The 60,948-nt window shown below is 38.8% G+C and overlaps 1 protein-coding gene and 1 long non-coding RNA gene across 2 annotated transcripts in view; one reads left to right on the top strand and one right to left on the bottom strand.

The window, feature by feature from the left end:
* Nucleotides 1-606: 606 nt before the first annotated feature.
* TSPAN8 (tetraspanin 8) lies at nucleotides 607-49,274 on the top strand. Its single transcript, XM_036457559.2, has 9 exons — nucleotides 607-692; nucleotides 16,734-16,901; nucleotides 30,526-30,588; nucleotides 35,616-35,747; nucleotides 38,648-38,716; nucleotides 38,814-38,927; nucleotides 41,894-42,028; nucleotides 44,849-44,932; nucleotides 48,979-49,274. The coding sequence occupies exons 2-9, from the start codon at nucleotides 16,842-16,844 to the stop codon at nucleotides 49,036-49,038; spliced, it is 717 nt and encodes a 238-aa protein (XP_036313452.1). The 5' UTR covers nucleotides 607-692; nucleotides 16,734-16,841; the 3' UTR covers nucleotides 49,039-49,274.
* A 10,898-nt stretch (nucleotides 49,275-60,172) lies between these two features.
* LOC118729967 overlaps nucleotides 60,173-60,948 on the bottom strand; it is a 2,411-nt gene continuing 1,635 nt past the window's right edge. The window contains exon 2 of the long non-coding RNA XR_004991325.2: nucleotides 60,173-60,638. This is a non-coding gene — a long non-coding RNA (uncharacterized LOC118729967). The remainder of the gene's footprint in view (nucleotides 60,639-60,948) is intronic.

Here is a 60,948-nt window from a genome sequence, read left to right as displayed (position 1 = left end):
AAATAACTACAATAGAAAATGCTTAAATTGAGTTATGGAATAAGAAATTAGAAGAAAGATACCTATTTTAAAAATATCTCATGTGCTGGCAATGATATGGAGCAAAGGGAATCCTTGTGCACTGTTGGTGGGATTGCAGATTGGTGCAGGCACTATGGAAAGCAGTATGGAGTTCCATTAAAAATGGAACTGCCTTATGACCCAACAATTCAACTTCTGGGAATATATCCAAAGAAACTTGAAACACTAATTTGAAAGAATATATGAACTGCTATTATAATAATGTTGTGGTCACAAGGAAACCCCTCTAATGTTTGAAATAATTATTGTGTGAAACGTTTGCTGTGTGGAAACCACAATACTCATAACTTCCAAATTGATGAACACCCCACTATCTTGATGTAAAAGCCCTGAGCCCTTAAAGTGTAAATGCCCTGCTCCTAGCATAAGGCATATCATCTGGACACAAATTGTTGAATAGTGGCTGTATAAGCATGGGGCCCTTCTTCAGTCCACGTCTCCTGCCCGATAAGAGGACAACTCCACGTCACTCCATAAGATGAGCCCCTGACTGCTCTGCTGTGTGAGCCTGAACCAACTGCAGCCGCCTACCTGTCTCTGTTTTTGTCGTCCATCTTTTGGTGTGCATCGCCGGGTGGCCTTTGCTGGAGCCTAGGACCCACTAGGAATAGGTAAATAAACCCTGTGTGATCTCATACTATTTCTGTCTTGTGTGCTCTAGTGTTCTGGTTCGGCTCAGCTGTCTAGATACTGAAGCACCAGGGGATAGGCTGTTATTGCTGACTCCTGGTCACCTGCGTTTGTCCCACTAAGTCTAGAGTCTAGACAGATAATCACTTACTTGGGGCACATTTGGGACAACTGCTGTGTTTACTGCAGTGTTATTTATAATAGCTAGATCTGGATGCAGCCAAAGTGCTCATCAGTAGATGAGTGGATAAAAGAGATGTGCTATATTTACACAATGGAATACTACTAAATAGTAAAAAAGGAGGTCTTACTTTTTGCAGCAGGATGGATGGACCTGGAGAGTTTATGCTAAGTGAAATAAACCAGTCAGAGAAAGACAAATACCATATGATTTCACTGATATGTGGAATCTAATGAACAAAATAAGCATAGACACAGAGAAGAGAGTGGCAGCTGTTAGAAGGAAGGGGGATTGGAGGGCTGGGTGAAAAAAAGTGAAGTGATTAAGCAAAAAACAAACAAAACAACAACTCACAGCCACAGACAACTGTATGGTGATTGCCAGAGGGAAAGGGGGTGGGGGAAGGTAGAAGGTTAATGGGGGATAAATGGTGATGGAGGAATTAGCTTGGGGTGGTGAACACAAAATACATATATGGATAATGTATTATAAAAATGTATACCTGAAACCTATAACATTTTATTAACCAACATCACCCCAATAAATTTAATAAATAAAATTTAAAAAGCCAGAAATTTAAAGGCGAAATGTGGTGGGAAATTCAACCAGGCAAGTAAGTTTGTAAAAGTTACTTTTTTATAAGCAACAAATCATTTCTATACCCAATTATTCTAAGCAAAAAATATTTCTAAATCTCATATGAGAGGTATCATTTGAGTTAAGAATCAAACAGATCTGATTGTATCAATGAAATTGTTGATATGAGGAGAATATTTGAGATAGGGAGAATAGAAGGAATAAAAAATAACAGTTGGTAAAATCAGGAAAAAGGCAAAAAGTCCAAACTGGCTGTCATATTGGCATTAGTTAGGAAGTTCTAGGAATGAAAATTAGAAAGAAGCATTGGGAGACTGGTGTTGAAGGGCCTTGAATGCTCTTCTAAGGAATTTATATTTTGTTTAAGAAACAGGAATAATTGACTAAGTCATTGGCTGTTGATGATACAGCCCCTCTAGCCCCTCTTTCCTCCTGAAGGTCAAGGGGAGAAGTTGAATGTTTCATGCCAGCCGTTGTCTCTGGCAACTGGCCATCCTCATGAAGCTATTTAGGGCCCCCTTCCCCACCACCAGTCATCACATTAGCATACATCAGAACCCTGGCCCAGTTCCTGAAGCATGTCAATATTTAAGGCTTAACAGTGGAGTAAGTAGTTAGGACCGAAAAGCAGTTAAAAGTGAGTTAAGATGAAAACTAGCAAAGTAGTGTCCATGAATAAAAGGAGGAAAAGTGTCTTCAGAAGAGAAGAGAATGGGACGAATACCAAGTGCTGTTGAGAGGTCTAGTGAGCTGACAACTCTCAGCAGTCACCACTGGTGTGGGCAGTATGGAGATTACTGCTATCAAAGAGAGACCAGTCTTAGTCACATGGTGAGAACAGAGTCCAAATGGAAAGGGCTGAAGAAGAAATGAAAAACATGAAAGTGAAATCCCTCACTTTAGGCAATCAGTTTAAGTGTCACAGGAAAGGGAAGCACTCAGTATATGGAAGCTCCGATAACATATAGTTCTCCTGGAAATTTCAGAGGGATCTGGAAATTTGACCCCATATTAATTAAATGAAAGGGTTTCTGACCATTTGTACAGTTAAGATTATGAGTTTGTATCATGCCTTCTCTTTAGGTAATCTCATAAAGTACTTTGGTTTGAAACGTCTATGTAGCAAGGATGCCCAGATTTATATGTCAATTCCAGATTTATATATTCAACTGTTCACCTAACATCTCCACTTGAGTGTCTGATAGGTGATCTCAAATTGTAAGAATCCTTCTCCCCCAGTTTTCCTGCATCTTGGTAGCTTCACTGTCTATGAAGTTGTTCATGCTGCTGTCTGGGTGGCTTCCATGTTCCTCTATTTCGCCCATCCCCAATGTTGATTTCTCTTCTAAAACTGTCTTGAATCCAGTCACTTCACTTCCTCAGCATGACTATCACCTTAGATCAACTACCATCATCTTCTGCCTAAGTTACTTTATTATGTCACTTTAATTGTTTAAAACCTTCTGTATTAATTTATTATGTCATTCGAAAGTACCACAGACTGGGTGACTTAACCAGCAGAAATTAGTCTTAAAATTCTACAGATTAGAAGCCTGAGTTCAAGTTGTCAGCAGGCCTCTAACTATGGCTTATAAGTGGCTGTCTTCTTTCTGTGTCTTCATATGGTCTTTCCTCTTTGGGCCTGTGTCCTAATTTCCTCTTCCCCTAAGGACATTAATCTTATTGGATTGGGGTCAACATTAATGACTTAATTTTATCTCTTTAAAAACCATTGTCCAAATATAGACACATTTCATTTATTTACCTATTATTTTTTTAAATATATTTTTTTGATTTTTTTTTCAGAGAGGAAGAGAGAGGGATAGAGAGTTAGAAACATCAATGAGATAGAATCATTGATCAGCTGCCTCTTGCACACCCCATACTGGGGATGTGCTCACAACCAAAGCGACCGGAATGGAACCTGGGACCTTTCAGTCCGCAGGCTGATGCTCTATCCACTGAGCAAAACCAGTTTTGGCTATTTACCTATTATTTTATTATGGCAAGAGTACAACATGAGCTCTATTCTCTTAACAAATTTTAAGTGTACAATAATACAATATTATTGAATACTAGAGGCACAGTGCATGAAAACTCATGCACTGGACAGGGGGTTCCCTCAGCCCAGCCTTCCCCTTCTCATAGTCTGGATGCCCTCAGGGGCAGGAGGCAACTGGGTGATCAGGGGAAGGCAACCCTCCATCACACCGCTGCTGCTACCACTGCCAGCAGCACAAGCCTAGGCCAGCCCAGGTTACCTGAACTTTGGGCGGCCCTGGGTGGCTGGGCAGCTGACATCTGAGTCTTGCCTATGCCTGGGGTCCGCCCTGGGTGGCTGGGGGCTGAGGGGACTGGAGGAATCCAGAGGCAGGCTCATGGAGCAGCTGGGCCCTCCTGGTGGCAGACATGTTGCGGAATCACACTACAGCAAAGAGAGCCTAGAGCAAATTACTGTTGCGGGTGAGGGATGGAGGGAAAGCAAAAATGAGAGATATAAGTAAAGTCACAGTGTTGAGGAAAAATTAAAAGGAAGATATCCTGCAACTTTGCTCCACCAATGGAGCAAAGAAAAAAGAAGACCTCTGTTATTCTGTGAGCACCAAACCACACTGAGTTTGGGTCTCAGACAATTTGCTCAAATGGTCGTTAAAACAAACAGGATTGCAGAGGGCTCCCCTGAGGGCTCCCAGATTGGAGAGGGTGCAGGTCAGACTGAGGGACCCACACCCCATGCATGAATCTTTGTGCACCAGGCCCCTAGTTAATAAGTCCCCATTTCCCCCTTTTTCCACACCCCAGCAACCAATATTCTGGTCTTTGATTTTATAAATTTGATTGTTTCTGATACCTCAAATAAATGGAATAATGTAGTACTTGTTTTTCTGTGTCTGGCTTATTTCACTTAGCATAATGTCCTCAAAGTTTATCAATGTTGTCACACATTGTACAATTTCCATTTTTAAGGCTGAATAGTATTTCATTCTATATTTAAACCACATTTTCTTTATTTATTCATCTGCTGATCAAAGTTTAGGTTGTTTCCACATCCTAGCCATTGTGAATAGTGCTTTAATGAACATGGGAGTATAGATATCTTAGTAAGATCCTAATTTCAATTGTTTTAGGTATATTTACCTACGGAAGTGGGATTGCTGTGTCATATGGTACTTTTATTTTTAATTTCTTGAGGAACCGAATTACTGTTTTCCATAGTGGCTACACATTTGCATCCCTACAGACAGTGTACAAGAGTTCTAATTTCTACATATCCTCACCAACATTTTTTCTTAATAGCAATACTGACATAAATAAGGTTTTGACTTGCATTTCCCTCATGATTAGAGATATAAGCAATTTTTCCATGTATCTGTTGGCCATGTCTTCTTTGAAAAAATGTTTATTAAACTCCTTAGCCCATTTTAAAATTTGGGTTATTAGTTTTTTGTTGAGTTGCATGAACTCTTAATATGTTTTGAATATTAGTTCCTTATCCGCTATATGATTTACAAACATCTCCTCTCATTCTGTAGAATATCTTTTTACTCTGTTGGTTGTTTTCTTTGCTCTGCAGGAGGTTTTCAATTTGTTGTTATCCCACCTGTTTGTTTGTTTGTTTGTTTCTTCATGTTGCCTGTGCTTTTGTTAGACTATGGTTGGTTAACCTGTCTGAGCTCCAAGACTGGCAGGGCAGAGGCCAGTCTTCTGGGGAGCCCCTCAGAGAAGTTGGTGTGCTCTGCACATGGCTCTCCCCTTCCTCTCCCCGGGAAAGCTGAGGGCTAGACTTCTTTATTTGCTCCCCAGAACTCTTTATAGTGCCTTTTCCCTCCAACATGCCAAGTTCGTGCTCACCTTAGGGCCTTTGTACTAGCTGTTTCTTTTGTCTGGAATTATTTTACCCTGCTTTTTGCCTTCTTGTCATGCAGGACTTGTAACATTTATTTATTTACTTATTCCGTGTGTTATTTTTTGTTAATAATAATAATGGATATCACTTGAGAGCTTACTTTGCATGCAGCACTAGACTAAGCACTTATATGCCCCATTTGATAGAAACAGCACCCAGAGTGGTTGAAGACACATAGTTTGGAGTTAGATTGCCTGAGTTCACATCCAGGCTCTATCACATACTTTGGGACCTTGGGAAAGTTATTTAACTTTCCTGTTCCTCATTCCTCCCCACGCCTAACCCCATCAGCAACCACCTATTTTTATTCTAAATAATCTCAAAATTACAGAAAAGTTACAAAAAAGATATATATATTATATATATATATATATATATCTATATATATCCCCAGAGCTCAGAATGTAGAAGGTACATTCTGATACCTTCATGTACTTTTGTTTGGAGACCCATTCATATTCATTAATTTGGCAAGTAGCATCTCCTATATAAAGGATCTGATTTAGGATCATGCATTTCACCAAGTTGCTGTGTCTTGCTCTAGCTTTTTGAGTAAGGAGTAATTCCCTAGTCTTTCCTGAACATTCATGATCATGATGCTTTACATGATTTAGGCTAGTTACTTTTGTAGAATGCCCTCAATTTAGGTTTGTTATGTGTTTCCCATGATTTGACCAGGTGCAGGACTCAAATGTTCCCTGTCAGTTTCATTTAATGTGAAATAGTTCCCTCAGTTACTCTGTAGACAGTATCCTGCCTTTATTTTTTGGGTTTCTTTTCTTGCATAGTTACTTGTGTGTGTTTTTTTTTTTTGTTTTTTTTTCTATCTCAATTTGGCGGACTATAAGGTCCATGAAAGCAGCTGGACTTTAATTGTATTTTGCAGTGCTGTAATCTAGCACATATGGTGGTTATAATCTGCCAGTCACTGGCCTAGGTAGTAGCAATATAATGGTGAACACAAACAGATGCTCCTTGTTATTATTTTTAAAAAATGCATTAGGTAGTATATTCAGATAACTTGCTATCTAGTCATTCATTCAATCACTATTTATTGAACACCTTCTACATTCTGAGCTCTGGGGATATGGCAGTGAACAACATAGAAAATGTTCCTGATGTCCTGAAGTTTGCATTCCAGAAAGGAAACAATAATACAAGTAAATCAATATGTAATGCAATGAGTGAAGAGAATAAACCTATATAGATGAAGAGAATTCCAGAAAGAGAAGAGGAAATGGGAAGACCCTGAGCTGGGAATATATTTAGCAACTCCAAGGACCAACAAGGAGTCCACTGTGGCAGGCACAGCTTCAGTGAGAGAGAAAGTGGGAGGAAAGGAGGCCAGTGAGGCAGCCAAGGGCCCAGATTGTGTGGCTTCAGATTTCATTCTAATTGTGATGGAAATCTATTAGGGGGTTCAAAGCCTGGGAGTGACATAATCTAGTACTGCACAGAGAATTGCTTTGTGAACTATTTCCTTCTCAGCTCCTTAGAGGTTGTTGGAGAATCAGTGAATTCTCAAGAAACTTGACATTTCTGGCCAATATTTCTGATACATCAAGCCCTGTACTGGTAGCTGGAAATCCTGGAATGTGTTCCCAGATTTGCACATTCCTTTTTGAGGGGCCTTGGCTAGGCCAGTTTTTCTGGCTTTAACAATACCTCTTCATTCTCATGTATTTAAGGAAGTATGAAGAGTGGCGAGGAAAGAGAGCAGAGCACTTACGGGAAATCCTGGCTCTCTGAAACCTCAAGTATGAATATGGTATAAATAAATTAGTACGCAGAAACTGTTTGGGTCCTTTCCATAATAAAAACATTATCGGTAAGTTCTCTTTTGGAATATTCTCTGAAGGTTTAATGATTAGTGTAGGCAAAATTAGAGGTCAGCATGACTATGTAAAGCAAAACAACCCCTCTGCTTTGTTTTACCCATAGGCCTTCAGTGATTCCAAAAGTAGCTTATTGAAAACATTTTTTATTTCCTCACACTGTTGGCCTATGGATGAAGCATTTCAGAATCAATCAGGGTGTTAACAAGTAAAAGAATTACTGGAAAGTCAGGGAAGAACAGTTTTGTGGCAGAGTATAAAGGAATAAAGGATCTAGAAGAGAATTCTAGGAGAAATGGTGTATTTCATGCCCAGTTTTTGAAATGACTGCATGTGAATATTGTATTTTTTAAGACACATACTTTTATTGGTTATGAATTGAATTTGGGGTGATCTATTCATGTGGGATGACAGTGAAGATAATATAGCCATGCCCTTTTGTTTCTGGAACTATGGCTTGGGTGCTAAGCCATAGGTATCCTGGAATATTTCAGTTTCTTTTGCTTTCTTACATGAAGAGAGAACAAGGTTTTCCAAGTGCTCAAGGAAATCTAAATAGTATTCTCAGCAGTTTAAAAATAATTGAAAGCAGAGTCTGACTTTTCTCCTTTCGCCAGCTTTTTTTGGGGTACATTTTGTTGCTTCTTATAAAGGTGCGAAGTGGAAGTTTGGTATTTCCTGATCCATGACCTTTCACAGTGACTTCCTGTTATTTTATTTCCTCCTGGGAACCAGTATAGCCATGCGATACATTCCCACTGTGTGAGGATGAATAAACCTTCCTAATTTAGAATTAGTCACTTGTGAGATTACAATTAACATTATGAGTAAAATGTCTATGTTTATTTCGGACCAGTCACAGGATAAGCCTGCGTTACATGCATTGTAACACTTGGTTAACTCCTTCAATTTGAGAAGCTGGTGTCTGATAGAGTATTAGCATCCCCACCCCATTCCATTTCTCCTCCTCCTCCTCCTCCTCCTCCTTCTCCTCCTCCTGCTCCTCCTCCTCCTCCTCCTCCTCCTCCTCCTCCTCCTCCTCCTCCTCCTCCTTCTCTTCCTCCTGCTCCTCCTCTTCCTCCTCCTCCTCCTCCTCCTCCTCCTCCTCCTCCTCCTCCTCCTCCTTCTCCTCCTCCTGCTCCTCCTCTTCCTCCTCCTCCTCCTCCTCCTCCTTCTTCTTCTTCATCTTTTTTTTTTTTTTTTAATCTGTGTTGGTGGCCTTCAGTCACTTCCCTGCCTCTTAACTACTGTTACCTCAGAGCTTAACCATGCCTGGCAGCTCATGTGTACCTTGTGAACTGACCAAACAAAGGGCTGATTCAGAGAGAACTCACAGGAAAGCAGGTTGGCATTTAAACTTCAAACTTAAAAAAGCAAACAGTCAGGCAAATATTCAGCACAAAAATGGAGAATCCAATGATCCTGGGATGGTGATTACAAAGCTCTGTTTTGTATTCTCTATTTTTGTGTTTAGTATTCTAGACTGTACGTGGCCACACATCCCAATTTAGAGAAAAAAAAATAAGATTGACCTCTGAGAAATCAACTAGTAAAATCTATAGAAATGGACCAAGAGAGCAGTCATGTTTACTAGAAGAAATTAAAAAATATCTAAAATGCAATTAAAATGAGACCTTGGAGCAGGACTGAATTGTAATTACTGTCTGGTAAGTTGATGTCTAGTCAATTTTCAGGTCCCCTTGTCCAGGGATGGGCTGTGAGCACAGAGGAGACTGGACTGGACAGACAGAGTTCAGGAAAGGGTACCAGCAGGACAAAGAATTTGGTGGTGTATTAGTGATATATATATATATTTTTTTTTTGGGGGGGGGGGATGCTGCCCCCACCAAGTACTGTTTGGAGGGTTTGGCTTTGGATCCTTGGTGTGGTTCTAGACACATCAGCCTATCAAATCTTGGCGGTGCATTCACTGACTCTGACTGAATTTGTCCTCCAAGAAACCATTTGTGTATGCTCTGGCTTCTGAGCTGCTCTCTTACAGGGAGAGAGAAGATTTTTTGATCAGCCACTAACATATGCTGGAAGGCTTGATGGGTGCATTTCTCAAGATAAACTAAGAACTTGACAGTCTGCCTTCTGTGAGATCACTTAAGGTGAATCAGCCCTAAGAAGCAGATCACTTTAGGAAGGGCTGGCAAACCTGAGTTTCAGGGGCTGCCGAGCCAAGGACCTGACCCAGAAGCTGGCTTCTTTATCATCCTTGTGTGAGCGCTGCAAGTATAAAAGGGCTATGAACACTGCAGTGAAGCCTAATAAGAATTCACAGGCATGTTTAATCCATCAGGGCTAGGAATTGCATTTGAAATCATTGTACCATTTGCCTGTCTTTACTTATAAACTCTTTAACAATAGAGTTGGGTGATCTAAAATCTATGTGTTTTTTTTTCCTCATACACACGTTCGTACTTTTCCTTATGTGACGTATATGATTAGTCACTTTGTGTCCAGGTGCAAATGATGAACATTTCAGAATAAACATATCTATAAAAAAGGAAGACTATTGGAAGTCCATTCCTCACGGACACTGTATTGCTACTTCATGACTATACCAAACCACACATTTTTTTAGCTGGAATTAATACTACAAGTAGATATTATTATTTCAAAATATCCTAGGAGGGATCATTTTCATACCAGATGCTTCCCATCCCAGTGGGAATATGCAGAAGGTTTTTATAAGCCGGGTTCCATAAGCATGCAGGGTAGGAAGGATAGACCATGTGTTCAAATAAAGCTGAAGAAGAATGTTGGTCTCAGGGATGCTGGAATTGAGCTAGAGGAGAAGAGCCAAGGCTCTGTCCCTGTAAAAAGGATCATAAAAACTGTAAGTGAGCAACCTCAATTTTCCTAAAATAAGAAAAGTAACTTTTCAAAATGAGAAATGCTCAGGCATACTAGATCTTTCTCTTCTCATGACCTCATGCACTTACATACCCACATGTAAGAACAGTCATAAGGAAGAGAAACCTCAACATCACTTTTCTTGCTACTGCCACCAGCCTTTGCGACAATGAATGGAATATTCACAATACCATAAAAAAAACCCATATAGGTATAGAGTGACAGCAATCCTATATATGCTAAGTGTCCAGTCATCTGGTTTTTCGTTCAACCAATCAAAGTGTAATATCCTAATGATATGCTAAGACCGCTCAACCGCTTGCTATGACGTGCACTGTCCGCCATGGGGCAGACACTCCAACCAGTAGGTTAGCTTGCTGCTGGGGTCAGCTGATCAGGACTGAGCAAGATGGGCCAGACATGCCTTGGAGCCTTCCTGCAAACCCTCCCCAGCTGGCCAACTTCCCACGTTTCTCCCTGGCTCTGATTGTGCACTAGTGGGGTCCCTTGGCCTGGCCTGCACCCTCTTGCAATCTGGGGCCTCTCAGGGGATATCAAAGAGCCAGTTTTGGCCTGATCCCACAGGCCAGGCCAAGGGACTCCACTGGTGCATGATTTCATGCACCGGGCCTCTAGTCTGTAAATAAAAATTTTCTCTTGGAGGGATTTGGTAATGATTAGGCAAAAACTGGATAAGTGTGGTAGCCCCTATGGCTGTCACAAGCAAGCAGCTGTTCTGTTTCTTCATTCTATTTGTCACCCTGTCCTTCTATCTCTCTCACCTTCTTAAATTAAGTTTCAATTCAAATGCAAAATTACCATGATAGAACTATAGAAGTATTATGGATCAAATCCTAAAGGTTGAAGCCTGTCTGTCACTTGAATCACAAAACCTTTCTGGTTTTACAACATTCCCAAATGATCAAATGAGTAGAAAGAATGGTTTCCCATCCTATCTCTTCCTTGAACACACACCTGGACAATATTTGGAAGAATGAAAGTGTGAAACTTTCATATCGTACCCTTTAACCTTGCTATGATAGGCTCTGATTTCACATTTCTTTGACCACATCTTTCTCTAGACCCTATTGTCATATAGTACCTCACAGAAAAATGTGAGTATTTGCAATTTCAAATGTGAATAACTTTGTCTGACATCCAAGTGGCAACAAGCTTTCTCTCATCTATATACATATATATTAGAGGCCCGGTGCACAAAATTTGTGTGGGGGGTTTTGTGGGGTGGGTCTGGGTCCCTCAGCCCAGCCTGCACCTCTTGCAATCCAGGATCTTTCAGGGAATGTCTGACTGCTAGGTTAGGCCTGATCCCACAGGAATCTTTGCGGATTGGGCCTAAACCAGCACTAGGACAACCTCTCACAGTCCAGGACTGTGGCTCCTAACTGCTTGCTTGCCTGCCTGATCACCTCTAACCACTCACCTGCCTGCCTGATCACCCCTAACCGCTTAAGTCAGACATCCCCTGAGGAGTCCCAGATTGTGAGAGGGTGCAGGTGGGCTGAGGAACCTCCCTAACCCTATGCACAAATTTTATGCACTGGGCCTCTAGGATAGGATAAAAGCCAAGTGACAAGAATGACTGGAATGACCATGCACTCCAGCCGACCAACCAGCCTGATTGGGTGCAGGGTCAGCCAGCCAACCTCACACAGCCCCTCCCCCAGCTGGTTTAGCTCCCAATTAGCACCCCCCAACCCCATTCAGAGGCAGAGCCAGCCAGCCAACCTCCCAGCTGGACCCCACTGATGCACAAATTCGTGCACCTAATACATAAAATAAAAGAATATAATATTTCCTCTAAAACATGATTTTTTTTTCTTCAGTATATACTCCACAGACAAATATATTGGGTAACTAGATTTTGGGAATAAAAGCATCATTGTTATATTTTTGTTTCAGAAATCTAGTTACCTAATATATTTGTGTACATAGATAATAAAATTCCCCATGGGGCAAATATTTTTGTCTTGTTTCTTAAGCTGCTATATCTCCAGCACCTAGTATAGTGCTTTGAATATAGTAGGCTTACAGTACATTTGTTGAATGAATTATTGGGTGTATCTAATAGAAGGAAACATGATGTCATGATGAAAATATAAACCACTATATATGCCTGCTTTCTAGTTCAAGTCTCAAAGGTAAGCCTGATTTGCTTGTGACTCAGAGGAAATGCCAGATTTTGCATAGGGTATCTGATGGTTCTATTTATGCTCTTTACTCTGAGCACAAGGAATCTCTCTCTTTTTCCTGTCAGGGTTCCCATACTGCTATCAAAACTCAGTTTCAGAAGACTGCCTCTTGGAGAGTTTTCATGATTAATCAGACCTGAATCTTCATCTTGCTTTTTCTAGTGCATTTCCTGTGAGTGATAGCAATTGACATGAGGGGAGCATTTGGAAAACTTTATCTAAACTTATTGAAACTCTCCTTCTGCTCCTTCCTTCAGTTGTTATTTCCTGTGACATCCCACTCTCCATGTCTCTCCTTCCTGGCCTGGTCTTTCCCTGGGACTAAGATTTATTACTTACACTCTCCAATCCCTCCCTACCATGGCCTTCTACTGTTAAATATCTGTTAACCCAATTTCTCAAGATACGTTGATAACTGACTCAAAATCTTAGAACTTATCTCAAGAAATAGCTGATGCAAGGATACTGATCTGATCACATGAGGCTTTATTTCTGGAAAGTGCTCTGACATTAGCCAATGATGTGAATTTGGGCTACTCAATCCCTCTGAGTCTACTTTCTCTCTCTCTCTCTCTCTCTCTCTCTCTCTCTCTCTCTCTCTCTCTCTCTCTCTCTCTTTTAAATATATTTTATTGATTTTGTACAGAGAGAAAGGGAGAGAGATAGAAACATTAATGAGAGAGAGTCATTGATCAGCTGCCTCTTGCACACCCCCTACTGGGGATATGCCCGCAACCAAGGTACATGCCCTTGACCGGAATCGAACCCGGGACCCTTCAGTCCCCAAGCCGATGCTCTATCCATTGAGCCAAACCGGTCTCAGCTGAGTCTACTTTCTCATGTATAAAGTGTGAGGGTTGGTCTAGGTTAGTGTTTCTTTTCTTTTAAAAAAATATTTTTATTGATTTCAGAGAGTAAGAGAGAAACAGAAACATCAAGGATGAGAGAGAATCATTGATTGGCTGCCTCCTGCAGGTTGGACCGAGCCCACAACCCAGGCATGTACACTTGACCGGATGGAACCTGGGACCCTTTGGTCCACAGGCTGATGCTCTACTGAGCCAAACTGGCCAGGGCTAGGTTAGTGTTTCTGTAAGTAAGTGCTATAACACTGGTCCAAGAATATATCTTTCAAAAATATGTTCTAAATATATATATATATATATATATATATATATATATATATATATACACACACAATATATATGTATATGTATATGTGTGTGTGTGTGTGTGTGTGTGTGTGTATTCTGAGGTCACATTTGTTTGGAAATCTCTGTGTACTTTGCCACCTTCTTATCTATTGGCAAGTTAACATCTTGACAAGTCCTGAATTAAGAAACTATTTTTCTTTACCTGATAACTTACTTTTTTTTATGGGGGAGGACTAACGTGTTGGTAGTTCCATATAACTCTATAAAGGAATCCCTAGTGGAACTTTCTGGGAATCTTGGCTGCAATTATATATTCCTTCATCTCCAATGTCAGCTGCTGTCAGTATAGAGATAAGTAGGTCAGGATTTTGGTCTTTCAGGCATAAAAGATCACATAGAACAGAGATAAAAATCCATGTTACAAGGGATGGCAATTTTAGACTAAAGGTGTTTTGTTTTGTTTTTTGTTTTTTGTTTTTGTTTTTGTTTTCAATTTATAATGGGTATGAATATTGAGAAGCAAGGTTTTCCCAGAGTAGGTAAGGAAGTGCCACAGATGAAGTGCCATTTGAACTGAGCACGAGGAGTGTCTGTAATAACTCACCAGGTGGAGAAAGTGGGAAAGGGTATTCCAGGCAGCTGGAATGACATGGCGCAGAGGGATAAAATACCAGCGTATGTTCTAGTCCTGGGAAACACGTTTGTGGTTCTGGAGCCTAGAAGTGAAGGCTGCCTGGGGAGAAAGGAGTGAGACGAAGGTCTGGGAGGTGGTAGGGGTCTGCCTACCATGTGCTTTCACTGTCCACTCTGAGCCTGTAATTTACCCAGTGGGTAACCGGAAAGCATCCTTAGCTTGGTTCCTAAACAGGGAAATTAGATGATCAATAAGTATTTGACAAAGAGAATTCTGGAAAGCAAAGGAGAACATTAGAGTAATGAGAGAACATTCTAGAGTGCTAGGCAAATATGGGAGAAGGGGAGAGAAGTAGGGAAACTATTATGCTATTGAAGTGGTTCACGTAAGAGATGACAAAAGGCTGAATAATGACAGTGGTGAATGAATGAAGTGGAGGAAACAGATTTGAAGAAAATTTAGAAGCTCAACAGATTGTGTGATAGGACATGAGACAAGAAAGAAGACAAAATGCAAAAATGATTCTATGGTGTTTAGCTTGGGCAAATGTGTTTTCTCAAACTTCCTGGGACAGGAATTTCGGGAGTGAACTGTTTCATATAGATTTTCAATTGGACTGGGGAATCTATTACATTGAGTACTTTTCCTGAAAAACACATCCATTGGTTTTTGTGTTTCAGAGTCCAATTATGATTTAAACTAAAGATTATAATTTTTTAAAGGAAATTCAGCATCTATAAAAATAAATCTATTCCAAACTGAAATTTGGTAAACACTCAATTACATGCTTGTCAACAAAATAATATTTTAACCTATATGTTTCCTTTGATAAATAAAAACCAAATCCATTTGAATTTTCATTTAGTTAAAAACTCTTTCTTCTTTTAGCCACGGATAATCCTAAATGTACTGATATCTCAATAGCTGAAATTTCAAAATAATTTCCATTTTCTAGGAGGAAACAGCAGAGAACACCAATACTTATAGTGATTTCAATGTTAAGAAATACTTTCAAAAATTAGTTCTACATTTGGGCCTTGACACTAAATGTTATTGCTACTAATACATGAAAAACATATTAAGTTTATAATCAAGTATTGGGATTGTTTCAAAAGCATCTTTGTATGCCAGTAAAAGTTAGAAAAATATTCTTTCAACTATTCACATTTTTTTTTAGAAGTTCATGATTGCTTATTGTATAGAACATAACAAAGATTTTAAAGAATTATTTTTTTTCTAAAAAAAACCTTTTGAAGTACAGGGTTCTTTTATTTCGGGGGGTGGGGGGGGAGGCAGGGAACCCTTCTTTGTAGAGGCAGGATGTGGAGACTAGCATGACCCAAATTGTTTACACAAAAGCAGTCCACACCTCCCTAATTAGGTCAGAAAATTTTGCCTTTACCTGCAACAGCTGCCTTCTATTAGTACTGGAAACAAACTCTGCAATCTATGGTCATTGAACTATGACCACCTTCTCTTTTTGAAAAAAAAAAATTTTTTTTTTTTTTTTTTTTTTTTTTCTGTCCAAGAGACCCGGAATCCAGAAATTGAATTGGTGGTGAGGAGCTTCGATAGACATAACTTATCAGGGTTCACCTTATAAACAAACTGACTTATCAGAAAGGCAACACATTATAAAATGAATGCGATAAGGGAAGTCAGAGAGTGACTCCTGAGAATTTTCCCCCCCTTTTACATCGTAAAGAAATAAAGATAAAAATGGAATGTTCTTATGTTGCATTTGAAGAAGCGCCATGACATTGTTTTGAAATACAGTTAGAAACTTTGGAAAGCAGGTACAAGTAATGGTTGTTACCACTATTCTGGGGTTAAGGATAAAAGGCTTCTATGTCAGTTTGGGCAGGTTTCTAAATGCATTTTATTGCATCTGAAAGAAATTTGCATTCTGGAGGAAAATGCAATGCAAAAATGAGTTGAGACACAATGTCGCTTTATCTCAAAGCAAAGCAACCTTATTTCCTTCCCTGTAGTTGAAATAGAGGGCAGGCAAGTCAGGTTGTGGTTTCTGAAATCCATCCACCTACCGTAGGATCGGATCGTAGTATGTAGGATCATAGCATCGCTGTGCCATTCTCTCCAGGGTTCAGTGCCACTCCTTTAACTTGATATCTGTTTACTTTAGAGCAGCGTTTTTCAACCGCTGTTCCGCGGCACACTAGTGAGATGTTGCCTGGTGTGCCCTAGGTGCAGACAAGACAAGAATTTTATAATTTTTCACTATTTTGTTTACTTAATATTTCATAATAAAGTAATTATAAAATACTTTCTTTGTGTTTATTTGATTCCTATTCAAGAGAATTACTTTATATATAGTCAATATAGGCACAGAGTTAAATTTTTTAACATTTTCTAAAGGTGGTGTGCCTCGTGATTTTTTTCATGAAACAAGTGTGCCTTTGCCCAAAAAAGGTTGAAAAACACTGCTTTAGAGGAGGCAGTTTTTGAAAAAAGGATCATAAATATCCTGGCCTGGTGCCCCAGAGCCATGACAAGCAAAAGAACACACTTGCCTAGAGATAGCCCTTGAGATATTTAAATGTGTGGGTTAATTTTTTTATCGACTTTAATAACTAGATTACCAGCCCCCCCTCACTTCTTTGCTTTCTATTTCTGCTCTGAAGCCTCCAGCACAGAAATCTCTGCAGGCAAATTACTCCTGAGCACATTGCCGGACAATCCTATAACGAACAGCTAACCTCTCAGCATCTGATTCCCGATCCTTTTCCGACATGGCAGGTGTGACTACCTGTATAAAATATTCAATGTTTATCTTCAACTTCTTTTTCTGGGTAAGTGTTTTTTCTTTTAATTATCAATTTTATGCAACAAAGGGGATCTTGATATAAATATCATAAAGGATAACAGGCTCTGTACTAGAGAAATAAGAGGAGGAGGAAAATGTATTTTCCATTTATTTGTTTGGATTTGTTTGTTCTTTCATTGAAAAGGAGCCAATGTCTCAAGAAAGAGCACCTCAGGATCTGTGAGGATAAACATTTTGCAACTATTTTGATATTGTTGCAAAAACAATCACAGGGGGGAAAAATACCCCTTAATTAAAGGATAGTTATTCTTAGTTGTATATCATGCAGGCCTCCCGGTCTTGGGACCCTGTGGGAAAATTCTGATCTGATTTCACCTGGATGGAGCCCAAGCCCTTTACATCTGGGGTTGAAGCAGGTGGATGGTGGGATGTCAGCGAAGATAAAGGCCTGAGAAAAGGATTGTTTTCAGAAACCCACAGAAGAAACAATGGGTCATAAAGAACTTGAGAAGGAAACAATAAAAGTATTTAATCGTGAAAAGGTGAAACTAAGCCACTCGGTTTGTATCAGCAATTGAAAGTTAGGATTTTGATGTGTCATCACCCCACCTTTTAATCAACAGGTTCAGTATTTTAGCAAGTTCTCTTGTTTCCCTTAAAGGTCTATTGACATAAGACATAGCAAATACATTGGTAAGTGGAATCTAACACTGGAAAATGGAAAAGTTAAGATATGGAAAGGCAATAAAGTAAAGGGCAGGCAGGGAGGTAGGAAAACTGACATTATTTTTCGTATATATGGTGCAATTTTAGATTGTTCCAAGGAAATAATCATTTTGTATACTGATTTAAAAACTGGCTAATGCAGTATAAGCAGAGGAGAGTTGTGGTTTTGTTTTTTTACCTGGTTACCTCCAGTAAACAGGCAGCTGGTATCTAAATCTGTTCTATTACACTAATGGTATACTTAATTAAACAATAACTATAAGAATACAGTCTTATTGTACAGACTGACTTTCCATTCAACATCCAGTCGCCATAATGAGTACAGATGATACGCAGAAGTTAGAGAGCATATTAATAGATAAAATAAAAAAAAGGTTTGTTCTTTGTACTTTCTCTTTTCTCTAAAACAGTGGGCTGCCTTTGTACAATAACTAGTAAATGAAGCACATGAATATATGCTGGTTTTTTAAGTTAGTCCTGACAAATTTCTTTCCTTGGATGTTTAAAATTGATTAAACATCGAGAGTAGAATGTAAATAAGGAAATGGCTTGTTTTGTTTTTAGCTTTTTATTACAGAGAACTTTAAACATCCACATAACAGGACAGGGACAATCAACGCCACCGTCTAACCCCAGTAGCCATGAAACCTTTGTAAATATTTTCCTGTTCATGGTCTTGTCCAACTACCCCAGCCCATATTATTTTGAAGCACATTTTGGATATAGCATTTCATCTGTAAATATTTTAGTGTATATATCTCTAAAAGATAATTCTTCTAAAAAATGTAACCGCCATGTCATTATCACACTAAAAACAGTAACAATTTCTTAATTGATTACCAAATACCCATCCAGGGTTCAAATTTACCGTGGCTTTGTAAATGTCCCTGTTTGAATCAGAATCCAGAAAAGGCCCACACACTGATAAAGCTTTTACATCCATTTTCACATTTAGATTATCCCTCCATCTTTAGGTCTTCTTCCCACCCCCCTTGAAATTTATGTACTGGTGTGTGTTGTCTTGTCAGTTTTCACAATCTGGATTTTGCTATCATATTTTGCCACAGTGTATACAGATGAACACATTTCCCATTCTCTGTATTTGCTCTAATTTAATAGGCACATCAAGCAACTTGAAAAAATTCAGGTTATTTATTTTCTCAGATCTATAGTAATAAAAGGGTAATATGCTAATTATATGCTAATTAGACAGGAAGACCTTTGGGAGACTGGCTAGGGAAGGCAATTGGGGGCCATGAGGCCAGCAAGGGAGGGCATTTGGGGGTGAGCAGGCCAGCAGGGGGGGAGGGCAGTTGGGGACAAGCAGGCTGGAAGGCAGAGTGGTTAGGGATGATCAGGCAGGCAGGCAGGCAGGTGAACGATTAGGAGCCAGAAGCCCCAGATTTTGAGAGGGGTCCCAGATTGGAGAGGGTGCAGGCTAGGCTGAGGGACCCCTCCCCCCTGCACTAATTTCATGCACTGGGCCACTAGTATAACTACATTATAAGTGATACTGTGTTCTTTCATCAGGAGGTATATAATGTTTGAACATGTTACTTTTGATGATGTTAGTAGACACAGATACTCAAGAGAACCTAAATCCTTAGTTCTGTAAGAGTTTCAAATGAGTGATATTACATTTCTATTATTTTTCCTTTATTTATTAGCTACAATGTTTTTCATGAAGGGAAATGTATCATTGACTCATTGGTTGCCAGTGGTACCCAGTTTTTATTTTAAAAGGCAGCACAAATGTTTCTTATTTGTTATCCAGCAGATTTCAAAATGATGAGCTAAGTTTTTGGTATCATACAACAAGTATAAGCAAGTATTTTCTTTAAGTAGCTAATGCAATAATACTTTTAAAAGCCATCAGAGTTCTCATCTTCATTGATGCATAATTTATTCCATCTTTGGCCAGTGGGAGCATCCTTAAAAGTTGTCTCCTGAATTTTTTTTTACCATGATCTTTAGAACTTTGATAACTTCTTCACTACCAGGTATGACAAGATATTTCAAGCTCACTTCCCTATTTCCTGTCCCAGCCTGGATTCAGCTATTTTTTCAAAAAGTACTGATACCCATTTTTTTTTTAAACTATAACCATTGTCTTTTCATGGTACAGAATATGTCTCATTTAAACAAACCAAAATATGAATATGCCAATAAGTGCATGTTTTCTATTTTAATAACATGTCCCAGTAGTAATCCTCATTATGAAATTACTAGAGGCCTAGCACATGAAAATTCATGCGTGAGTACGGTCCGTAGGCCTGGCCATGTGATCAGGGCCATCTTCCCCGGCTTCTGACAGCTGGCCACACCCTCTTCCACCACCCACCTCTGGGTCCCCATTCGCCGTCAGGTAATCAGAGCGGGCTGGCCAGGAAGAGGCACCAAGAGGTCGCAGTTCCAGCCTGCTTGCTGGCCCTGTCCCTGCCACTGGTTTCCCTCCGTGTGTGGATTGACCGGCGGGTTGGGGGCCTTGGCCTGGCACTTCCACATACCCAGCCACTCACCCCTGGTTCTTCATTTGCCATTGGGCGATGGGTGCCTGCCGGCCAGGGAAAGGGACCAAGAGGTGGTCAGTGTGCCTCATAGTGACTGGTCCAGTGGTCGTTCTGGTCATTCTGCAATTAGGGTCAATTTGCATATTACCCTTTTATCATATAGGATGAAACAGTGGAAATATATCTCTTTTGTAAAAATACAGCATACAAAGTGCAAACATCAGAGGTCAGTACAAATAGGTAAGCAGGAATATGGAATAAATCTGAATTTTAAATTACTCTGATAAAGACGGTGTAAGAAATGGGTATGCTATAGGTTCAGCATAATCCATTTAAGAGCAGAGTTCAAGATGAGTTGTGGACACCTCTACCATGCTGTTACTTGACATTACTCTTGCTTCCCTGGGGTGCTCTGATTATTGTATGGGTATCATTATTTCTTTGTTTTTCTGATAATGAAGACAAAGTCTGATGCTGTAGATTTCAGTTAGACATTTTTAACTTCTCTGGGCTGAAGGCCTTGTTCTTACCACCAGCACATTGCTGAGCTCCACAGTCTCAATATGAGCATCTTGAAATGGAGGCTTTGGATGAGAGCAACAGCTATAGAGACCAATGATAACGTCTCAGCCTCCAGGCAACATGTTTTCATTCAAAATCTAGACAGCAGGAGTAGGCTCTGAGGTTAGCGAGCCATTCCTCTTTCTATTCTTCTCTCTACCCACAACCCGGAGTTCTCAGCTGGAATTTTACAGTCCTTCCATAGGAAATTAGCAATTTGTCACATTCCTAATGTTTACTTACACAAAATTTCAAGGGCCCCACTGATGTGGTTTTCGTATAGATATCCAGGGCCTTATGTTTTTAAATGCATTCTTTCTGGTGTAACTTGTGAAACTAAGCCTTTGCAAAGTAGGGCCAGATGTTGAAATATCTGTAAGATATGCATATGGTCACTTAAGTTAAACATACTGGCTTCTTTTGTGAGAGAACTTGAGATATGCCACACAAATATGCTGTGATTTCCATTTGTTAGAATTAGTCATTGAAGAAAAACATGTGAAAGTGAGTATCACTTCTAGTCACTCATGCTAGAGGGTGGTGTGAGTTGCAGTGTCTTGCAAATGATGCAAATAACAGATAGATTATAGGCACACAACCTATTTCTCTAGTCTTTTGTCAAAACAGATGAACTGCCCACCATTCCTTTTGATCCCCTCAGATGAGCCAGGCTGGGGGGTACTGTAGATGCTTGAGATGTCTTAGAAGTCTGGGGGAGCTTGGAACACAGGGCCTTGGGCTCATGGGTGCAGAGGAGCCATTGCCGGTGGCAGAGAGCCATGGAGAGGCCAGCTCTGTGTGAAGGAAAGCAGAGTGAAGGAATGTTACCGATGGCAAATGAGGTGAAGTAAGAAGGAGGAGCCAATATGTAAAGCCAAATGGATCCACAAGTGAGAAAAGCCCATGCATGCACGAAGCAGTTTGAAGAGAGCAGAAGGAAGCTAGAGTTTGGAGCGTGTCCAGAAACCAGCATTTTGATGTTCATCATTGTGTTTTATGTGGTGCCTGGGTCTCTACATTAGATGTTCTGAGAGCAATTAAAAGAGTTGATGCAGAACAGACATAACTAGGAGATAGCCTGTATTAGAAAATAGGGCACAATTATATTTCATTCTGTCCGCTGATAAATTCCCTCAAGATAAAAATTTGACCATGGAAGAAATGTGTGAGCTTTGTAAATAAAGCAGTTGTCTGCCAGTATGCAATCTGTGTGGTACTATAACAATGACAAAAGGCATCAGAGCCCAGTGGTTGAGCACTCAGGCTCAACTCAGCTCCTTCCTCACCAGCTGTGTGGCAGCAAAATTAGTTAACCTGTCTGTGCCTTACTGTTCCTCATCTGTAACATGGGGGTGGTAGTGGTATCTTCCTCATGAGGCTGTTGTGAGATTAAGTGATTTAATTTCTATAAAGAACTCAGAATAACACTAAATAAATGTTTAAAAACAAACAAAAACTACAGCCAATATTGTATAGGCATTTTAAAAGATATATTTTTATTGATTTCAGAGAGGAAGGGAGAGGAAGAGGAAGAGAGAAACACCAGTGATGTGAGGGAATTATTGATCCGTTGCCTCCTGCATACCCACTACTGGGGATCAAGCCCACAATCCAAGTACGTGCCGTGACCGGGAATCAAACCATGATCTCCTGGTTCATTAGTCAACCACTGAGCCACACCGGCTGGGGTTTATAGGCATTTTTATGAGACAAAAATATAAAACCATTGTGCATAGTGATGAATACATCCCAATGTTGAATTTTCAAGCAAAGGGTGAAAAAAAATGTCAAAATTATGAATAAGGCAGAAATTCTTCTATCATAAATTAAGGGAATGGAAGGAAAGCATGTTTTGTAAACAGACAGATGGATTCAACTCCTGATTTCACTCACATCAGTTTGTGGCCTGGAACATGTTCCCTGACTTTTCTGTGCCTTGGTCTCTGCACTTGTAAAATGTGGGTGATCGGTTTATTTGTCTGGATTCACTGAGATGTTTTATGAATGCCTATAACCAAGGATTGACATACAATAATAGCTCAGGTTACAGTCTTTTCCCCAAGTCCAACCATCATACTGCATTTTAATTTAAAAATATTGGAATCTGGTGTGATAGTCTTTTATACATGATGGTCTTTAAATATAATTTTAGCCCTCCTCTGACCCTCTGCTAGTCTCATAGTGCCAGAAATCTGTATATTTTTATAGCTATAGGAATATGCTCACCCTACATTTGACCTCTGCTTTGAGTACCCAGGGCCAATGGCTTCACTTTCCCTCCCCAAATGGCCCTGGGTGGTCAGCAGGGAGCTATTTGCCAGGAATGAGGACAAATTGTCACAGATCTGGCTTGCAGGCTGAGATATCCATACCCATCCAGGTATACCCTCAGAATTTAAGACAGAGCCTGCAAATTTAAGTGAGGGAGGGGGCCTGGGCCACCTCCTACTGTGAGTGAACTCTGAAAATTCTAAATCAAACCTTGTCGTTCAGGTCATTAAGTGGGTACATTTGCGACAGCAGGAGGATGGAGCACGTTTTGTATATATTTATCACTTGAGTTATAACTTCTCAATGTGGAGACCTGTGGTCTGTTATTTGTATTCTTGTCCCAGGCCCTGCAAATGTACTTTGAAACAAAGTGCTAAAAAAATTTCTGAATGTGCATCATTTTATCATTCAGAGACATTAGGATACCAATCAAATGCTGAACATTCAACTCGCTTTATATATTTTGAAGTTATGTGAATTTTAGTGATTTTATGCTTCAGGAAAGATAACCTGAAGTGTGCTTACCCAGGACCCATTTGTGTCAGAAGGAGATGTGGTTGATTTCTTTCCCTTGAATTTAGAGATATTTAAAATTAGAATTTGCAGTAGTTATATGGGGTTCTTGGCTTACTTCAGAAGTTTAGAAAATGCACATGAATGCAACCACAGGGACACACCACTGTGCTTAATACATATTAATATAGTATCATTCATAAGGAAGGTAGAAAACACAAAATATCACTCATAGTAGCGGAGCCTGCTAAGAATTAAAGGTTTTAATTTACTCCTTTGGTTTAGAGCACTAGAAAATCCAATATTATCTGAAGGCTGGGGGCCGACCTGGTAAGGCACAGGGGCATTAGGCCATGCCTGCAGAGAAAATGCACAGCAACCTCCCTCCAACAGGAGATCTGAGAATTAATATATCCCCTGTTGTTAGAGAGTGAAGCAAATTAATAAGAAAATAGAAACAGTTTCAATAAAGAATGAATAAGGGCTGGCTGACATGTCTCAGTGGTTGAGTGTCCACCTATGAACCAGGAGGTCATGGTTTGATTCCTGGTCAGGGTACATGCCAGAGGGTGTGGGCTCAATCCCCAGTGGGGGGCCTGCAGGAGGCAGCCAATCAATGATTCTCTCTCATCACTGATGTTTCTCTCTCTCTCACTCTCCCTTCCTCTCTGAAATCAATAAAAATTTTTTTAAAAAATAAAAAAATAGTGAATAAGGGAAAACCAATATAAGTGCTGATAAAAAACCCCATTGAACCAGTGAAAGGGAGTGTCACTCTGAAGCCTTAGAGGACAAGTACACATCCTGGAAAAAACACTCCAGCATCCTGAAAAAATATCAGGAAATTGGTATCCACAGGCAATGCAAGAAATAACTCCCCATGAAATGGTGGCTGGGGGTCATAAGAGAAGTTAACAGGAAAACCATAGGATGAAATGACAAGGGAAATGGATAAAATAAAGAAGTACTTTAAGTAAACCAGAAATACAATGATAAAATTAAAATCCACTCTAGAAATCACATTACATGGAGACAGTAAAATAGAATCCCAAATTGAGAAGCTCTTCAGAGGAGAATCAAAAAGAGATAAATGATGTAAAAGAAGATGAGAGATTGAGAGAACAGAGGACAGAACAAGGATCAAATTATAAAAATTCTCATGAGCAATAATTTCACAGGCCATATTATCTTATTACAATGCAATTAAACTAGACTTTTGAGTAATGGTTAACAAAAGAGGAAGCTTGATAATTAACAACAGTAGTACTGTCCCAAAATGTTAGGACTGTGCTCATGATCTCTTGCGTTCTGGGGTTATTGTAAAAACAAACCTTGTAATTATCCACATTATCTATTTGGATATTTTCTTATTCATTTTAACCTCTCAGAAGCTGCATAAGGTTTCCTGTAAGTTTACCTTAAAAGTGTCTATTTTGGACCAATAATGACATAGCTCATAATATACTCTTCCTTTTAGCATAGCACTATGTATTTCTTCAATTTTTCAAAAACACTTCGATAATCACCTAAATAAAAAGAGAATTGAGAGTGAGTAAGGATGATTGGAGGACACATTATATATGAAGATGAATGGGCTTGTTCTAAACCATTTGTTTGTATCCTGGATGCTGCTTTCCATTTTCTTCCCACCCTTTATTAGGGGGCTTGGCTGTCATAACAAAATAATATAGAGTTGATAGGTTAAACAACAAAAAAATTTTTTTCTCACAGTTCTGGAGGCTGGAAGTCTAAGATCAGGTTTAAGATCTAATTTGGTTTCTGGCGAGACCTCTCTTCCCAGCTTGCAAATGGCTGCCTTCTTTTGTGTCCTTATATGGCCTCTCCTCCCTCAATGTATACATAGAAAAGGAAAGATCTCTCTCTCTCTCTCTCTCTCTCTCTCTCTCTCTCTCTCTCTCTCTCTTTCTCTCTCTCTCTCTCGTTACAAGGTCACCAATCATATGGGTTTAGGATCTTGCCCTTATAATCTCATTTAACTTTAATTACCTCCTAAAAGCTCTACCTCAACATACAGTCACATTGGGAGTTAGGACTTCCAACATCCCAATGTAATTTAGTCTACAGCATGCTCATAAGTAAACCAAAATTACCTAATTTCTTAGCATGCTGGCTCAGATCAACAGCATCATGATTCCATAAAAAGAAAGATGTCCTGCTCTAGCCAGTGTGGCTTAGTTGATTGAGCATTGGCCTGTACACTGGCCCAGTGTGATTCCCAGTCAGGGCACATACCCAGGTTGCAAGTTTGATACCTGGTCAGGGTGCGTGTGGGAGGCAGGGGATTGATATTTCTCTTTTGCATCAATATGTCTCTCTCTTTCTCTCTCTCTAAATGAATGAATAAATAAATAAATAAATAAACAAATAAATAAAAATATTTTGAAAAAGAAAGAAAGATGTCCCATGAGAGCTGAGTGACAACCACAATAACTCATTGGGGGATGGGATGGGAGTGGAAGTAAACCTAGTCAGCTCTGCAGTGCCCACTGGGCTAACCTGGGGGCCCCACAGAACCCATTTCTTTTTATAGCCTTATCAACAGAAAGGACAGAGCTAGACATTTTTTTCTTCTTACTTTATATTCCTAATTATTTAAAACACTAGTGGCCCAGTGCACAAAATTCATGCACATTAAAAGGGAATTAACTAGAGGAAATAATTTAATATCGCTATTTGCTCTTTCTCTATACTAGTAGTGTCAGAGATGAAAGAAAATTAGTAAAATATATGAAAACCTTCTTTCTGTCAGAGTCTGGGGCAGGCCACATGACCCAGAGTCAAGTCCCCGCCCACCCACATGTACCTCAAAATCACAGGAGACCCAGACCCAGTCGGCCCCCCCACCGCTGAGCTAGATCCAGACCTGGCCAGTCCCACTCTTGTCAAGCCCCGCTGGGCAGGAGACCTAGCCTCAGGTCCCCTGGCCCTGCACCAGGCTGGGAGGCGTGGCCTGAGGGCCCCAGCCCAGACTGGGGCAGGGGACTGCCTTGAAGTTCCATGTCAAGCCCTGCCAGGTGGGGGACGTGGTCTGAGATCCCCTGTCAAGCCTCGCTAGGTGGGGTGCATGGCCTGATTTCCCCTGACCCAGCACTTGGAGGAAACCTTGAGGTCCCCTGTCAGGCCCCGGCAGGCCAGGGGGTGCAGCCTCAGGTCCCCTGGTCCGATGCTGGTCTGAGACCCTCCAGCCTGGTGCCAGGGTGGGAGGCGTGCCTGAAGTTCCCTGTCAAGCCCTATGGGGGTGGGTGGTGTAGCCTCAGGCCCCTGCTGATTGCTCGTTAAAGCTCCTTATGGGAACTTTGCTTCAGCTGTGTGTGCAGCTATCTTTGTGATGGAGTGATGGTCAATTAGCATATTCCCTCTTTATTAGATAGGATTATAAAAAGATTGGGAACAAACCCATAAATACAAACTGGAGAAGAGCTCCAAGAACTATTATTACCAATCTAAAAACAATTGGGATCAATTAGATTAGTATCAATCATGATACTAGAATGATGTTCTTGACAGAAAATCAATTTACTTTTAAAGTCATTTAATAAACTTATAAATGATTGCATGTTATTAAGACTCTGATTTTTACATATGAATTTCTTCTATAAGATGGGGATGATATATTTTAAGCATTTGTTTCTTATTTTTAGTGATGTTGTTTGAAAAAGGGATGGAAATGATAGTTTGGCCAACTTCAAAAACCCTAAGAATATTGGTCTAATTGGGAAGATTGAAGTTGGGCAAAATATTCTTGACTTATGAAATAATTGAATACTCTTTCTTTTTATTTTTTAAAAAACTATAATTTGTTAGAGCAGTTTTAAGTTCACAGCAAAATTAAGAAAGTGCAGATATTCCCATATATTCCTGGTCCCCACACATGCATAGCTTCCTCCATTACTGATATCACTTGCTACAGTGGTACATTTGTTATAATTGTTGAACCAACATTGATGCCTTATAATTGCCCAAAGACCATAGTTTACATTAGGGGTCACTCTTAGTCTTCTATAGGAGATTGGACAAATGTATAATGACAATGACATATATCCATTATATTATTATACAGAGTATTGATTCACAGGCCTAAAATCTTCAGTGCTTTGCCCATTCATTTCATCTTCCCTCTGGTAATCCCTGATTATTTGTTGTTGCTGTAGTTTATCCCTACCTGAGGTTATTTTTTCCATTGATCTTTAGAGAGAGTGGAAAAGAAGGGAAGAAGGAAAGAGAGAGAGAGAGAGAGAGAGAGAGAGAGAGAGAGAGAGAGAGAGAGAGAGAGAGAGAGAGAGAGACTGGTTGCCTCCTGCAACCCCTGCAACCCAGGTATGTGCCCTTGACCTGGAATCAAACCTCAGTGTTCTGTTGATGCTCTAACCACTTGGCAACATTGCCAGGGCAATCCCTGATCTTTTTACTGACCCCATAGTTTTGCCTTTTTCCAAATGTCACATAGTTGGGATCATACTGTATGTAGCATTTTCAGATTGGTTTCTTTCACCTAGCAATACGCAATTAAGTTTCCTTCATATTCTTTCATGGCTTGATAGCTCATTTCTTTTTAGCTCTGGGTAATATTTCATTGCCTGGATATACATAAAGAAGAACATCTTGGTGGCTTTCAAGTTTTAGCAAATATGAATAAAACTGCTATAAATACCCTAGAGCAGGTTTTTCAACTCCTTTGGGTAAATACCAAAGTGCATTTTTGCTGGATCAGATGGTAAGAGTATAAGTAGTTTGTGAGAAACTGCCAAATTGTCTTCCAAGATAGCTGTACCATTTTGCTTCTCATCAGCAATGAATGAGAATTCCTGTTGCTCCACATTCTTACCAGCTTTTGGGATTATCAGTGTTCTGATTTTGGCCATTTGTATAGGTGTGTAGTGGCATCTCATTGTTTTCATATCCTTTCTTTCTTTTTCTTTTTCTTTTTCTTTTTTTTTTCTTTTTTTTTTTTCAGAGAGGAAGAGGAACAGAGAGCTAGAAACATCGATCAGCTGCCTCCTGCACATCCCCTACTGGGGATGTGCCCGCATGATTCCAGTACATGCCCTTGACTGGAATCAAACCTGGGACCTTTCAGTCCCCAGGCTGACGCTCTATCTTTAAATGTTAATGTAACATATAATTTCCAGTGGTTGAGAAGTCTAACAGTTACCATTTGAGGGGGAAATATGATTGATTTAAAAAGATTTTGGAATAATTTGATGTCTAATTACATTGAGAAAGTGAACTTAAAGGTCACACAGAAACAAAAAATAAAGGTTTAAACAATCTTCTACTCTTAGTCTCTTAGAAATCTTAAAGTTTTCTTGATAGTGACATCAATAAATATCAGATAAGGATGATAACCATATCTATTTAGATAATTAATACTATATTCAATTAAATCTAAAAGCCAGAGCAACTATTAAGATAATCAATGTAAATCTTCTTATGAAAGAAGAAAAAGAAAGAAAATATCAGTGAACAAAGAAAATAACAAAAAATCCAACTGCTATAAAATTACAGACAATCCCAGGGAGTCTCATTATAATTTGACATAAATTTTTACAGACTTATTTATTAACAAAGAACTGCTAACATGCTTATTTCATCTTCATCTGCAAATGAAATTAGAACTAGTTGTAACAGGGAGAAGAAGTCAAGCTCCAAAGCTGTGTTTTTTTTTTTCCAATGGTTTGTATTTTATAGTGTATGCCTATGAGATAATTAAATTGTACAGCTGACTTGGTGATTGGATAAAGTGCTTTGGTTTTCCATTGCATTCCTTATCTTGTAGGAGTAGAAGCATGCGATAGAGGCAGGATTGGATCAGTAGTGCCGGATTTTCATGATATGACGATGACCTGCTAAGGGTTCTACAATAGTTTCTTTACCTGAAAAGAAGAATTTGAACCTAGATGATTTCTGAGTTCTTTTAGGGAACACAGATTCTCAGGTTATTTAGCTACTCATGGCACTCCCTAAAACCCTGGACTCTACTTCCATAGCAAACTTTATGAGAAGCCATTAGAAATGAAACTGTTGCTTTGGGATTCCAGGCATGTGGTCCAACTGTGCATGAAAACCATGAAACTGCAGGGCCACTGGGTTTCAGAGGACTCAGCCAGGTCTGTGTCAGAACACCATAAGGCCAGGATAGTCTAGAAAGTCCTCCAAGGCCTGCTGTATTTGGTATGTTACCTAGTTTGTTCTCAACATCTCTATCTAATAATAGATCTTTGATTTTTTTTTGACACCACAACATATATATCTTAAAACAAAACAAAACAAAACAAAGACCTAAAAGACAAGGGTTTTCCTTACATGAAAGTAAAATGTGTTTCACATTTTATGTGTTGGCCTTGGTCCAAATTAAATAATCTGGTAAAGTCATTAAAGGAATTTAAGACTGTAAGTACTGTTCCTCATTGTTGCTCTTCTCTGAGTAATCTTTACTACCTAAAAGCTTATTTTAAAAAGAGTTTATTTGGGTACAGAAAGTGCTATGAATGTTTGTTGCTTAACTGAAAATTTAGTCAAATGTTCTACTTTTCTCTGTCTATCTAACTGCTCATTTCTTGGATCTTGATTAATGTTTGGTAATTAGTCAGTTATTCTCCTTATTTATTTATTTATTTATTTATTTATTTATTTATTTATTTATTTTGTCTAAGACAGCTTTTCAGAGACAATCTAGGGCCTAATAAGGATATTTTGTCTTTAAACTGTTATGACTTATCTTTTGTAGGTTAAAATCTAGCTAAACCACGGAGTTAAAGTTGAAAAATGGAAAATTATCTTTCCCTGGCCCCATATTAGAGATGATCTTTTTGTCCTAGACCTATGATTGGACTGTACATGCGAAACATTATTCTTATCAAATTTACCAATTACAGTGGACCACTTTAGCAGTTACCTGCATGGGAATATGCCCTATTTATGTCTTATAGGGTATAATGGTATAATTAACAGATAGACCATTGTAACCAGATGGCTAGAGGTTTGTGGGATTAGAGTTGCAGTTTATCTTAGTTGTACTCTAATATATGCTTTTTTCTTTTCCTGCAGCTATGTGGTATTTTGATCCTGGGATTGGCAATATGGATACGAGTAAGCAGATCTGAGATAGAGGTAAATAACTAAATACAAGCTCTTTTTATCCCTAAGTAGATCATTTTTCCTATAATGATGAAAGTAATGATATAAGTGTTTCTATAGCATTTTCTTTAACTGACTCATATAATTATTTACATTGATAAGGGATTTTATACTATAATTACATTTAATTAATCAAAAGTACTCACTATGTGCCTTGCTGTGTTGGGCATGGATCTTCTGGAGACCCATGACACAGTTCTTCTGGAGAATGAAGGTGGTATTTATTCCCAAAATAGGAAGACCACAGAGAAAGTGGATGTGGGAAGGGACCTGAGTGGAAGTTAGTCTTTTCCTTCATGTGCTTACGGCCAGCCTAAAGTGTAGCCAAAAGAGAATGATCACTTTTCCTCTCCACCACGAACAATTTGTGTAGTATAAGGTATTGGCAATCATTTGGCTGATCCCAAGGTTGGATGCTGGCCCAAAGGGAAAAAAGGTACGAAATCTTCTTGGAGATTTTGCATCTGCGTCTTAAAGGCAGCAATGTGCAAAGATGGTTAATAATTACCTGAGGCCATTGGCAATGGAGGCTGGTCACACTGGTGTAACTCAACAGTTGGATGAGGATTTCCAGCTCTTTGCCATGTAGATAGGATTCGCATGTCCCTTCCCCCTCAACACACACTGTGCATTGACCTGTGGCAAAGCTCTTACCAAGGTTTCCACAGGTCTAGAGGAAGTTTAGTTCGTATATTTAGCTCTGTATCCAATTTTTGGGTTGCACAAGTGCTGTTTCTGTTCCACACCATAGTGTCACAAATGTGGAAGTGTGTGTGTTTGGGAAAAAGGATGAGGGTGTGGGGTGCTGGTTCTAATAATTTAACCCAACATCATGCCTGGCACTATTTCCTGCTTCCCTGCTTAATTTTTCTCTCCTGTCTTCTCTGAGTCACACCACCCTTCAAAGTATTATCCTTACAGCCCTCAGGACAGTTTTCTTGTTCTTTGTTGTCTGGGCTTCTGCCACTACTCAGGATCACATTATCTATGGCTAGGGCCTTTCCAAGAAACTGTACCAAAAAATTGTCACTAAGAGAAATGTTGATTCTTATTTGATGACTAGAGGCCAGATGCATGAAATTTGTGCAAGGGTGTGGGGAGGTTCCTCAGCCCAGCCTTTACCCTCTCCAATCTGGGACCCCTTGGGGAATGTCTGATTGCTGGTTTAAGCATGATCACAGGGATTGGGCCTAAACCAGCAGCCAGACATCCCTCTCACAATCTGGGACTGCTGGCTCCTAATTGCTTGTCTGCCTGATTGCCCCAACCACCTCTGCCTGTTGGCCTGATTGCCCCCAACTGCCCTTCCCTGCTGACCTGATCACCCCAACTGCCCTCCCCTGCTAGCCTGATGGCCCCTAATTGCCCTTCCCTGCTAGCCTGATGGCCCCTAACCACCTCTGCCTTGGCCCCAGACACAGTGGCTTTGTCTCAAAGGATGTCCAGAAGACAACCAGTCTAATTAGTATATTACCCTTTTATTAGTATAGATTATTAAGTTATTATTAAGCTTTCAATTAAGGTAATGAATTTTTAATTAATTAATTTTTATTGCTTATGTTAATTTTAGGTGTATATCATAGTGGGTGACATTTATATAACTTATGACGTGATCCCTCAATAAGTCTAGTATTCCTTGACATCACACATACTTATTACAATATTATTGACTATACTCCCTGTACTGTACAGGTAATGCATTTTCCATTAATTCTTATTATACCATGGTGCAGCTAAATGCCTTTTGATATAGCCTAGTTAAAAGAAAAATTATAAGAAAATTAACATTTCTTCTAAATGAGTGGCTTCCTCTCCCTTCTCCTTCCCTCTCCTCTCCTCTCCTACCCTCCCTCTCTTCCTCCCTCCCTCCCTCCCTCCCTTCTTTCCTTCCTTCCTTCCTTCCTTCCTTCCTTCCTTCCTTCCTTCCTTCCTTCCTTCCTTCCTTTCCTCTCTCTCTCTTTTACTTTTATTTCTTTTCATTTAAAAGTATGCTTTATACCATTAGAAAAAAACAGAGAATTGCAGTGGGAATTAGCTGCTTCCTCATTCTGTGTCTCACTGGGTTGAAGAAATTGGGTGAGGGACAGCTGTGGCAACTAGTTGGTAATATTTCTAATCTAGTCCATCAGGATTTCATGTGTTGTTTGCTGATAAATGTAACTGTGACTTCTTAATGGCCTTGGGCTTTGAACTTTGAGCCTATTGATGGTATTGGAAGATGCACAGACTTTCTGTTGTCTAGAAACTGATGTCTGACTTTGAGACTTAAATTAAAGCACATAAATTAACAGCCACCTATTCAGAGGGTGCTTTGCCTTTTAAGATGTGTGTACAGCCTGTATTTTATTTTACTTCACTATTCTTGGTTGATAAGGGAACATTTTCTCCCCACCTCACCCAGTGCTTCTGGTAAACATATTTGATGTTTAGTCTATTAAGAAATTACCCAGATAGAATGTATTATAGAAGTGTCTTTGAGGAGAAGAATAAATTAATAGATCTGGATAGCATCTTTAGTCACATTTTGCTTCTTGTCCTCTGCCAGGTTCTAACTCTGAACAAAAGTCATTACCTTTCAGGACAACGTTACCCAGCTTGACTTATGTTAGATTGGCTTGATTTATAGGACAAAGAATCCAGGCTGTGCAAAGAGCTGAATTTTACTAGTGGAAAACAGTGGTTGCAATTTTAGAAGGAGAAACCTGAGCATAAACACAGAAAAGAAGGATGCTAGAGAGGTCTAGATGAACATCTTTTAGGGTACCTCTGTACTAAAGTGTCTCCCAGGGATGCTTTGTTCTCCTTCAGGAAAAACTCAGCATCATGAGGCAAAGCATGTGGGCAGCCATTCTTGTCCCAGGAGATTCCTTAGAATCTAGAGGACGCTGAGCCACTTTCTTCCAGGTTCAGCTATTCCTCTTTCTTTACAAATTCTCCCCTTGACCTAAGACACACTCCAACACTATTCATCCAAGACAGTTTTTAACACTCTGTTTTCCCTGTCCTTGAACTCGATTTCCACCTCTTTTCTGAATAAGAAAAGTCACTTGTTGGGCTGGACTTTAAGAATAGAGACCCACAGAAAATCCACACACTGCTTTCTCCTAAGTTTTGGTTGTGGTCACCTGCCCAGATCAGGTGGACAGGCTTCATGAACCTGCCAAGTGCTGGCCGCACCACATAGTCAGGTCTCACTTGCAAATGTTTGGCCTATTATTTTTGTGTCTGGGCTATCTAAGAAAGTTCTGAAAAGCCTCAGTAAGTGAGGCTTCAATCCTCTCAGATGTGGTAGGGTTTGCCTGCACTAGTCCTAGAGTGAAGCAGTGTTTGATGGTGACTGGTTAGAATGGTTTTCCTAATGATGTTTTGTCATTTTCTATTTTGACCCAGATGCCATGCCTGTTGATTAAAAAAATTGACTTTTTAGGTCCAATCTACTTAACAAAAAAGAAAAACAAAACAAAGCAAAAACAAAAACAAAAACAAAACCAGACCACAATCAAACACAAAACATGCACAATAAACAAAAATATCTTTAGGATATATATAAATGAAAGGTTTCTAAATATGTAAATTGAAAGATTAACAGTCAGCATAGACTCTTAGAGACAAAGGAGGCCTTGGGTATCACAAAGGCTGACTCACTTCTCTTTATAAATGGGAAACTGGGCTGGGCTGTCAGTTGACTAGTCGAGTGTTAGAAATTTAGTTACATATTAGGACCCACTGGAATACAGATCTTTGTTCTAATGCTTTGACAGCTTCAGCACATTCCTTCTTACAGATTGTGGAGTAAAGGTTCCCCCTAGACTATGAATTGGTTGAAAAAGTCATTTAAAATGTAAAGATCATTCATAGTAGTGGGTTTTTATTTATTTTGATCTACATGACGTTTAGCAGATTCTAGGAGGCAGAGGCTTTGATGGTCTAAGAACTAATGCTCTACCTAGAAAGAGACCAGCAAATACAGGTTATACAAGTGCTACACTTGGCACTCAACACAGGCACAAGGTTTCACTGTTTAATTATGATGTACATAAGTGGTAGATTGAGGTTCGGTGTTAGGAAGGTGATGAAGAGGAGTATGTGTGGGGAAGAAGAATCAAATTATGCAGGTTGTATAGCCCAACTCAGCACATAGGGACCTAAGATCCCCTCTCCCCCTTAATATTCTGTTACTTAATAGTCAGACAAATTGAAAAGTTTCTGGAAGACTCTATGGACTATATATCTTCTGGGAACAAGGAGATCGAATTGATTTGAAATATCAGGTACTAGATTTTTTTTTCTTAGTTTAAATTTTTTGTTTTGGCAAATGTGTAGACCTGTGAAATTACTCTTATAATCAATATATCAAATATTTTATTAACATATAAAAAACCCCTCATTCCTTTGCAGCCAGCTCTTTCTTTCTCTCCTACACAACCAGAAGTCATTTCCTGCTCTGATTTCTATCATCATAGCTTACAGTTACCCATCTTTGATTGTCATATAAATGTAATCATACAATAATCACTCTTAATTAGCCCAATAAGACATTCATTAATTTTTGAGATTCATTCATATTCTTGAGTCTCTCAATAGTTTGAGAAACTTTGGCTTTATAATTCATTTAATTGCCATAGAAACACATGCTTTACAATGCTATTTTTATGTATAAACCACAAAATATGCAAACCAAAGAGCACATCATGTGGTAGGTGAAAGTACATGTCCTTCTAAATTTAAAATAATTGGTGTTTCAAAGCCTTTTACATTGTTTCCATACAATATCCAAAATACCTAATATATCCTCTTTGAAAAGTATAACATTGAAAACATTATCCAGACAAGTAACACCTTAATAGAATGTAAGCTCTTTGAGGGCAGATATTTTTGCTGGTGTAGATCACTGAAGGATCTTAAGGTCGTAAGGCACATAGTAGGCACCCAATGGGTTTTTGTGGAATAAAACACATCAAGGAAAAGGATTTTTCTGATTTCTCTTTTTTTATTTTCAGTTTCCCGATGATTACAATACTTCTTATAATACTTCTGCAAATATCTTGATCGGTGTGGGTACTATCATCGTGATTCTGGGTTTCCTGGGATTCTGTGGTACCTTGAGAGAGAGCCGCTGCATGCTTCTGACTGTGAGTTCTCCAGCCAGTCCCAATACCCACCCCATGGTGTGCCTGAAGGACTTTCCAAAGTTGATGACACTCTTGACTTCTCTTTAACAGGTTTGATTCTGAAAGCCAATATGTTTAGCTTTGATTAGAGGATACCCTGAGAGAAGATAAGTTTTAGCCTTCATTTATTCATTATTGCTGAGTACCTGCTACATGCCACATACTGTGTTAAATGATGCAGAGACATTAAGATAATTAGAACCCATTAAAGAAGATGGACAAATAAGTAGCTACTGTGAAAGTTGCTCAAGAAGAAGAGGTCAAGGATATAGGAGGTATAGGAGGGGACTTCAAGCCAGAAGCAGAAGTAAATAAGGATGTGGTTGTGATAAGCTTTCTGAGAAAAAACACCCTGATTTTTGGAGGAACTATAAGATCTTGGGCATGGCTGGCCTGTTTGGGGAACTGTTAGGCCTCAGGTATGGCTAGAGTGGTAGAGGCTCTTTTGGTAAACAGTGGGAGATGGGCCTGAGTATGGACTGTGGCAAAATCATATTTCATGTTAAGGAAATTTTAAGAGAATGAGATAATCCAATCTGTTACTTAGAAAAGTTTGAGGAGGATGGATTCAGTTGGGATAACCCACAGACTCCATTTTTAAAACATATAGTAGAAAATAATAAGTGGATATAGAAAACATATTAGAAAAATCACCACATATTTATTAGGTATAAATCTGACATAAATGTTTATGAGAATTCAACTAAACTTGTTTCTCCCATAAAGTAAGTATTGGGTCAAACCCTAAAAAAATTTTTTTAAGTGTTTGTTTATTATGTGGGAAGATAAGGACAGAGTTTTGACAGAACTTTACTAGCATCTATAGTGGTTGCCTTTAGATTAATAAGGTACCGTTTGCAATTGGAGATTCAATTACTTGAAGAGCTTGCTTTAAAAATCAATTTCTGGGCTTAGGCTATGTTCTCCAAAATTATGATTCAATAGATCTGAGGCCGATTTGGAAATTTACACAAATAACAAGACTGGGTGATTCTATAGAGGAAGAAAGAGAAAGTTTATATATATATATATATATATATATATATATATATATATATATATATATATATATATATATAAATAAAGAGGCAGGGTCAATAACATCCAAAATGACTGAAGGGAAGACTGAACTCCAGGCTGCATGTGCAGCAGGCTTTGGTGGGCAGGGACTGGCAGAAGGCAGAACTGCTGACCTCTCAAAGAGAGAGAGAAGCTAGGCTGATCAGCCTCTGCTGTGACTGCTGGTGAGGCCCAGAGAAAGAAGCAGGGTCTGACCTGCAGCCTCTGTGGCAGCTGCTGAACAGTCCTTGCCTCTCTCTCTCTCTCTCTCTCTCCTGGCCTTGCCAGCAGCCGCACCTATCTCTCCAAGAGGTCAACAGTTCAGCCCACTTGCCAGCAACCTGGGGTGGCTGCTGATCAGCCCCACCTCACTGATCAGGCCCAGAGATGCTGATTGGCATAGAAACTAACCAATCAGAATCAAATCTGGGTGAACTGTAAGGAACCAATGGCTGCCTAGGAGGTGGAGCTTTTGATGCTGCATAGAAACCAACCAATCAGAACCTAACCTGGCCAAAACTGGTTTGGCTCAGTGGATAGAGTGTTGGCCTGTGGACTGAAAGGTCCCAGGTTCAATTCCAGTCAAGGGCATAGTCCTTGGTTTCGGGCACATCCCCAGTAGGGGGTGTGCAGGAGGCAGCTGATCGATGTTTCCCTCTCATCAATGTTTCTAACTATCTCTCCCTCTCTGTAAAAAAAAAATCAATTATATATATATATATATATATATATATATATATATATATATATATGAACCTAATCTGGGTGAATTGTGAAGGCAGAACCTAAGGTGGGAGCTGAGGAGGGGTTTTAGGGGAAACAGCTGTTTGGTGTAAGGTCTAAGAAAGCTGTTCAACTTTTAGATGACCGATTTGGCAGTATAGTGCATATGGCTGGCTATCAGTCCAGATATAGTAATTATGTATTTTTGTCTGCCAAGAGCATCCCCTCCTGCTGAAAAAAGCACCCCCCCATTTAAGCAATCCTATCCTATATATCTATCTATACTAATAAAAGAGTAATATGCTAATTATACCAAGTTGACCAGCCATCTTCCAGACGTCTAATTTCCAGACAAAGCCATGGTGTTGGGAGCTGAGGCAGAGGCAGTTAGGGGTGATCAGGCAGGCAGGCAGGTGAACGGTTAGGAGCCAGCAGTCACAGATTGTGAGAGGGATGTCTGATTTGAGAGGGTGCAGGCTGGGCTGAGGGAACTTTCCCCTCATCTACCCCAGTGCATGAATTTTGTGCACTAGGCTACTAGTATTCAAATAATTTCATCTAAGTTTTGAAACTTTTCCCTATTCAACAGCATACTGATGCCTACAATTCTATGAATAATTTTTCTTTTTTACTACTTTCTATAGTCGGTCTTTGGAGCAAATATTTCTGAGTAGTAATGGTCCCAAAAATTGCTTCTTGAGGCAAAGGTTAGAATCAATAAAGGACATGGTTACTTTCCAAAACCGGTTTGGCTCAGTGGATAGAGCATTGGCCTGCAGACTGAAAGGTCCCAGGTTTGATTCCAGTCAAGGGCATGTGCCTTGGTTACGGGCACATCCCCAGTAGGGGGCGTGCAGGAGGCAGCTGATCGATGACTCTCATCCATGTTTCTAACTCTCTATACCTCTCTCTTCCTCTCTGTAAAAATCAATAAAAATATACTTAAAAAAACAAGGACATGGTTACTACTTCAAACTATAACATGACCCAGACTGCAGAATGAAGCACTATGTTGAGATGTCCAAAGATGTTACTGAATGCACTGGAGGATAACATATGTTCCTTTTTCTCTTTTTCAGTTTTTCATAGGCTTGCTTTTGGTCCTGCTCGTACAGATGGTGGCAGGTATTTTAGGAGTTACCTACAAAGACAAGGTGTGTGCACGTATGATACTTGATAATTTTGGAAAAGTGAAAAATAAAAATACTATCTCTGGCATAAATAATTTTAACAATGTTCTTTAATTTTCAGTATGAGCATGTCCTGAATGAGACTCTCTATAAAAATGTAGACCTTTTGACTGAAGCAGGTGAAAAAGCAAAGTTACTCCAGAAATCCCTGATTATATTTCAGAAAAAGGTAATCAGAATTCATAGGTCATTTGGGAAGTTAGACTTAGTTCTTTTGTGTTTACTTAATTTTTAACAGGTTTGTTCCTTAAAGGTTAAGAAAATTCATTTTGCAGATTTTCTGTCACTATGCAATAAGAAAAATCCAATAATAGTTCTATTTTTTTTCTAGCATCTTACAAAGTTCTAAAGCAGTTCACAAGGACAGAGATTAAGAAGATATGTTTATGATAGATCAAACTTCAGGGACAAATCAATCATTGTTTTAATATTTATATTGTGCTTGGGCATTTGGAGGGTCTCTCTCTTTCTCCCTCTCTTTATGACCACTCCCTCTCTCATAAAAATAATTATAATGATCACTTATTACTACTTACTAGGTACCAGGCTTTACATTTAGTAGCTCAGTGAATCTTCATAACTCTTTGAGGTGGGTAATATAATTATCTTCATTATCCTTATTTTACAGATGAGGGGAATAGGACTTAGAGAAGTCTGACAGCTAACAGTGAGAGAGTTGGAATTTGAACTCAGATTTGACTAGTTTATTTTTTTGAACCAATACATTATCACCCCCACTCCTTCATTTGTTAATTAGATTACTTATTTAGTCTGCTTTGAAGGTACTCTCCTATTTGGCACCTGCCTAATAGTTTAATTTTCTGAAACACGGCTCCGTAACAGCAACACTCCAGTCTAGCCAGGTCTATCTGCACAGGATGCACGAAGTGGTTCTGTTTCTCTTCTTTTGCATTGTTCTTCACCTTTGGAATGTACTCACTACTTTTCTCTTTCTTTCCAAATATACATGTGAGGTATAGCTTGACTAAAATATTACTTGCTCTGTGAAACTCCTTCCAACCACACCTTCTTTATCCCAGTCATCTTAACTACATATAACATTTCATGCATGTCATGGGAACTCTCAGAATCTTAGGGGAGAGCTGGATTTTATAGAACACTTCACCTGACTTCTCATTGACTGAAGTGTTTTACTTCTATTGATATATTCATACACTCTCTAATTAGATATGGAAGAGCTGAAATTTTACCAATTTTTGCCCATCCCACTTATAGTCTGATCATTAGTGTGCCCTTTCTTAATTGGACACAACATCTGCTTCCCTAGGATTTGCATCATTTAGTGCCATTCTTTCTTCTGGAGTTTCAGAGGGGAAAAAAAAAACATCTACTGATGGGCCTATATGCTGCAAATTTTCTTTGAAAATGGCTATCATGTGACTTCTAAAAGCTTGGCCTTTCAAGTTCAAACATCCTTTCTTGAGCTATTTATAAGATGACTTTTTTTTGTTTTTTTTTTGTTTTTTTGTTGTTTGTTTTTTCCAGAGCATTCCTCAGTCCCCATTTGGATAGACTCCAGCTTGTAAAAATTCTGCCTTAAGAATCATTTTCTTTTCTTTTTTTTTCCTTTTTCTTTTTTTAAAAAAATAAATCTTTATTGTTCATATTGTTACATAAGTTCCTCATTTTTTCCCCCCTCCACCAGGTTCCCACACCACCCTCTGCCCTTTCCCCACCCCCCATTGTCCTCATCCATAGGTGCACAGTTTATGTTCAGTCTCTTCCCGCACCCTCCACTCCTCTTTTCCCCGAGAATCGTTATGCATTTTGCATACTCACAGCTGTAAACACACTTTTGTCCCCTTTGTATTTGTGCAATTGAATCTTTGAGCTGAATGCAGACTTTTTATCTCCCCCAGTTAAACTTGCTAGTTTGAATCCATTGTTAGCACTATCTTTGCTTCTCTCCACTGTATTAATCATCACTCCCAAGCTCTAGATCAGCTACAGAGTTGAGAAGATACTTTCTACATCTTTCTCTAAATCACTGATATCAGTGTTGAATAGATATGTGCAGTGTAAGCATAACGAAAATAACAACAACTGCAAAACAAAACAATAACAGCTGACACACAGTGAGTGCTTTCTATAAGCCAGTCACTGGGTAAAGCGTTTCATATCTTCACCTTGGTTTTCTCATTTTTATCTTTACAACAAATATACAAATCGATGCTATTATTGCAACTATTATTATATGTATTTTACAGATGAAGAAACTGGGGCACAGAGAAGTTTGAGTAACATGGGTAATGAGATCACCCAGCCAGTACATGAACATTCTTTGTTTTCTGGCATCACAATGCATCACAATACATCTGGACCCAGCGTTGGCTCATTTTCTCTTATATTTCTGCATGAAGAGTTTTCTCTCATTCTAATACAGCAACTAGGACAAGATGAGGGATAATTACTTCTCTCCCTCATCTAATAACTTGTGCCTATACTCGTGTATCATTGGGCTTATCACTTCCTTGTTTTTCTTCCCCAAGTATGGCCACTAGTTCCCCTAGTGTTTCTCCATGTTTTGGTTTGTTCTGGGCCTTGCCTTTCTGACGTTGTTCTAAGAGTTCAATCTTTCACTGGGACCCTTTCCCTCTCGTGCAGATGTCCATGCAACATTTCATCGCACTGGAGGCCCACGAGCACCTTTGGCTTTTGAGAGGCCTCCCCCCTTTTCTTCCTAGCCTCCATAAGAGGTCAAAGATCATGAGATGGAAGCTTAATTTTTAAACCTCTCATCTCTTCTGAGCAAAAATTCTTTAAAGAGATTTTGACTCTCTCATGAACTCTTTGGAAGCTTCTTTCCTAAAATCTAGGCTAAGAAGAATGGATTCTGCTCCTCTTTCGTCATTAGAATCTAGAAGGTACATTTTTCATCATCTCAATTTGGTTCCTCAGACTTTTGCTCCTGCAACCTATTTTTCCTTTTTCATATTAAGAACAAAAAGAATAGCCCTTTCTTTTTGCTTTTATATTCAGAGAGGTGGGTAATAATACATGGTATTTTATTATAAGAAACATCTTAATGGTTTCAGGAGAACGTGATTTGGTGTACTGACAATGTTTTTATCTTCCTTAGTGCCTGCTTTTCATATCTATGTTTTTATCAAACAGTACAAATGCTGTGGTTTGATCGATGGAGCTTCTGACTGGGGAACTAATTTTCTACAAAATTCTGAGTCGTGTGAATGTTCAGATATGACAGATTCCGCATGTGAAACATATGAAGGAAAACTAGTTTACAAACGGGTAAGAACAAATCAAACTTGTCACAGTAAGTGATTCTGTTCGTTTTTTTTTTTTTTTTTTTCCAAAATGAAAGACTTCACAAAAATTTAAATTGTACCAATTATGACATAAATGTCCCAGGAATTTCTCAAATAAAAAAAGAAATTATTATTTAAAGAAAAAAGCTAATATAAAAAGATGGAAGTATTTCACTTCTTCTATGAGTCTGGCAGTCATTTAAACTCAAGTCTAATAGATCAAAATAACATTCTTCTTGCAAGAGGAAGCAAAATACAAACTAACAGACCCACATTTATGTTGTCCTCTCTTCGGGAACTTAAATTATTATTCTCCTCCATTTTTTTTTTCTATTTTAACATAAATTCTAGAAATCTATATTTTTACTTTTATTTTAAATGTGAAGCTTCTATTTTCTAATCAAAGATTCCTTTCTCAAGTAATTGTATTGGCCTTTAGGGGTTTCAGCTCTGGATTTACATTTATTTACTACTTCATCTAATTAGTGCTTGAATTTAAAAGTTGCCTCATATATTTAAAGTCAATTGGAAAATCTGGGTTTAGTTTTTGTGTGTTGTAGATGGGCTATTTATTATGTCACTTGTGGATGTCAATATATGCATGTCATATTTCTTACTGCTTAATTCATCCCATACTTATTGACTACCTCCTACCAGCCATTGGAGACCAATTTCTATGCAGGGCTCAGTGTTGACCCTCATGAAGCTGATGCTCAAATAGGGAGGAGAGAAAGATCACTTGGCAACTTCCATTTAATGAACTATTGTATTTCTTGGATAGGGCCAACTACAAGAGTTATGGGACCCCCATCTAATTAGTGTTGGAAAAACAAGCTATGGCTTCCTGGAGATCTGATATCTGCCTGTTGCCACAGGGTTTTATATATTTTTTCTTTATGCCTGAAAGGATTGTGCACAGAAATGACAATTGATATTAATGACATTAATGTTTCCTTTATTTGCTATTATACTTGGGTGCCTGCTATGTGTCAGACGGACCCTTTGTTAGAATCAGACAGATTTCTGGCTCCTCGAGAAGATTATAGTCTAGATGGAAGCGAGATCTATAACAGCTATGTGATTCAATAAATTAATTTCTATAATGCCTCAAGATTATTTTCAACTTAGTGTTAGCTTAGTAATGGCTATTGAGATGAATTATATATCAGGACATAGAAAGTGTCTCAGGAGAAACATCTCTCCTGCTGACTATCACATCCCTTTTATTACTAATCTTATCACAATGAAGGAGACTTTCTGAAGGGGAATTTCTGTTTCTGGTATTTAAAGTAACAGGTGTGAAAGAAGTTATCTACCTCACTACAAAGTCACCCTGTCTTTCATTGTCCAAGTAATGCCAGTAAAAATATTTTGTTCTTATTTTTTACATTTTACCCAACTCCCTTTGTCCCTACTTAATGTTAGTGACATGGAATCTTCCCTCTTTCCTTATAGATTCCATGTCACTAACATTAAGTAGAGACGAAGGGAGTTGGGTGAAATGTAAAAAATGTAGTTTCTGCTTGGGATAATGAGGAAAATGGTAAATTCAATAGCAAATTGCAGATTGTTGTGTTCTGTTAAAGATTCAATGCAAAGATTTTTTCCTTAGGATACATTTGGAAAGTCCTAGCATTATCCTCAAAAATAAAAGACATTCCTTCCAAATTCACACATAATTCAGCTGAATACAGGGTGATAGTTGCACTGTTTCCCAAAAGGATGATCATAAATTCACAAAATACTTCTGCCTTGTGTCATTTGCAAGAAGTCTGGAAAAATAAGAAATCTGAATGGTCATAATTTATTTCTTCCCCTACATCCCACCCCCCCTTTCGTTTTGCCAAGATAGCCTGGTTATCTAAAGGGGAGGGGAAAGAAAACTCCTCAAGCATAACAAATATGACTCAGTAGATCATTAATTGCATAGTTGACCCTAAATAATGTAATCATTTCTTCTAATGTTGACCACTCTTGATCAAATGAGAATGGAGAAACCCAGGTAGGAACAAAGGGGGGGGGGGGGGAACACCTATGGAAAACTTTTATTTTATTTAACAAATAGAAATATTTTGCTAGCCCATTGCATATATAAGATTATTATGGGAATGAAATGTTTTCTGGTTATACAGATAGTAGGACTATTACATCATGCAATATTTTTCATTTTTAAAATTATTCATGTAATTTTCAACTTTTGGAATTTTTAGTTTGGTCTGAAATTTTTTAAGCTTGGAATTGCATGTTGCTTTGAATAGATTAAAAAAGTATGGTAGAGAAATAACTTCCAAAATTCTCTTTTTTAAAATCTAAAGGATATATGATTTTTAAGGTAAAAATAAACTGATAAGATTAGAATCAGAATTTTCATAAGTTTCCTTTTAAAAATGAAAAATTTCACTATAATTAACTGAAATCCCAACTAGAGAACTCTGCTGCAGATTACAAACCTAAAAAGTATGCTCAGCCAACGTAATAACAATGATAAAATCGCCCGTTAAGATAAAATTATTAATTATTATTTATAACTAAAGATCCCTAGATGAAGTAGCTGAAGCAAAATTTTGCTCCTCACGTGCTGGCTATAACCTTTCAGAGGGGGGAGAAATTTGAAGCAGAGGAAATAATCCAATTCCTTTTTGTTGAGTGTGTTTCTTGGTAACAGTGCAAAAAATCAATCCAATGGAAAAAAATCTTAATTCAGATAAGGTCATCAAAATGTGATTAAAGGTAACTTTATATATATATATATATATATATATATATATATATATATATATATATATATGTTTTTTTTTAACAGGCATGCATTGGTCTTATAAAAGAATTTATTAGAAAGCATATCACGATGGTTATTGGAATAACATTTGGAGAGGCAGCCGTTGAGGTACAGTATAATCTTTCATTGATGACTATTTTTTCCCCTTGCTTGTCCATTAATCCTGCTAGCACATTTATGGCGAGCCAAGTAAAAACCAAGTGCTTCAGACAAGCACTGGCTCCCAAGTGCCACGGGCCAACTTCAACCTTGAGTCTGGGGAGGGGATTACAATTGTATGAATTGAGCATGGTTAAGCCTATTATTTCTGGATGAGCTCTCTACTAGGAAATAAATTTTGAATTAGCTTGCTCATAGTTCTTAGTCCCAGATATCTTTTTCCCACTGAAATCTAATGCAAGAGTTAAAATTAGAAGAAAGGGCACAGACAAACCCAAAACACAGTCTTTACATTTTCTTATCTCTCCTGATTTTCAAAGAGGAAATAAAAACTTAACTCAAGAGTGTGAGGAGCTGTTTTCCTGCTATTCCATTCCACAGAAATCTAATTAGTTTTAAAAATTTGAAGCAGTTGCCTTTAATTTTCTCACTGAGTAAAATTTCTCAAATTTACTCTCATCAATTTGATTATTGATGCTGAAAACAATTCGAGTTTTTATCTTGATGGCCTTACTTGGCATTTTTAAAAAGAATGAGTGATACCTTTTACATGGCCTAAAAATGTTTGCCAAATAGGTGAAATAAAACGATCTCAGGGAAGGGTTTTTGGAATCATTCTGGCTCTTGGTGAATTTAGGTATCAGGTGAGTCAAATTCCCTCACATCCTGTGCAGGGCATTGGCAGGTGTCCTGATGAGGTGAGGGTTGTCTCTGGTTAATGCCTCTGAGGGTTGGTGAGCTCAGTTGAGTGGCTAGTGCTTCACTTGTATGGAATGCTGTACAATGTCCTCCTTGGGATTTCTGGTAGCTTTTTGCATCTTACTTGTGTCACATCACTGCCAGGAAGGAATTTTAGCTGGGATTGAAGCCACTTAGTGTCCCAAGTAGTCATTAAGGTTACTAGTCGGCTGAAACCGGTTTGGCTCAGTGGTAGAGCATCGATCTGCGGACTGAAGGGTCCCGGGTTCGATTCCAGTCAGGGGCATATACGTTGGTTGCAGGCACATCCCCGGTGGGGGGTGTGCAGGAGGAGGCGGCTGGTCAATGTTTCTCATCGACATTTCTGGCTCTCTATCTCTCTCCTTTCCTCTCTGTAAAAAATCAATAAAATATATATTTTTTTTAAAAAAAGGTTACTAGTGGAATCCTCAGTCAATCATTAGAAAAGGTGATGGGACAATTAGCAGTAAATTGGGGTGTTGAGTGTTACTTTCTGGTAGCCCAGAATGGGTCTAAATACTACTATAAAGCATTTTCTGCTGGAAACATGGATATCCTTCTCTACATCTGATATACGATTTTAAAAAAAGTCTATTTCTCTAGATTCTTCCTTTATTAATCCTTTATTTCTCTGCTTTGTATTCTGGGTTAATGCTTTGTATTCTGGTTTAGAAATATGAGCTAGTGGCGATAGAGGTGAGAGAGAAATCACACACACATGTACTCACATATTTTCAGAAGTCACACACACACGTGTTGCAATAGTAGACTTAAAATGAATGATTGAAAGAGCAGGCTTTAAATGAAGTATTCAATGCAAGTAAGTATCAATATAAGTGTCAAATTCCATATTAGACTCAAATTGACTATGACTGACTACAACCCACAGATACTTTTAAGAAGTCTCTCAAAAGGAAAGCCAGAGAAAATAAGAACATAATCAACTGGGGAGTTTGATATCTCATATATCATAGTCAAAGGCATTGCCAAGAATCTAAATACATCTAATGGAAAGTAAGATTACAAGAGGAGTAATATAGTCTGTGAAATTGGTATATCCATGTGTTTGTTACATATTTAGATATTTTATTGAGTGTTCTAAATATATGCCTAGTGAAATACCTCTTTATGGGTATGAAATTTATATATATGTTAATATCACAAAATATAAATTTTTAGTTATGCCAGTTAGTGTGATTTCTAGACTATATGTAGATATGATAATTGGTTTAAAGAACTATAGCCTTGAAAATAGTCTTATGATATTCAGCCTATAAAAATGTATCCAAAAATATATATTAATCTGTCTTATACTCATTATTCCTAGCTGACTAACAGACCCATTTCTAAGGCTTAATACCTAGACCTTGTTTCTTAAGTTCACATTCAAGTAAACACAAAGACTCATAGAGCGGAAAAAATATCTCTCTGATAAATATTTTTAAGAAGGAAACAGGGGCAAACATTTCTATGCATAAAATATATTCAGACTATCTCCATTAAAATCCATATGAAAACACGACCCTTTGGCATTTAGACTGTTGGCATTAGTCTGTTTATGCAGAGACTCTGATGGAGTGGGCCAGTAGTCATTTCAAGGCTCTTAAGACCACATACCTGGACGATTCTTCTTAGAGAGGATGCTATGAATCTATGCAAAAATGCTTTATTTTGCAAGAAAATGCTATAGACATTCTTGGAATTCTCATTATTCCAAGTTAAATAATCAGACTATCATAACATTCCTCTCCTTATTTAACTAAAGAACTTACAAGCACAAAAATGATCAGCACTTTCTCTTCTTATTTCAACTAAGAAAAAAGGGCACTGACACTGGTAGTCATCACTTTGTAGGATAAACGTTATCCTGACAGAAGGCCCCAAGAATAACATACTTAAAAGAGAGAAAAATGATAATTTTACATTTTTTAGACTTTTCCAGAATCTGGGAACTCATGCACATTACTTATAGCAAGTTTATCCTGAGTCTTCACATAGTTTACCATATGGTGGATCTCTTTTTAATTACTTGCTATTTTTATGAAAAATGATAAAAAAAAAAACAATTTCAGAGGCAGCGAAGTGCAAGAAAGTGGGTTATTAACTGTCTAGTTTGCTGATAAATATTGGGCTTCTATTTCAAGGGTGTGACAGTGAAAGATGATAGTTGCCTTATCTCAGTATTTTTCCCATTCTCTTTATTCTCTCCTGATACCTGTCTCCCACACTTGAGGCTTGGGATCAAGGCAAAATTTCAAGGCTTTTTGAAGTCATTCTAAAAGAATGACTTTGAGAACACTCTTAATGAAAATCATTGTTTTATTTTATTTTTTTTCAGAGAGCTGGTGTCTGCTTTTTTTTTTTTTTTTTTTTTTTTTTTTTAGATGACAAATATTGGGCAGTGGTTCTCATTTGAAATGTATTTTCAGGAACAAATTATTAAGCAGGACATCTTAATACAGCAGGAGCACTTGTGACGAAGGACTCAGCATAAGTAGCAGCTCGTCCTCCTCATGCCTTCCCTCTAAGCAGGCTGGTGGGGGGAAACTTTGATTGGTCACACACACAGGTCCTCCTATCATTTCTACATCACAGCCAGGGCATACGAGTCACCATCTACAAGGACAGTTAGGGCAAGTTTTGCGATGCCTCATTCTTGGGAGAGCCATTTAATGAGTGGGAAATCATGCCCCAGATTTCAGCTGTGTTTCTTTACTTCAGAGGAAATTTCTGAATTAAGCTATTCTCTATAGATTTAGAGGTTGCTGTATTTTTTAAAAAAACGTTTCCTTTCCCCCCCACTCTTCTTGGCAATGTCCTCACTATGGCAAGAGAAATTCTAGACTCCTTGATTAGTATGCAGATGATCTAAACCAGATGATCATAATTCTTCCATGGAAACACTAGGTATATGGAGGGTCCTGAGGCCCAAGCTCCCCTGAGCTCTGGAGCAGGTGCCCCACAGATGGGTGTGTGTCCCCCAAGGTTGGAGTGCTCTGGGAGCAGCAGCTACTGAACAACCAGACGGGGCATTAGAGGTGGACTGGCAGCTGAAAACCCTGATTAAACAAGCCACTCAGAGAGCTTTCTCCTTGCTCTCTCGTCCCAGGGGAGTCGAGACTCTAATTTCCCACAAAGAGAGATGACGTAGGTTAAAAAAACTAAAACTGTCCATAGCCAGAATCTTTTCATTTATAATGCTCTTTGTGTCTATTTATAATGTACCTGGCATTTCCCTTTGAACTGCATGTTAACTCTATTGTTATACTTTCTAGGTATTTGGTCTGATATTTTCTATGGTCCTGTTCTGCCGGATTGGGAACAAGTTAATCTGAGGATATGTCGAGCTATCATCAGTCAAGCTCCTTCAAATGGTTGCTTTCTTTGCCTTTGTAACTTTAAACTTATATGAGTGCTGTCTATGTTGGGAGCAGCTGTCTTATTAAAAGTTCTTATTTAGCTAGACTCTAGTTATCTTCCAGACATATTGAATATAGTTAGGATTTTAGTGATGCTAGAAAAATAATATGAATGTGCATTTTTACTCAAAATAAAAGTGACATTCTTTACACCGGTGCTTTTTTGTGTCCGATCATTGTGTTCAGGTGGCACTGTGCTGAAAGCATACACCTGGAGCCAGCCAGGGGAATAGCCAGCCCTGAGTGACAGGTAGTCAAGGCAACGCATCCAAGCTCTTCAGAAGCAACACTGTTTTGTGTGGTGCCTCAGCCATTAGTGATAAGATTAAATTAAGTCACAAGCTGGAAGACTGAGAGAGTGGTCTGGCTCTTTGTTATCGATGCTGATGTCTACGGATGGCGTCTCTCTTTTCTCTCTATTGTGGGGGCAAGAAGACGTGCTTACCGTCTTTCTAACCACTGACTCTGATTCCTCTCTGGACTTTCTCTGGAACATAGTTAACAACAGCTTCTATCTTTCTAGTTCTCACAGACGTTTTTATATCCTACCTTTCCTCGAGGTATAGCAGTCACACAAAAAGGTGAGCAATCTTAAGTATGCACTTGTGCAAGCATGATGAGATCAGGGTATAGGACACTTCCAACACACCAGAGTGCCCCTGCATGCCACCTGCCAGTGCCACGCCAGAGCAGACCATCCACACGGTCTCTTCCCTACTCTGTGCTCAGAGGCATCACACGGTGCTTTAAATCTGCAGTGGTGGGAGTATTTACACCATGGAAACTGGCAAATGGCATACAATTGTGTGGGAAGCCGTGTTCCGTGGGGCCCGAGGGCAAGGATGGAGCATAGGGTAGGGACGCCTACCTGCTCTCCTACAGGGGATTGAGCACAGGGTAGGGACGCCTACCTGCTCTCCCCTAAGCCTTCAGGGTCAACTAGGGACAGGGCAGACCATAGCCCCATTGTTAGGGAGTGCGTGTGATGCATGACTTATCTGGATGTTCTCAGCTAAGCTGTTCTCAATGTTCTCTATCTAGCCAGATGCCTACTCTATGTATCTTTTCCAAGAACGCCTTAAGGAGCTGACGGGCGGCCTTGTTCTGGGAAAGGGGCACTTGGAGAAACACCAAGAAAGGCCGCATAAATGTACGCCTGCAACTAATAAAGCTGCTGCAGTCTCACCATGGACTAGCAGTCCTCCTGAAGCCCCGCTTTCTCTTGTCTTTATTTCTCTTAAACCTCCTAGCCCTACCTTCAGGACCTGTGATACCGGCTGGATCAGGTAGGTGGCGGCCGCGAACCTGAAGACACTGGGACAAGTAGGAAGGTCGCAGTGGGTAAAGGTCTCCATGAAACAGTGAGTAAGGGCGGATTGTTTTTTTTTTTTTTTTTTTTTTTAATTCAGGAGTAACAAAATGGGGCAAGTACAGGGCAGGGATCTTTTTATACAGGTCCTGCACAGCATGCTTTTGTCTCACGGTGCCTGTGTAAAGCATGGGACAAAGTAAAAGTGCTCTTAGAGTGAATGTTGAAGTCTATGTGATCACAAAATAATGTTGTTTATTGTTAAAATTAGAATCTTAGTATATGTATGAAATTTAAAATCTGTAATAAGTGGAACTCCACTGCTGAAACTGCCTCTGATGCGGATAAATTCAAAGGCAGCTGGAGAGGGCAGGGCTATCTGGTCTCCCACATTAAGATTACTTGCAATAAGACTGCTTAATGCCTTGTTTAAAAATTATAAGAGAACTCACAGGGAAATGCAAATCTTGGCCAAATTGGGTATTAGTTATTATTTCAGAAAGCCAAAAAGGAAGAAAAAAAAATTGAGATCTATCTTTTAAGCATGAAAAGAAATTCAGCCAGATCTATTACTGATGCTTCCCCTGAAGTAAGCATGATGTGGGGGAAGGGAGAGACATGAGGCGATCCAATATAGAAGCCACTCTCCTAGTATAATAAATTAAAAGTTTCCTTTCTCGCCATAAAAAAGTTTTGAAAATTTAAAAATGCGTCTGGGATATCTGTACACATGTAAAGAGAAAGCTAGTATAAGACAGAATGTGCGCACGTCCGATTTCAGATATTAGATAAGTCTTGAACTAGCCTTAACTCTTTACAAGAGCTACAGAAATGAAAAACCCAGAACTGATTCTTTTTCCTGAGAAAAACAGCGAAAAAATCTTCTTGAAAGAAATTCAAGCTAATTCCAGCAACAAGATTTGCATTTCCATAATAAAGAGTAGTTTTCAAAATGCTAGTGAACCTTATTGAAAAGTTAACTTTTAAGGGCTTCAAGAAAATAAATAAATTTGTCTCTGTAATAGAATTTATCCAAAGTAAATACTTTAAAATAATTATAATTGATTCTAGAATCTCAAAGAGATTATTAAAATATAAATAAATAATATATTAATTGTAAAGATCTAAGTAGTCCAGGTAACTGGCTACATCCTTTGTTCAGGGAGGAAAGGGTAGAGGCTCTCCCCCCAGCAGACAGTTAATATAGTGTCCTGCCAATAGCCATCTTAAAGAATGTGATAATTTATAGTCGAATAAACAAAACCTAGTTTCCCAGAGCCACTGGCAAATAAAAATTAAAGTTTAAATTTACCTCACAAAAAACCTAGAGAACAGAATTGAATCTATTAATTGATTATGTCTTGTATTTTTCTTAGAAATATAAAGTGTTATTAATCTAAGAACTACTAAATATATTTAACTTGCCAGCTTTAAAAGTTCAAAGTACAAATTAAATTAGAAAAAATTATAGAGTTGTAGTAATTAAATACTTAAAGCATAAAAACTTATTTTTAAGAAAATAAAATGTTACATTTTCTCTAATAATTAGGAATTCAAAATAAGTTACTTATTATTGATCTAATTAAAAAGAGGATTAATTCTGTGATCTCAACCAAGAATTTTCTATACAAAAACTAGTCTAAATCTAATTGATATATTAAGATAATAATAGATAATAATAACAAATATTAAAATATTTAAATCATATATAAATATTTATTTGATGTTTTATTTTCATGTTAAAATTTCAAGGCATTAACAGAGATGATTCTTGGATAGCTCCAAGGGCCCGGAGTAATACAAGAAATTTATTCTCTCTTCTTATAGGAAAACTTTTAAAACAGATCTAATATACTCAAAATTGCATGGAAAGCCTTAACAAATAAAAATTAATAGGTATATATTAAATATTATAAAAGTTTTCACCTATAAGAAAGGCAAAAACAATATATTTCTTAAATACTGCCAGGCTTTTCAGCAGCAATGGAATTTCAAAAAAGATAAAAGCCATACTTTTAGATCAGACCAATAAAGTATCAAACCTATAAGTTTTACTGAATAAGTTTCTTTGCCATTTTTTTTAAATTAAAGATACCTACTTAAGTTACTTTATAAAATGGCTTTTACAATATAATCAATATCATATAAATTAAGTTACATGAGAAGCCAATATTTTATAAATAATTGAATCCTAACTGTATATAGCCAACTACATTTTAATTAAGCTAAAGGCAAGGCAACATTTATGGCTTATAAATTCAAAAATAAATTTGCTTTATTTTTAAAGTAAAAATACCTTACCATGATAGCAGTCAGCACCTATACATTACTACAGGTTGCCCAAGACCAAGGGCAAGGAAGGTCGGTGTACACACCCTTCTACATAGAAGTCAAAATACTTAATATTTTATATTCTACCGGGAACCCTAGTTTAGGGGCTTGATTTATATCTAACACAGAAAATAATATTAACTACCACAGTAAAAGAATTTTTTTTATCTCAGGTATTAACCATTTTTACAGATAGATCCAGTTCTAGAAAGGCTAGATATACTACAGCAGAGGAGCAAAGGTCCTTCAAACCTCTTATATTTCAGTAGAAATACAAGCTCTTATTTATACCTTAACAGATTTTACTACAGAGCCCATTAATCTATAATAATAGTACTCATATGGTAAGTATATCAAAAATTATTAAAACAGCTACTATAAAGCACATTAATTCAGCTTGTATTGACACCATTCAACAGCTATTTCAAGATATACAAGGGATCCTACATTCCCGGTCTAGCCACTGCTTTATTAGACATGTACGGGCCCACTCTAACCTTTCAGGGCCCCTAGCTGCTGGTAATCAAGCAGCTGACTTACATACCCAGGTTTGTGTTCTTCAGGCTCTAGATAATGTTGAGCAAGCTAAACGATCCCATTCTATCCGTCATCAATCAGCTAGAGCCCTCCTATGGCAATTTAAGATTCCCCGAGAAACTGCACGACAAATAGTAAAGACGTGCACGCGATACCCCCAAATACTTCCCGTACCGCATTACCGGGTTAATCCTCGAGGACTAAAACCCAATCAACTATGGTAAATGAATGTCACTCATATTCCTGAATTTGGTCGTTCTCGCTATGTACATGTAACTATTGACACATTTTCCCACTTCATCCTGGCCACTGCCAGGGCGGGTGAAGGAGCTAAACATTGTGTCGCCCATCTGCTTTACTGTTTTTCTATTTTAGGGGTCCCCCAACAACTGAAGACCGACAATGCCCCCGCCTATTGTAGCAAAGCCTTTTCTCATTTCTGTCATCAATACTGTACCCAACTCAAGCACGGCATCACCTATAATCCCCAAGGACAGGGGATTGTCAAGCGTGCCCATCAGACTCTTAAAAATCAAAATTTTAAAGTTAAGAATGAGGAGTGATACCCCCTAACTCCTCAAAATATACTTAATCATACTATATTCATTTTAAATTTTCTGCAAGTGGATAACGAGGGCCGGTCGGCAGCCCAAAGGTTCTGGAATCCACAGGCAAGGACATTCCCTGAGGTGTATTGGAGAGACCCATTGACTAATGAAATGCATGGGCCGGATCCAGTACTAATGTGGGGGAGAGGCTATGTTTGTGTTTTCCCTACAGGAGACGATAACCCACGGTGGTTGCCAGAGCCATGTGTTCGACATGCCTCGAAGCAAAATCGCGCGGCTGCCAGCCCAGCTGAACAGCCTGATGCATCAGAAGAAGAGGCAGCATGGGGACCGGTGATGGAGAGTTTCCCTTTGCAGGGACAAGCTGCCAGAGATCCATGTGGTTGCTCAGTTGGTTTCCTTCCTATGGCTACTATCGCGATTGATGGCTGTGCATGCTACTGTTTATTGGGCATATGTACCCAGCCCACCACTGCTGCATCCTGCAACCTGGGAGGATAAGACCATTCCTGTTTATGTTAATGACACCAAGATCTTGGGGCTTATGTCCTCAGGCCACATTTCCCCAGCCTGGGCAGAAGGGTACAATTATCAAGGAGTTACCAAAGGGACACCAGTGTGTTTTTCCTTTGAGGATAAAGAGGGCTGCACCATGGTCCAGAGGCTGTCTGATATCGATACCAATCATTCTGTGGGTATCCACTGGGGTATGGATAGCTATTACATTGCTAGGAATGGCACCATGGCACGCCGTGGTCCTGGGACATACCCGCAGGGAGTCAAACCTTGTGGGCCTTTGGGGCCATCTAAAAATGACCTTGGGCTGATGTGGCAGACATGTCACGCGAATGAAACGGTCTGCCGCAGGTCCCTATGCGATTGGGCCGAGACGAACAGCAATCTGCAGCCAAAGAACCTACTGACTGGACTTTGGACAATGGACAATATTACTTACCAAAGAGATTTGTGGAAAATGGTGGCCGCCATGGACTATGTCAGTGTCGGGAAGGAGAATGTGACAGTGCAGCTGCAAAGGGGAGTCATTAGTGGCTCGGGGAACAGCTGGAATGTGAGTGTGTCCACATGTGTACCTGAGCCTTATGCCTTGTTACTGGGTAATTTTAATATTAGCCTAGATAATGAAACTGGAATAACCAGCCTCGCCTGTAATAATTGCAGTCTAACCAATTGCATTAATGCCACTACCCCTTCTTTGTTAATCTTATATCAACCTGTATTTGTCCTCCTGCCAGTTAACACCACACCACGTGGTACTCTGACACGGGGCTTGCTGTGCTTCAGACAGTAGAAAGGGCCTTAGGTCGAACGAAAAGATTTGTAGGATTGTTAATAGCGGGTATCACTGCCTTAATCACTTTAATTGCTTCTGCCACTGCATCTGCCATATTGTTAACGACTTCCATTCAGACAGCAGAATATGTAAACAACCTGGCTTACAATGTAAGCAAGCACTACAAGCCCAAGAGGACTGGGACAGGAAAATAGAGCAAAGGGTGAACGCTCTCTATGATGTTGTACAAATCCTAGGCGATGAGATTGTAAGCTTGGAGGTGAAAAGCTCTCTAGGATGCCATGCCGCATTCTCATGGATTTGCATAACCCCAAAAGAATATAATGATTCTAGGTTTCCATGGGAAAATGTCAAAAGGCATCTTCAGGGTATATGGCATGATGCAAACACCTCCCTTGATTTGCGAATGTTGCATGGAGAAATCCAAAATTTGCTGAACGCACCAAAGCTTGATATAGATATAGCCAGAGAAGCCTCGGAGTTTGTATCCCGGCTACGGGACAACTTCCCAACAAGTGCTTTCCTTCATGGAGTAATAGGCCTAATTGCAGTAGCAAGTTTCCTGGTACTTTTATGCACGTTGTTGCCTTTCTGTATAAGATTAATCTGTAAGCAAATATACAAGTTAGCCATGGATATCCGCCTGCTTCAGCTTCATCAAGAGAAAGACAGCATTCCGCTTAAGTTGTAATAAATTAAAAAGGGGGAGCTGTGGGAAGCCGTGTTCCGTGGGGCCCGAGGGCAAGGATGGAGCATAGGGTAGGGACGCCTACCTGCTCTCCTACAGGGGATTGAGCACAGGGTAGGGACGCCTACCTGCTCTCCCCTAAGCCTTCAGGGTCAACTAGGGACAGGGCAGACCATAGCCCCATTGTTAGGGAGTGCGTGTGATGCATGACTTATCTGGATGTTCTCAGCTAAGCTGTTCTCAATGTTCTCTATCTAGCCAGATGCCTACTCTATGTATCTTTTCCAAGAACGCCTTAAGGAGCTGACGGGCGGCCTTGTCCTGGGAAAGGGGCACTTGGAGAAACACCAAGAAAGGCCGCATAAATGTACGCCTGCAACTAATAAAGCTGCTGCAGTCTCACCATGGACTAGCAGTCCCCCTGAAGCCCCGCTTTCTCTTGTCTTTATTTCTCTTAAACCTCCTAGCCATACCTTCAGGACCTGTGATACCGGCTGGATCCGGTACAATTGGGGAGTTCCCCCCGCCCCCCCAAGAGCTAGTTGTTAAACAGTTACTAGTATGTCACCACCCTTCTCAGCGAATACCTCCCCAAAGATAATCCCTCTTCTGAATTTATTCTGTGGCCACAGACACACTTTGCCTATTCTTAAACATTCTATAAATGGAATAGTGAAATATGCATTCTGGCTTCTTTCTCATCAACATTTTGTTTGTGATGCTCATCCATATTGTTGCATGCAACTGCAGTTAATTTTCATTGTTATATAGTATTTCATTGTACAGGACTATATATCACAATGTTCTTATCCATCCTCCCGTTGACGGGCATTGTTGGATTTGCTTCCAATTCGGCATTATTATGAATAAAGCTGCTATAAACATTCTTGCATGTCTTTAAGTCTGTATCTGTGCTCCTCTTCTGAGGAGGAAAAAGAGGAGGAAAGGCAGTCATTGTCAAGTAGATGTGAGTGACCAGCAAGGAAGGGCAAACTTGGAGGAGCGCTGGCTGGGTTACACAGCCTGATTCTGTGCTCCCCGATTGATGCTAAAGGTAACGATCCTTCTCTGAGCAGAGGCCATGTCCCAGACATTGTACTTTTATTACCTTATTTCTTCTCACCACATTCTTATGAGGCAAATACTATCTATTATTTTCATCATTTTGCTGGTGAGAAAATGGAGAATTAGAGCTCTAAGCCCAGAGCCAAATCATTAGTAACTGGCAAAACTGGGACTCCAACCTCGACTCCTGTCTCCCAAGCCTTGGCTGAGAATCATTGTTTGGCTTTCCCTTGACATGTCTGCTAATAAGTTTTCCATATTTTATTATAATTACCTGTTTCTGTGTTGCCTCTGTTAGTATACTGTAAGTCTTTAAAGTCATTGGTTATTTCTTATTTGCCATTATGTCCCCAGTACCTATTGGAGTGCTTGGCACATAATGGGTACTCAATTGTACCCAGTCTGTAGCTAAAAATAATACTTTAGCGCTAGATTTATTGAGAGCTTATTATATGCTTAAACAATTCTAGGTATTCTGCATGGGGGTCACTCATTTAATCCAAAATGACACTGTTAGATTAGTACTATTTTTAATATATATTTTTTATTGATTTCAGAGAGGAAGGGAGAGAGATAGATAGAAAGATAGGTTATATAGCTAGTTCAGTTCCTAACTGGGAGCCATTTGCCTCTCAGGATATTTGGCAATGTCTGAAGACACTTTGATTGCCACAACTGGTGTGGAGGGGAAATGTTACTGGCCTTTAGTGGGTAGAGACCAGGATGTTGCTAAACATCCTACAATGCACGGGAATGTGCCTCCATAACAAAGAATTATATGGTCCAAAATGCCCATTGTTGTGCTTAGGAAACCCTGCTTTAGAGAATCACGTCTGATTCTTAGCCTCTTGCCCCGGGGCAGGAGGGGCCTGTGGTCATGGAGAGGAAACTGCTTTGGGGTCAGGGGTCATTTTCGGCCAGGCTCCGATCTGATGACTGTGAAATCTTTGCAACTCACTTAAGTCTCATCAACTCCACATGAGAAATTTTACCTAGAAGATACTTGCTTATGATATTTTATTGAAGTCTTAATTTTGATCTTTGGTACTAAAGGTGATTGCAAGGGAAGGATATTAAAATCAGATTTAAGAGTTAGCTCATATTTTACCTTCATGCTTCCCAGAACAAACCACAATATTAAAAAATATCTATTATATTTTATTAAATTACTTGAGAACACAGCAAGAACAAAATAAAAAGAAATTGTGGTCAAATGGATAACTCCATGTAGGCAGAAATGTTTCTTCTAATTAAGGGAAATGTAGAAATGATCTCCAATATGTTTAAGATTGTACAATTGCACTCATTTAGATATATATTAAATATATATTACATTTTGACAAATGCTTCTCAAATCTGTCTATTTTCCTGCTTCCCCATGGCTATACCATCCTGTGTGATCTCTCACAATCCCTCCTGAGGTAGAAATAATTAATGGTCTATTCAATACCCTTCCTTTCTTTGTCTCTGTTACTGAGACATCGCTGATATTTATGGGTATATAATGAGCCCAACTAAAATGTTTTCTTCATCCTCATCCCCTGTAGTGAAACTGCTTTTTAACACAGCTAGCGCACACACATCCTATACCCGCCATTAGTGAATCTTCCGCAGCAGCAGGCTGCTCCCATTTTTAGTTAATCTTTCAATAACGTAAGAGCATCATTTAAGCGACTAAATTTATTGAACCCCACATAGAGCATTAGAGTAGAATTTTATCATATTTTATCAAAGAGACCCTCTCTAATGCCTGTCTTCTAAATTGAACATGAGTCACCTAATTGAACTGTGAACAATTAAAAAACTGTAACTTCTTTAGCTCTGACCGAAAAGCACACTGAGCTGGCGGTGTCGGGTAACAATACAAACCATTCTTAAGCACCTTCCTTGGAGAGTTAGTTCTGTACTAGACAAACACAATGAGCCACCGGCAAAGGTGGGATATTGTCCCAAACTACCTCAAGGTCTGCTTTTGAACTGTTTTGTTCTATCTTTGGGGCAATACCCTGCTGTTGAGTATTATAAGGCTTATAGAATAAGCTCTCTCACTTTATTGTTCAGTGATGTAGTGACTCTTAGCCCTCATGTTTCTATAGAAATTCTAGAAGTAGCTTGTCAATTTGTGCTCATATGCGCGCGCGCGCGCGCACACACACACACACTCACACTCAGAATTTTTATTTTGAATCTGTAGATTACATATTTACAACATTGAGTCTCCCTATCCATTGATGGTATAGCTATCCTATTATTTAGATTCCTTTAATTGTTTATAATAATGTCTTAGCATTTTCTGTTAGAAAATATTTTAATTGTCTAAATTAATAAATAAGTTTAGCAAAGTTGCTGGATTCAATGTCACCACAGGCAAAATTGTTTTTATATCAACTATAAATATTATAGTACAAGTGAGAATTTTTAAAAAATCATTTACAAAAAATCATGAAATGTTAAATACTTAATAATAAATATAATGAATAATGCAAGCCTTTTAATACAAAAGTTATAAAACATCCTTAGGAGAAATAAATGTATATAGAAATACAATTTTTGACCTGGCCAGCATGGCTTAGTGGTTGGGTGTTGACCTTTGAACCAGGAGGTCATGTTTTGGTTCCCAGTCAGGGTACATGCCCAGGTTGTGGGCTCAATCCCCAGTGTAGGGCATGCAGAAGGTGACTGATTAATGATTCTCTGTCATCATTGATGTTTCTATCTATCTCTCTTTCTCCTTTCCTCTCTTAAATAAATAAAAACATATTAAAAAACACAATTTTTGTGTGTTGATTTTGAATCTAGTAACCTTGCTAAACTTACTAATAATTTTAATAATTTATCTTAGATTATATTGTGTATTTTCTTTTTTTAAAATATATTTTATTGATTTTTTTACAGAGAGGAAGAGAGAGGGATAGAGAGTTAGAAACATTGATGAGGGAGAAACATCGGTCAGCTGCCTCCTGCACACCCCCCACTTGGGATGTGCCCACAGCTAAGGTACATACCCTGGACTGGAATCAAACCCGGAATCGAACCTGGGACCTAATACTGCTTTATTTCTTCCTTTCCAATAATTACACATTTTTTATTTCTTTTTTTTCTTGATTTATTTCATTGACTAAGACTTTTAGTGCAATTTTGAATAGAAGTGCTATCTTCCATGGGTGGGTGTGTAAAGTAGTTACATATGTTTATTTTTATTGTTTTGTGTTGTTGTTTTTTGTTTGTTTGTTTTAAAAAAATTCTAGAATTAATGATTCTAGTTTCATCTGTAACAAAAATTATACTAAAATTTAGCATAGGATTGGGGATATGTGTAAAGAAAAATCCATTTTAAGCAACAGTATTGATGAGGCAATTTACAAGTACGAAAGAACAAAGAGATTTGGAGGAAGAGCTTGGATAGAATGAAATAGGAGCTACTGTCATTGGAGCAGTGACGGGGGCCAACTCCCAAAGCATATATTATTCCCCAAGGAAAATGGTAATGGTATTGGACTGGGGAGAAACAGATGGCCCTGAACACATTCATATTTTATATTAGCAAAACCCACATTTCTCATTATGTGAGCACTCAGTCACTTGGAAAGCAGTTTGAATAGGATCACGACTTTTGGAATAAGAAATATCTGAGTTTAAATTCCAGCTCCATCATTGTGTAACCACAGCCAAGTTGCTTAATCCCTTTGAAGCTCAGTTATTCACCTGTAAATTGAGGATAATGATTCATCCTTACTGAGGAACATTATAAGCATGAGTGAGATAACACATGTATGTTATTGGTTATATAAAAATGTGCAATAAATGTTAGTTTTCTGCCCATTTTTGGCTTGAATTCTTCTTTATCTCGTGTTGCTGCACACTACTTTTGACATACTAAGCTATACACTTTTATGCTGGTCTTTCTCTCTTTTCTGTCTCGCCACCACCCTTAAACTTCCACAGGCTCCAAGCAGGTAGTAGGGACCCTCAAGGAGGAAGGGAAAGAGGGGAAATCAGAAATAATCAGCAGTGC

Source organism: Pipistrellus kuhlii, unplaced genomic scaffold, assembly GCF_014108245.1.
Source record: "Pipistrellus kuhlii isolate mPipKuh1 unplaced genomic scaffold, mPipKuh1.p scaffold_m20_p_3, whole genome shotgun sequence".
NCBI classification, from domain to species: Eukaryota; Metazoa; Chordata; class Mammalia; order Chiroptera; family Vespertilionidae; genus Pipistrellus; species Pipistrellus kuhlii.
The sequence above is the reverse complement of the archived record's forward strand: the minus strand, read 5'-3'. Positions and strand labels throughout refer to the sequence as shown.

Excerpts from the sequence above, each read along its gene's own strand:
- TSPAN8 (XM_036457559.2), top strand. The coding sequence starts at position 16,842 with ATGGCAGGTGTGACTACCTGTATAAAATATTCAATGTTTATCTTCAAC. Across the intron at positions 16,902-30,525 it reads TCTTCAACTTCTTTTTCTGG|CTATGTGGTATTTTGATCCT; the intron begins GTAAGTGTTTTT and ends CTTTTCCTGCAG. Across the intron at positions 35,748-38,647 it reads GCCGCTGCATGCTTCTGACT|TTTTTCATAGGCTTGCTTTT; the intron begins GTGAGTTCTCCA and ends TCTCTTTTTCAG.